At 34.2% G+C, this 64632-nt stretch overlaps 3 protein-coding genes, 1 long non-coding RNA gene and 3 pseudogenes across 5 annotated transcripts; 3 read left to right on the forward strand and 4 right to left on the reverse strand.

The window, feature by feature from the left end:
* Positions 1–7578: 7578 nt before the first annotated feature.
* Positions 7579–32052, forward strand: LOC128172746 (uncharacterized). Its single transcript, XM_052838501.1, has 4 exons — positions 7579–7604; positions 30839–31288; positions 31399–31611; positions 31780–32052. Exons 2-4 carry the CDS (start codon positions 31067–31069, stop codon positions 31879–31881), a joined length of 537 nt encoding a protein of 178 aa, XP_052694461.1. The 5' UTR covers positions 7579–7604; positions 30839–31066; the 3' UTR covers positions 31882–32052.
* On the reverse strand, positions 10142–14501 carry LOC128174697 (uncharacterized). The gene is made up of 4 exons (XM_052840186.1): positions 12077–14501; positions 11840–11942; positions 11499–11699; positions 10142–10268 (listed from the first exon to the last, which is right to left on the reverse strand). The coding sequence occupies exons 1-4, from the start codon at positions 12150–12152 to the stop codon at positions 10142–10144; spliced, it is 507 nt and encodes a 168-aa protein (XP_052696146.1). The 5' UTR covers positions 12153–14501.
* On the reverse strand, positions 15737–17384 carry LOC128174698 (uncharacterized; annotated as a pseudogene).
* LOC128172725 (uncharacterized) lies at positions 23817–29133 on the reverse strand. Of its 2 annotated transcripts, XM_052838481.1 has the most exons (4): positions 27585–29133; positions 24775–24973; positions 24233–24361; positions 23817–24078 (listed from the first exon to the last, which is right to left on the reverse strand). In XM_052838481.1, exons 1-4 carry the CDS (start codon positions 27753–27755, stop codon positions 23927–23929), a joined length of 651 nt encoding a protein of 216 aa, XP_052694441.1. In that variant the 5' UTR covers positions 27756–29133; the 3' UTR covers positions 23817–23926. The 2 variants fall into 2 exon arrangements, with proteins under 2 accessions (XP_052694441.1, XP_052694442.1); XM_052838482.1 differs by lacking the exon at positions 27585–29133 and having other exon boundaries at positions 24775–26060.
* Positions 32053–40291: 8239 nt separating the features above from the next.
* Positions 40292–41390, forward strand: LOC128174699 (uncharacterized; annotated as a pseudogene).
* A 6246-nt stretch (positions 41391–47636) lies between these two features.
* On the forward strand, positions 47637–48956 carry LOC128172814 (uncharacterized; annotated as a pseudogene).
* Positions 48957–58185: 9229 nt separating this feature from the next.
* On the reverse strand, positions 58186–59144 carry LOC128172854 (uncharacterized). The gene is made up of 3 exons (XR_008242366.1): positions 59043–59144; positions 58513–58613; positions 58186–58293 (listed from the first exon to the last, which is right to left on the reverse strand). It is a non-coding gene; the product is annotated as an uncharacterized LOC128172854 (long non-coding RNA).
* Positions 59145–64632: the final 5488 nt, after the last annotated feature.

A 64632-nucleotide genomic window follows, 5' to 3' on the forward strand; every position in this document is an offset into this window, starting at 1 on the left:
AAGGGAGGTCATATTGCTTTGCTGCTGTCTGTCGGTCGGTCGGTCCACCAACAGTTTCCGTTCATTTTCTTCGCAGAGGATGAACATATTGAAATGAAATTTGGTATACAGGTTTATCATGATAATATCCAGGTCAAGTTCGATATTGGGTACGATCGAGCGATTTTCGACAGAGTTATGTCTTTCAACAATCTGTTTATGCTGCTTTTCTTCTGCATTTCTACAATCCATTTAAACGGATAAATTCATGACGGAAGTTCCGTGAGTTTTAATAGCATCAATTAACAAGTTTGATGTGCTATGACAGTGATCCATGATGCAATGTCCCTTGGGGTTTTTTGTAGAATTCTCGACAAACCTCTCACCACATATTCTTTTCACTCTCATCGCATTTGAGCCATGATCTACCCACCTGCCAATGCTTGTGGAAAGCACGATCTCTTGCTTCGTCTTCATACCTTTTTCTGTTTTCCGTTTTGCCCTTTCAATCAGTTTTGCGCGTTTTAAAAATACTCTCTGCAGTTAAATACGTAAGCATGGCAGATGTACACAATGACAAAGAGTAAGATTTAGGTAAATATGGTTACGCAATATAAAATATGTTCAAAATTTAGCTTAATGTTGAAATTAATAACTATATTGAACAAAGTTAGTGTAAAAACATAACTTTGAAATTATTTATTCTAATTTTTTTTTTATTCCGATTCAAAAATAATAAGTAATCGGAAATTTAAACAGAGACAAAATTTTTATCGTCACAACAGTTCATGGACATGGAAGATTCCATCATCAATGCCCTGTAACAACCTGTGGAAGAATTTTTGGAAAAAAATATGCATTAACTCAACATTTGAAAACGGATCATTGCCGTCATTATGAAGATCCAGTATTTGTTTCTGTTACCAATGATCTATATTTAGATACTTCTGACGAAAATAAAAATGACTTTGAAGAATTTTAGGACAATCCCTATTCACCTGTAAGTGAAATACCCTTAGCATCTTTACAAGAAACAATGGACCGTCTTTATTCTGGGAACGAAAATTATATGAATTAAACGGAATATACCCTGAACCTAGAAAAAAGTGAAGAAAAATATACCCCGAACCTAGAAATTGATGAAGACGATGAATATATCCTGAACCTAGAATAGGATGAAGATACTCTCCACCAAGAAGAAGAAGGCGTGACGATTCAAAAGTGTAATGAAGTACAATCAGTTCATCAGATGTTCCTTATACTAGTGAAGTAGACACCCGTGAACTAATGCGTATCAATTTGACTTTAAAGAGATTTCAACATCCTTATGTGGACGGGCACCAATCGATAGAAAGAGAAACTGAAATAAGTTACAACGAAGGACTTGTACCTGAAGAAGTTGACTTTTCCACCGTAGCCGAAAACATTCTCAATGAAGTACCAGACCATATGAACAATTTAAAAATCGTTTCGTATCCGCAGAAAATATTTGTTAGTGATAGAAAGAGAAACTGAAATAAGTTACAACGAAGGACTTGTACCTGAAGAAGTTGACTTTTCCACTGTAGCCGAAAACATTCTCAATGAAGTACCAGACCATATGAAAAATTTAAAAATCGTTTCGTATCCGCAGAAAATATTTGTTAGTGATTTGGACATTCAAGTATTACGATTAATTGGATTATTATTTTGGACTTATTTTCGTGAATTGCCAGTGAAAACTGTTACTAGTCCTATGAACAGTAAAAGACATTATTTAACTATTGTATAATTGATGTTTTATTGTTTAATTCGTTTGTGAACTTCTTTAAATAGATTTTTATGTTAAATAGCATCATTTATTAGTAGTACTGAGATAAAAAATTAAGGTAGTGGGTAGATAATTTCATCGTTAATTCGTTAATTTGTGAGGTGTATATAATTACTGTTTAAGTAGTTTAGTGGAGTTTTTTTTTATTTCTAATAGTGTATTCTTGGTGGTAGTTTTTTGTAGTGGTAGTTTACAGTCATAAACTGAGGACAGTTTATTATTTATATTAAAATGAGGGGAAGGAATGATGAGGGGTAAATTTGAGTGCATTAGTAAATAGTGATTCATATAGAGTTACAGATTACTGTTCTTTATCAGGAAAACCTTGGATTGCTGATCAAGGATCCAAACAATCCAGGAAAGTTCGACTCTGTCTTTGTGGACAAGATTAGAGAAAGACAAGCGATCATTCTAGCCGAGTCGTCTAAGAAACCTGCAATGACCTTGCTGAACTCAATTCTCGGTTGTGTCTTCAAAAGATGAAGAACTTGCAAGCTCATCTGGGCTGGGACTAAGGAAAAGTGGAGATGACAAAAAGCCACCACTTAATAAATAAAAAGTTGATGCAGTCAGAGGTCTGTATTTAAAGCAATAAATTATTTTTCAAATAATAATTTAATGTACATTTTTTGGAAGCAATTGTCAATTTAACTGATTTAAAGTGTATTAGGATAGTTTGTATGTAAAACAACATTAATAAGTATTTAATTTGTCTTTATGCAGGATACATCACACACTACTGCACGATAAAAACAGTGGGAAGAACTCTCCCTCACAGACTTTGATAAATTAGTGACCAACAAGGTGACCAATAAAAGAAAAAAAAACTGTACACATCACAAAATTTGAAACATTCCAGGACTTTGGCCGCATCTTTTTTCAAAAACAAGAATCGTCAATTGACCAGCTCGACTATAACTGGTGAACAGTAAACCCCAGGATGAGACTTAATTTTCATTCAAGCGACTATGTATGTGATAAATATACACGTATTCTGCAAATTGGAATTAACCATTTGTGAAAGAAGATTATTGTTATTCCCAGGGTTTTTCATGTATGTAATCATTGAGATGGTTAACTGTTCAGTTGGAATAATTTGTAATTTTGTAAGTATATGTTTGCATGTTCATGCAGGAATGTTTACACATATGGAAATTAATTGTCAAGGAAGGCAATATATAATTAATAGTAATAAACGAAAGTGGCTTTTTAAAACAGATGTCCATTAACCATGCCATATGAAGAGTAGTTGGGATTCAGTGATTTTATTTAGCATTTAAAAAACTTGTAGAACCTCTGGCAATGTCATTTTTGTTTTACAGTATATTAATTTTGAAATTGAGTAAGTGGTACAGTGGTAACAATTTAATTTTAAGGTTCAGTAGATTCGTGACCTCTTAATCTATAGTGAATGAACTGAATAACATACCAAAATAATTTGTCATTAGCATGAATATATTGCAAAAATATATTTATTTACAAAGTGGTCAACTTATCAAGTTCTGTATATTTTTTTCATATATTGTAGAATTTAGATTGTTGATATATTGTCACAGTAAATTTGCTTTGAATGTGTGCATTTTTTAATAAAACAAATTGTTGATTATACTTTTTTGCATAATTGTGATAACTTTAGGATATTTACTATTGAATGTATTTAATTGATCCAGTTCATTAACAGCTATTTAGATGGATGTATAAAGTAACTGCTTATGGACTGCTAGTTTTTAACAGTTTACAGAGCAGTTCTTAAATAGTTTTATTATACTTTCATGTTAAATACTGAAATCTGATTGGTTTAGACGCAGTTGGTAATCCGTTATATTACACTCCGCGTTAGCAAAATACTGGGCAACGGGTAACACAACGAATTGTTACATGCGCGTAAATTATGCGGGTACGGTTCCCCGTAGAATTCACTTTATTTCTATATAAAATCAGTTAAAATTTTCTTTAAAATTAAGACATTCAGTATAATAAAATAAATAGTGCCTGTTTTGGAGGGTAACTAATGAAACTGACACCCCTTGAAAACCATTGTCAACCTCCGCTTCGCATCGGTTGACAATGATTATCTCGGGGAGTCAATTTCAACAGTTACCCTCCCAAACAGGCACTATTTATATCATGCTGAATACATGGGAGCAGTTTTGCCAAAGTAACTGCCTATCAACTGTCAAGGCTAAGTAAACTGCCAATTTTATTCAAAGGTTCAAAGAGTAATTTCCATGTGCTCAGCAGTACAGAGAAGGTTTAACAAGATATCTGTGAGCCAATGCTCACTAGTGAAACCCCCGCTCTGATGTGAATATGCAAAATAAGCAAAGTCGACATTTAACAGAAAGCTGGCATCCGATTGGTACAGAAATATATCCCATAATATGGCATGCCTAAACAAATAGTGTGTTAAAATTTCAAGCATCTGCGATAAATAGCTGCTGAGAAATCTTTGAGGAAAATTTGTTTGAAAATTTTGGCTAAAATAAACAAAGTACCCATTTAACAGGAAGATGACGTCCGATTGGTACAAAAATATATCCCACGATATGGCATGCCTTAAAAAACACTGGGTAAAAATTTCAAGCATCTCCGATAAATAGCTGCTGAGAAATCTTTGACGAAAATTTGTTTGAAAGTTTTGGCAAAAAATAAGCAAAGTCATTATTTAACAGGAAGTTGACGTCCGATTGGTACAAAAATATATCCCACAATATGGCATGCCAAAACAAATAGTGTGTAAAAATTTCAAGCATCTGCGATAAATAGCTGCTGAGAAATCTTTGACGAAAATTTGTTTGAAAATGTTGGCTAAAAAAAAACAAGGTGGTCATTTAACAGGAAGTTGACACCCGTTTGGTACAGAAATATATCCCACGATATGGCATGCCTATACAAATAGTGTGTAAAAATTTCAAGCATCTGCGATAAACAGTTGCTGTGAAATCTTTGAGGAAAATTTGTTTGAAAATTTTGGTTAAAAAATAAGCAAAGTCGTCATTTAACAGGAAGTTGACGTCCGATTGGTACAAAAATATATCCCACGATATGGCATGCCTTAACCAATTGTGTGTAAAAATTTCAAGCATCTGCGATAAACAGTTGCTGAGAAATCTTTGACGAAAATTTGTTTGAAAATTTTGGTTAAAAAATAAGCAAAGTCGTCATTTAACAGGAAGTTGACGTCCGATTGGTACAAAAATATATCCCACGATATGGCATGCCTTAACAAATAGTGTGTAAAAATTTCAAGCATCTGCGATAAACAGTTGCTGAGAAATCTTTGACGAAAATTTGTTTGAAAATGTTGGTTAAAAAATAAGCAAAGTCGTCATTTAACAGGAAGTTGACGTCCGATTGGTACAAAAATATATCCCACGATATGGCATGCCTTAACAAATAGTGTGTAAAAATTTCAAGCATCTGCGATAAACAGTTGCTGAGAAATCTTTGACGAAAATTTGTTTGAAAATTTTGGTTAAAAAATAAGCAAAGTCGTCATTTAACAGGAAGTTGACGTCCGATTGGTACAAAAATATATCCCACGATATGGCATGCCTTTACAAACACTGTGTTAAAATTTCAAGCATCTGCGATAAATAGTTGCTGAGATCAATGCGACAGAAATTTTTGTTACGGACGGACAGACAGACAGACGGACGGACAGACAGACAGACACACAAGGGTAAAACAGTATACCCCCTCTCCTTCGGAGCGGGGGTATAAAAACTGCTTAAGAACTAAGATTGTTAAACTGGTAAGGTGAATGAACCGCTAAATAACTGCTTTTGACTTTTCCATGGGATCACCTCGGACACCCACAAAAGGTTCATGATCTTGTCTATCGACAAACATCATGGAGGATTGAACGTCTAGACATAGCAAAGCTATGTTAGTACAAGAATACAATGTTGTTTGAAAATTTCAAAATTGGAAGCTTTCTGAGAATCAATTTGATTATTTAAAAACTAATGTTTAAAACAATTTTATGTTTGTGTAGAAGCACATTATTAAAGTGTATTATGTAAAATGTTCATTCTTTGTAGAACTTACAATACTTGAGGAGATAGCTTCCTATCAAGATTAAGAACAGCAAGGTAATTACATCCAGTCAAACCTCATTATCTCAAACTCGGTGGGACCAAGTAAAAATCTCAAGATACTGTAAGGTGTGACATATTGAAGGCACATTACATAAACTTATTGGGACTTTCATCTCGCTTTGACATATCTATGGTATTCAAGATATAAAAATTGATGTAGCAAAGTTCAATTGTATGTTAATCATTATATTATTCATAGCAACTGCTACTAGAGAAATCATAAAGAATTCATATGGATTTTTTTTTAATTGTAAATAAGTTGTCACACTAAAATAATGATTTTGTGCTTGGGTGACATGATTAAAGAACTCATTATTGTGACATTTACATTGTATGTGAAAACACAAGTTGAGATTTTTTTTGTTTAATTTATGTAAATATTTTGAATCAGGTTCGTCAAGAAATATTTGACAATGAATGCTTATACCCTCTAATAAATGAAACAATGCTCTATACTCTCTCCACCACTTTTTGTTTCATATTTCAATAATACCTTTGTGCTCAAACTGCGTTCATCCACTAATATGAAAAATGCCCATATTATCTGTTTTGAAACGTCCCCTCTACCGCTTCAGGTTTCAATACACATTTCAAAATTGAAAGTCTACGGAGATTTTGCATTGCATCAGCCATTAATAAGTCCGGATGATAACGTTAAAAAATTGCGCGAGGTAGCCCGAGTACTTCCGAATGGAGAAAAGATGTAAACATTTCCCATTATAGTTCTCCGTAAGAAAATTGTTTTCGTGAAATGTTATCAGTGAAAAGGGATAGTTGTTCATTGAAGATATCTTAGATATATTCCCTTTCATTGATTTCAATTGTATTTCTTTCACAGGTATGTGTATATTTATTAAAAATCATCAAAAATTGACGGAAGCAATAACTTGAGATATATAAAAAATATATAGAGAAAAATCATTAAAATCTTCTTCTCAAAAACCAGTTAGCCAGAAAAGCTGTAACTTGTGTGGAAGCATCTTCAGGTAGTGTAAACAAATCGTGATCCCCGGGAGTAAGGTGGGGCCACAATGGGGGTCGAATTTTGTACATAGGAATACAAAGAGAAAAATCTTCAAAAATCTTCTCAACAAAAACCAGTAGGCCAGAAAAGCTGTAACTTGTTTGGAAGCATCCTCAGGTAGTGTTGATTCAAATTTGTACAAACCATGATCCCGGGGGTAGGGTGCGGCCACAGTGGGCGGGTCGATATTTTACATACATGTAAGAATACATAGTGAAAATCTTTTCAACAAATTCTTCTCAAAAACCAAATGGCCAGAAAAGCTTTAGCTTGTGTGGAAGTATATTTCAGGTAGTGTTCATTCATTTAAGTTTGTTCACACCATCATTTCAATGGTTATGTGGGTCCACCATGGGAGTCAAATTTGTACAAATGTAAATGTAAAGAGTAATATCTTCTTTTCGAAAATTAATTAAGCAGAAAGGTACAGTGCTGCTATCGTGAAAGTTGACAAAACTACCCTATCCTATCCTATATCATGCATCCTATCCTGCAAATAAGCTCTGTCCTATCCTATCCCATACTTACAAAAAATTGGAATGCAGGTTAAATTGACGAAATTTAAGAATTAAATGTAGTACTCAAAATGAATAATTAAAACCGAATATTCTTCGAGCGGGATAACTTACTTACCTGTGCTACGGTAAAATTAAATCGTACGCGGGATGGACACAATAATGTAAACAAACAGGTAAGCGATTCTATTTTTGATTTTATTATATTTATGCATAAAAAACAGATAAATAACTTCGATGCTCTTATTGAGTAACTGTTTAGTCACATATTTTTATCAAATTATTTTCTTATAACATATAACTGAGCGTAATTATCATTATTCGTGCGATTCGTTCGGCGATAAATGTAAACACGATCTGGAAATAAATAATTCCTTAAGGAAGTTTATATCGTTTATAGTTAAACCAATCGGTGTTATTTTTAATGTATAAATTCTTAGGCATTTATAGCTAGCCAACATTTATTAATTCGATATGTTCAGGTTAATATCGGACAGAAATATGCGTCCCTGTTATTAGGCATCGTAGAAATTATATGAAACGTGAAGCAATGTCTGATTCTTGTATACAATGTTTATCTTTTAAAATGCCGAATTGGTCGTTTATAAATTCAAGCTATTATTACTTTGCAGACTTTAAATGAATTAAATACAAAAATCTATTTATGACGTTGTCAAATGTTGAATCGAATTCTCCCAGTAACTCCGTACTTGCGTACAAATTGACAAAGACGTAGCGCCGACATTCTAGCGCGCATCTATGTTACGCGTTCTTGATATAACAAGTAGTAGCTTTCCAAAAAGCTTGCCTGACTAAACAAATTTATTCAATGGAAGCATGCATGTATTAATTAGGCTATCTTATCAGAAATGAATTTTAATTTTCGTTGCTGATCATAAATTTATAAACGGAACGTGCAAATTTAAGACGAAATGTTAGTCTTTTCTTCGATCTAGAATATGTGTATATATCACTTGATTTTATTAATTCAATTTTTTAGGAATGTACACATATCATATAAGTGCATGTAAGCTTGAAAGCTGGAGAGTAAATAGTCGTTTTTTTAAAATTGTATTTGTTATATTAAGATGGAAAATCAAATGAAAGGCATTTTTAAAAATTTCCAACCATATGAAATATGAAAGGGTATACAAACACGTATTGTTTTTTAATGTGTGTGGGCAGCTTCATCAAAATCATCTTGACAAGCAATTAAAAAAGGTTGAATTCTCAAATTCATAAAAAACCTAACTATAACTTCAATTCAATTAGAATCCCTTATTTGCAGTTTCGTTTATTGCATGCTCCTACAAAAGTGAGGGGGGGGGGGGGGGTCCATGATATTTCCATTTATCCTATAAAGTTAAGAAAAGTGCCAGCTGCCAAAACAGTGGGGAGGGGGAAGCAGCCTCCCTCACCCCAACCCCCGATGCTTCGTGCCTGTGATGTAAACACATGGTGTGCTCTGGGGTATTCACATGATCCCAACGGACTCGTCAACTATTCGGCGCGCAAAAATTATGAATGAGATATTATGGCGCGAAATCATGCTATTACCGTTCACGGAAGGAATGAACTCATCCATTGGCAGAGGGGTCAGATGAATTTTTTGACATTTGTTTTGTAACAGCTACATACATGTATATTATACATTGGATCGGATGTTTTGGAAGAATTCTATCGAATTAAAAAACACACTAACTTGATTAGTAATTGTTAAATGTAGTAATGTACATTTAGTAAGACACGCGAGTTATGACCCCTTTTCAAGATTAATGAAATCGCCCAACTAAACGAAAATCGGGTCACACCCCGCTTTGGCGATTTAGGTCCTCCAGTAAACATTCCAGCTGTATAAATATAGATTTGTTTTAACCCAAACTGATGACTCTCTTGTAATAATGATAATCCAACGCCAATTATTACTTACATTGTACCGTAATAGACAATATGTTACAATATGTTTGTCCCTTAAACTTCCAATTATATTACATGTACCTACAGTGCTCATCTACCCCAAAATGATTAAAATGTAACAATGATGACTTTTTTAAAGGAAAGAATTTTGAAGTTTTTTAAGGTAGGCAAGATCTTTCCCAGTCAGCATCCATATGTTGGCCCAACGTAAAGCCAATAATACTCGTTTTGTTGGCCCAATGTTGAATTCCAACGTTGGTACAACATCGAAGTGCAAAGTGGGCCTTTGTTGGGCCAATTTATTGGTTAAACGTTGGTGCAACATTGGAAGCAGATTATATAGACGTTGGCCCAACATCAAATATATGTTGGGCCAATACGCAAAACGACAACCTTTAGTTTTGGTTTATCTTGTGTTGGTCCAGTGTTTCTTTCGCGTTGGCTCAACGTTTTCTTTGGTTGGTCAAACATTTCTTTAACGTTGGCCAAATGTTTTTCTCACCTCACATTTGCCTTGACATTTTGCCAACATTATTTAGTTTACATGGAGGGTGGACCAATATCACACCCCCCCCCCCCCCCCCCCCACACACACACACACCTGTTCATTCAGAAATCTTATCAAATAAAAATTATCTAACATCAATTAAGTGAGAGAAAAAACAAGATTTTTATATTTTGATGGTATGTTTATTATTACAAATGAATAAAAGATTTATCTAATTGATTTTTAAGGATTACTTAAAGTCAAAATAAGAGAACTTCATGTACGTTTACTGTTCAGTTAAACAAAAATTTAGCTGGACTCCTGTTCTTCTTCAGCAGCCTTTTTCTGTTTTCTGTCTTTCCTACCCCCATCCCTGTCACAGGAGTATCGCAGCCAGTCTTTGGCGGCATCCTCGATATCTTTATTTGTTGCATCCCTACAACACCGATTTTTCCTCACGGTAACTGTCAAAATAGAAAAATAATGACAACACCTGTTAGTTCTTGAATGAAACACATTTAACTTTCTGTAATAAATCATAATAAGCATATGACTTCTGCAAATTACCATATACATGTAGTATTTTAGAAGAAAAAAATGTGTAAAAGTCTCAATATAAAAGGAAATATAAAACATATGTATACATGTATTATTGATGTTTCAATATTTCAACCTTATGACATTTAATTTAGTTAATATATTGTGTTTCTCGGAGGAACTATTTTTCTTAAATTTACATTAAAAAAAATTGAATTATCATGGAGTTGCCCCCCCCCCCCCCCCCACACACACACACACTTTTTTGGAAGTGTGTAAAATTTTGAAATTGAAAATTAGGAATTTAAGAGTGAAATCGAAAAGGCATAGATAAACGCCCCCCCCCTACCCCCCCCCCCCCCCCCAGTTTCAAAAACGATGCTATGTGCCTGAATGATAGGGAAAAAGTTCACAATATATGTCTTACAACATTTATCTTCTGAAAAAAAAATATAGTAATAAGTATAAAATTATTACTTACGGAGCAAAACATCTTTTCAAAAGTGAGATTGAAAAGGCCTTTTTTCCTCCTCTCCCTAGCCAATTCATTTTTTTGGCAACGTCGTTGTTTAAAATCGAAGCCATCACTCGTCTTACGCTTTGTTTAATGTTATCCCCGCCAATCGTTCCAAGTTTTCTTATGTAAATACATGTAAACAGTAAGTTTAATTTATGCTTAATATTAACACACTATTAATCCTCAATTCATTGTTCATGAACAGTTTTCTGGTATAATTACAAGATAAAAATTTTTATGAAAGTTTTTTAAATCATTTTTTTGTTTTATAAAATTTTTATCAAACATTTTCAAAACTCACCATGCGGTTTCTGATATCATCATTTTTTATTGCTTCGTTTACTTCGTCGAACTGTTCCAACGATGTAATTGGCATGTTTGGTAGGCAGCTCTGGTCTTCATCCTCATCCTGGAACGCTGGCAAGTCTACCTTTTTCAAAAGCAGTTGCAGCATAGTTGTATTATGCTGCATTTGTAGTCGCATTTGCTCTATTCCCTTTAGTACTTTTAATTCAAACTCTAGAAATAAAAATTTAAAAATAATTTTCTGAAAATTATCTGATTCATAAGACTTTATAAGAATCATGAGACTTATGAGTTTCATAGACTGACCAGATGTCCTGGCCTTGGAATTTCCTGAAGATATCAAATCTTGAGACTTTGAGTTTTGTCCATTGGCCTTGGCTGGTGATGGTGGGATGGGCAGTGGGGGCAGTGCTGGCAGTTTTCTTTTTTTTCTTTGGTGATCGCGGGCGAATTTCAGAATCACTGTCACTCGACTCTGTGTCTGAATCGTCATACTTTGGATTCGGCCTTTGAAGAAAAAAATAAATGACAAAATAAATTTGATAGTAAACAGATATATCATACAAAAGCTTAAAATAATTAGGCAAACTTAATTATTAATACCATTTTAAAATTTCAGGTTTTTAATTTTGAAAATAGTTTAAAACCGTTTTGTTCTTTTTTTAGTGACTTCCTCTTCCTCGGCCTCCGTCTGTAAATCTGACTTGCACTCTGCCTCTTTTAGTTTTTTCCGGGCTTTCTCATAATCTTCTAAAATGCACCATCAAACAATTGATTATTTTATTAGTGATAAAGACAAATTGCATTTTTGTAATAAATTGAAATTGTATAGCACATTATTATTTTTTATTATTTCATGCCGAGGTAGTTAAAGTTTAACTTACTGGTTTGGTACATGATCTTCACCACATACTTCATGAACTCAGTAGAGTTCGGCAGCATACCCTGCCGGACTGGCATTTTTTGTTTTGAAGTAGACCTAAAATTAGGCCAGAAGCACTCTTTTTATCACTGGTGATCCATGATACAGGGACAAGCTCCACGTCATTGGTGTCGGTGAACTCAACAACGGCATATTCTCCCCTGAAAATTAAAAGAATTTCATTGAATGGGTTGTTAAAAAATACACGCCAAAAAAAAATGGACCACATCAAATAATGTACATGTACGCATACCATTTTTTAGCCATATACTGTCACAAAGTGGGAAGGCCACTTTGTGGTTATTTAAATATGGTATTAAATAACATTTGGCTTCAATGTCTTCTAACTTTGCTTCTCTTAAAGTGTTTCCAAGAGCTGACACATTTTTTATTCCAAGAGTCATGGAAGATAATGGGACATTAAAAAAATCACTCTCTTGTCGATATCTATTATATAAAAGGATAATTTCTCCATTATTTTGCACAATGTTTTGTACAATGCATATTTTCCCTCCTATTTGCACACATGAATCCTTTTTATTCAGGCGTATTGTAAAATTTCTTGTCTTGACCTTTTGGTACTGTGTTGATCCAACAAATTCAGGTAAAAGGGGTCCTCTTATATGCTCCATGTGCAGGGATGTGTTGGTATGATCCTTTTTATCGCAATTTGCCTGTTCTTCAAGTCTACGAATAACTTGTTGCAGCGGAAATTCTGGTTTTCGCACTAACCGTTTTAGTTTCTGTAGATAGTTTTCAAAAGGGAAGGAGGAAATGTTATCTAAGCTGCCAAACTGAAGTGCCTGATCAGGAAGATGAATTAAAGTATGTACATTATAAACAGCCATATCAACACCATACAGTTGATAAAAATGTTGGAGGAATGTTTCTAACAATTCTTTTACATATTGGTTGTATGTTCTGCACAAATATTTATTGAGTAGAAAGTGTATTGCAACTGAAAAAAGAAATTTTTGTATAAATTAGAATGAATGGTATGTTTCAAAACAACTGGGCCAGTGTAGAGTAAGAATTGTCTATATTCTGTAGCCTTCCAACGGTCTATTTCAGTAAGAGACCTAGGTTTTCGGGCAAATTCACAAGGAACATTTTCTTTTAGAGCAATTAATGCGTCAGATATACTCCCAATAACATGTTGTCCAACCCTGTTACATAATGGTCCTTTTATCCACATAATAAGGATTCTTTTAGTTACACCTAGACAAACCAGGTGCATATAATCAATTGGAAACTGACTTATCATTCCTAATTGTGTATCAGTGAATGGTAAATCTCCTGTATGATGTTCTTCATCTCGTTTACTGTTGAATGCAGTATCAGTTCGTAGGTTTGCACGAATTTTAGGGTAAGTCATCTTGCCTTCCCATTTTCCACGTTGCTCACATCTGTCACAGCCATGATACCCAGAGAAAGACTTAACACAGTTTACAAATGCTCGTGCTGGTGTATCGCATATAACAGAATGAATTTTGATGTTCCAGTGTTTTGTTTGGAACTCAAAACCATTGATCTGTAGCTGATTTATTTCATCAACTACTTGCTGAAGGTAATCTTTCACGCTCGTTGGTTTTGTAACACCAAAAAATAAGCCAATTACAAATGGACTTTTTTTTTATCAATGTTACATAGATTTCCCAAAATAGGCCAAAATTGGTGTGAAGTGCTTTTAAATAATGGGAGACCATCAATATTTAGCTGTAATTCAAAGCAAAAGTTCTCCGGTAAATCATCACATAAATGTTTAATCTGTTTTTGAACACCCTCCATGATTCCAAAATGATAGTATTCTCCATCACAAATCTTTGACACGTGGTATTGTTTCGGAGTTCCCATAATTGTACGAGGATCTTTTGGAAGATCTTTAACAACTTTACGAAATATATCTAAGAGGTCTCCTAAGGCAGTCAAAGGAATATTATACATAATTGCCCATTTTCGCAAATCTTCTCGAATTGTATTAGTTTCTTGTTCATGGTTGTTTTCATCTTGCTCATTATCAGTTTCATCACTGGAGTAATGATTAAGGTGTAAATAACATAGTATTTCTAATTCATTCTCTCTGATAGACTACATTCTCAGAATCACTTTCATTGTTAGATACACTGTCAGTAATTTCTTGACTGTTTTCTTGAATTTGTTGGATAGAAAGACAATTCTCCTCGTGTTCTAAATGTATGGCTTGTTGCTGCAATGATACTTCGGCTGCATCCAAATCACTGAAATGCCTTTGCATATTCCGTCGCAATTCTCTGTAGTGTGACCAATATGAAGTTCCTCTACGAGACCTAAATACGTAATTATATTTGGCTTTCATGTTTGTGTATGCTAAAGCAAACTGATGTTTTTGTCTTGTCTGTAACAGGGTATTAGGGGTATATTACATAAATATCTCCAAAACAGGCAAGTGCATGGGGGGGGGGGGGGGGGGGGCTGCCACCCTCTTCCCACTTTTTCTCACAACAAACTTTTTTTTTACTCAAAAAATTCAATATACATTGAGTGGGTCCCCTTCGACTTTTTTGGATGCATATAAAAAAGTGTAAATAAGCTGATTCCGTGTCAGTCAAATTAACAGTGACATAGACAGATAGAGTACACTAATACTATAATAGAACCTCACCATATACGAATTACGTTTTTCCTTATCAATATTTTTTGGATAAGTCTGCCCCATCCCACTTTCAAAGACGAAAGGCTAAAATGGAAAGGCTTTTTAAGTTTTTGTTTAGGTGGCAGGGGATAGTTCCGAACGAAAGACCCACTCAAAATTTTGAAATAAAGGGAGAACCTGAGGTTTGGCTGGTTATTTGAGGTGTATAAATTGCTAGAATATTTAATGCATTCATTTTGTGGATAGAGGAGCTCATGTCAATTTCATTGATATATGACACTTTAATACTGGTAGCACTTTTCATCAGATATGGAATGAAAATGCGAAACTGTGGCCAAATTTTTCACTTTCGGTTTTGTGCTTGAAAAGTAGGGTGGGTTCAGAACACGAAATGTCACTCGAAAAGAAGGTGATTGACCCCCCATCGATTGGTGATTATTTGCATGGGTATACATTAAGCTACCAATCCTATGGTAGTTTATGGCAGTTGCTCGGGACTGGAGCGTGGTGCTGGACCCGTGAAAAAGGGCAATTTTTCAGAAAATTTTGAGACCGTCCCTGGCTATTCTATATAGTGCTATATGTAAGTTGTACATGTTTTATTCTGAAATACTTAAAAATGCTCAAGAGTCGGGACCATGTGTCCCCTGCGTGCAAACCAATTTTAGCAAATTTAAAAATCCACTTAAAAATTAAATCACATAAATGAGCACTTTCTGCTTCACATTTCCTCGACCAAAAAAACTATCCCCTGCCACCTTCAAGAAAATGTCAAATTTTTAATAGGCTTTAAGTTTAACAACATGGGAACAGAAAAGATGTTCAATGTGTGTAAAATGGAAAACTGGTGAATTTTTATGATTGCTCAACCCTGTGATGAGATTTAGGGGCCAAAATGTAGCAGGGGGTGGTCCTTAGAAAAAGTGCAATTTTCTAGTATTTTTGGTTTGTCCTTATATTAAAACCTTTTATAGGCATATTATTCCTATTGAAATAAGATGTTGGGTTGAATTTTGATTAACTGAATAATATTGTACCATTTTCATGAAATTTTCTTGAAATTAATTGACAGCCATGCAGTTTTATAAAGTTTTAAACTTGAGTCTTGATGCTTTCTTTGTTGTGATGCGAGTAAATCATGTCTTCAGACCGAGTCAGCTGCTGACCATCAACTTGAGTCTCCATGCTTTCTTTGTCGGGCTGAGAGTATATCATATCTTCAGAATGAGTCCCATGCTGGCCATTAATTCGAGTCTCAATCCTTTCTTTGTTTGGCTGAGAGTTTATCATGTCTTCAGAATGAGTCCCATGCAGGCCAGTTGCTTGAGTCTCAATGCTTTCTTTGATTGGCTGAGAGTTTATCATGTCTTCAGAATGAGTCCACTGCTGGCCATCAACTTGAGTCTCAATCCTTTCTTTGTTGGGCTGCGAGAATATAATATATTCAGAATGAGTCCGATGCATCCAATCAACCTGAGTATCAACCCTTTCTTTGTTTAGCTGAGAGTTTATCATGTCTTCAGAATGAGTCCTCTGCTGGCCATCAACTTGAGTTTCAATGCTTTCTTTGTTAGGCGTAGAGTTTATCAGTTACTTGAGTCTCAATGCTTTCTTTGATTGGCTGAGAGTTTATCATGTCTTCAGAATGAGTCCACTGCTGGCCATCAACTTGAGTCTCAATCCTTTCTTTGTTGGGCTGCGAGAATATAATATATTCAGAATGAGTCCGATGCATCCAATCAACCTGAGTATCAACCCTTTCTTTGTTTAGCTGAGAGTTTATCATGTCTTCAGAATGAGTCCTCTGCTGGCCATCAACTTGAGTTTCAATGCTTTCTTTGTTAGGCGTAGAGTTTATCATGTCTTCAGAACGAGTCCACTGCTGGCCATCAACTTGAGTCTCAATCCTTTCTTTGTCGGGCTGCGAGAATATAATATATTCAGAATGAGTCCCCTGCTGGCCATCAACCTGAGTCTCAATCCTTTCTTTGTTTGGCTGAGAGTTTATCATGTCTTCAGAATGAGTCCTCTGCTGGCCATCAACTTGAGTCTCAATCCTTTCTTTGTCGGGCTGCGAGAATATAATATATTCAGAATGAGGCCCCTGCTGGCCATCAACCTGAGTCTCAATCCTTTCTTTGTTTGGCTGAGAGTTTATCATGTCTTCAGAATGAGTCCCATGCAGGCCAGTTACTTGAGTCTCAATGCTTTCTTTGATGTGCTGTGAGTATATCATGTCTTCAGAATGAGTCCCCTGCTGGCCCTCAACTTGAGTCTCAATGCTTTCTTTGTTTGGCCGAGAGTTTATCATGTCTTCAGAATGAGTCCCATGCAGGCCAGTTACTTGAGTCTCAATCCTTTCTTTGATGTGCTGTGAGTATATCATGTCTTCAGAATGAGTCTGATGCATCCCATCAACTTGAGTCTCAATGCTTTCTTTGTCAGGCAGTGCAAGAATGTCACCAGACTGAGTTCTTTGAAGGTCAACAAGTAGATTATTGTTTTCTTTATCAGGCTGTGCCCCATGTTGATCATCTTTATCTTCATCAGACTGTGCACATATGTTTTCATGGCATGTCTCAAGCCCCTCATCCAGCTCTCTCTGGCATTCTGGAAAGGAGTAATAGTTATTATACATAGACCATTTGCAAAAGTGTGACAAACATATCTTCCAGTATTCATTTTTATGTAGCTGCAATAATGTAGCCCTCTGATTTTTTTTATCTGATATTTTCTGGAGAGGGCTACAATTCCACAGCATCTCTGTAATGGTGCAAATATATTTTTAAATCAGGCGACCGCAGGTAAAATAAATTGTTTTTACATTCAACTTACTTCTAAAAAGGCAAAATTTTTATTCACTGTCAACAAAATAGCCCGTTAAACGCGAAAACCAGATAAAATAAATCTGCTTGTTTACCAGTTGCTCTCATCAGAAGCCATGACAGTTCTCGTGTGATGCACTGAGACTTACGCTTGAAAATTATAAATTACTTTGTAAAGTAGATTTTCGGGGTTACTAAATGATTGTGCTCTATGGCATCACTAAGTATTGATAAATAAAAGTATTCCATGTGACATTTTTTTTGTAAACAGCGATATTTATGCCTAAAATAAGGTAATTCCTACAGAGATCCACTCCCTAGTCTCATTGGCTGTCCCAAAATAAAATCGATCAAGGTCAGTAAACATGGCGGATAAATTTAATTTGTGATGTTGACATACTGGAAAAATAACCGATATATGGATTGTTCTGTGTATGTTTGGATTGATTTATGTTTTGCATAACTACAGTTTGGAGTTCAGGTAAGAAATGTTAATTAAATAGCCATTTACTGATAATTTAAGCCGAAATCCGTGTTGGAGTGAATCTCTGCCGCACTTGCACCATCACGGAGATCCTAAGGAGATATAGCCCTCTCCCAAAAAAAAAAAAAAAGGGAGAGGGCAACATTATTGCAGCTAATTTTTATGTAAAATTATGATTATTTTACTGCCTTTTGGGTTGTTTGTGTTACATGGTTATTCTTCCGAAATGTTATTCATGTCATTCGACGCACCCTTTCCATAGAAATTCATCTGCAACAACTCTCACCTTTTTCTTATGTGAAAATAAACACAAAGTATCTTCTTTGACAGAATTAACTGTAGATATAATTGATGCAATTTTATTTTCAAGCTATTATTCATTGTGAAGATTTTCAAAGAAATTGATGTTACAGTATTGCTATTTTCTTTTACGGATGCATCAACTGACACATTCGGTCATATAAATTCTGGCAGTGACTTTGATTGGACGCCTGCTATATGCCCAGCAGGCACACAACATTGAATAAACCTTGAATCAACGTTGACTTTCTATGTTGATTCAACGTTTATTTTATGTTAGATTTTTAAAATTTGTTTCAACGTTGAAGTTTAAACGTTGAATCAACTTTGATAATCAACGTTGATTATATGTCGAAAAACTGTAGATTCAACATTTATTCACTTATTTTTTTTTGGAAGAGGAGAGGGGGTCTTAGTTACATAAATAGTACATGTTTTTAATGATAATATTGGACCATGTATTAAATAAAGAATAAATCCCTGGTATAAATTTAAATCATTTTAATTCCATTCATAATTGTGATTAATTAGAAATTTCATCACTAAAAATAAAAGTTCTATCATAGAGTCATTTTTTCCGGCCACCACCGTCCTTCCTTTCTGGAGCCCACTTCAAATAATTCGCCGTGGCCTCAACCACCTGGTTTTCTGTGACATTGTAATTTCTCATCATGACTTCTACAAAAAGCATGAGTATATATATATAAATTAATATATCCAAATAAAATTTTTATTCATTCATTGCAGCAAAAAAATAAAAAGATGTTTCATTATACCGTATATACTCGCTTATAAGTCGGTATTTTGGGAGTAGAAATTTGATTAAAAAGTAGGGGTCCGACTTATAGGCATGACATACAATCAGATAATTTTTCCACTGAGTAAAACTTCGTTTTTGGGCGCCATTTTGCTTCCAACTTTTGACTTGCGATCCCTATACTTGACATTTTTATTTTTTAATTACTAAAAAGATAAACACTTAATAAATACATTGAAAGTTTCAACTGTATTTCTTAAAATGTGAACAAGGTGTATTTGATAGTATTTTTTATTTAAACAGGCAATTATTTACGCCTGAGGTGATAATAGCTGTGGTATAACTGTACTTAAAACAACACAAGCCAACACTGAGTTTAGGTGGCAAATTACCAACCCTAATCAGTCAATAGGGGATACAATCACTGTCATTTTATTTCCAGTAGCATTTAAAATAGTTTTTGAGCTATAATCTAGTTGTAATGAGTGTTTAAAAAATATAATGGCGTCCAAAATCGTAAGTTACAAACTTCAAGAAAGATAACTCTGTTTACAGAAAACTATTAAAAACATAGCGTCTAAAAGCGATCTAGTGGGATTACAAAACAGCAATTTCTGTTTTATACTTAAAAAATTAAACACAAGAATAATTGCTGGTCTGTTAAAAAAAAATAAAGATCGTTTTATAATTATTCATAATAAATTACACATGAGGTGATAATAGCTATATTGGTGGCTGTAGGTGGCATGTCACCTAAAACAACACAAGCTAACACACCACTTTTAAAAGGGGCTATACCATCATAATCAGTCAACAGGGGATCAAAATCACTGTCATTTTATTTTCAATAGTATTTTAAATATTTTTATAGCTTACACCAAGTTTTCCTCAGTGTATCAATAAAAAAAAAATGGCGTCCAAAATCGAAAGTTATTCATCCAGGATAGATGTCTTAACTAAACACAACACTTTTAAAATGCATTGCATCTAGAAATGATAACAGAGGGGTCAAACATCAATATATTTTTTTTTCTAGAATATAGTCATGCTTGATAAAATGTGCTTATTTGATTGGCAATCTGTAGACTGATTATCCAGAAAAAATTACCCGACTTATAAGAGGGTCAATGGCAAAATCTTGAAAATAAACTTGAAAAATACTTATAGGCGAGTATATACGGTAAGAAAAGAAACTTTGTACATATATACTGTTTAAAACCAATATGTCACTTAATTAGTATTTACCTTTGACTAATTTGAAGTAATTTGACCCTCCAAATGCATATTTGTTTTTCTTCCCAGAGATATTCATATATGACATTACTTTGTTCGTCATACACCTAAAAATAATAAATACATATATATCAAAATCAGTGTTATGTGAATTAAAACAATAATCAAGTGCAATGAAAATTAAATAACATTTCGGCACAAATTAGACCTCAACACTATAACTACTAACTAAACTTGATCATTGAAAACTCAAGCACAGTGCAAATGTTACCTTTGCATGGCCTTTTTGATGTGGTCCTTGTAGTCATTGCCACCAATTTGTGCAACAATACTTTTCTAGTTAAAAAAAAATATAAAAAATTAAGCACTACTGGGTATGATTAAAGGTACCAACATTTTAAAAATGTAGTACACATGCAAATGTAATGTATATTAAATATAATTAAAATATTTATAAAAGACAGTATTGATTTCTAATAATAACTTAAAAAATTAAGTTTTTTATTAATCTAACTTACACAAATGTCATAATCCTTTTTGACATTCAACGACAAGTTAAAATCCTTGAAGTCTTCAAGTGTTAGATTTTGGTCCAGTGTGTTATCATCCGATCCACTTTGAACAATGCTGTTAAAGGGATTTCCCTTTTAAGCTCACCTGAGCCAAAGGCTCAAGTGAGCTTTTCTGATCACAATTTGTCCGTTGTCTGTCGTTGTCGTCGTTGTCGTTGTCGTCGTTGTTAACTTTTCACATTTTCATCTTCTTCTCAAGAACCACTGGACAGATTTCAACCAAATTTGGCACAAAGCACCACTAGGTGAAGGGGATTCAAGTTTGTTCAAATGAAGTGCCACACCCTTTTTAAAGGGGAGATAATTGAGAATTATTAAAAATTTGTTGGTATTTTTCAAAAATCTTCTTCTCAAAAACTATTCAGCTGGAAAAGCTTAAACTTGTGTGGAGGCATCCTCAGGTAGTGTAGATTCAAGTTTGTTCAAATCATGGTCCCCGGGGGTAGGGAGGGGCCACAAGAGGGGGATCAAGTTTTACATAGGAATATATAGAGAAAATCTTAAAAAATCTTCTTCTCAAAAACTATCAGGCCAGAAAAGCTCAAATTAAAATGGGACCATCCTCAGGTAGTGTAGATTCAAGTCTGTTCAAATCATGGTTCCCGGGGGTAGGGTGGGGCCACAATTTGGGGATAAAGTTGTACATAGGAATATATGGAGAAAACCTTAAAAAATCTTCTTCTCAAAAACTATTAGGCCAGAAAAGCTCAAATTTAAATGGAAGCATCCTCAGGAAGTGTAGATTCAAAATTGTTCAAATCATGGTCCCCGGTGGTAGGGTGGGGCCACAATTGGGGGATCAAGTTTTCCATAGGAATATATAGAGAAAATCTTTAAAAATCTTCTTCTCAAAAACTATTAGGCCAGGAAAGCTCAACTTTGAGTGGAAGCATCCTCAGGTAGTGTAGATTCAAGTTTGTTTAAATCATGGTCCCCGGGGGTAGGGTGGGGCCACAATAGGGGGATCGTGTTTTAAATAGGAATATATAGAGAAAATCTTTAAAAATCCTCTTCTCAAAAACTATTTGGCCAGATAAGCTCAAATTAAAATGGAAGCATCCTCAGGTAGTGTAGATTTAAGTCTGTTCAAATCATGATCCCCGGGGGTAGGGTGGGGCCACAATTGGGGGATCAAGTTTTACATTGGAATATATATAGAGAAAATCTTTAAAAATCTTATTCTCAAAATCTATTAGGCCAGATAAGCTCAAATTAAAATGGAAGCATCCTCAGGTAGTGTAGATTCAAGTTTGTTCAAATCATAGTCCCCGAGTGTAGGGTGGGGCCACAATTGGGGGATCAATTTTTACATAAGAGTATATAGAGAAAATCTTTTAAAAAATTTCTTTTAATAACTATTTGGCCAAGAAATCTCAAATTGGCGTGTAACCATCCTCAGATAATGTAGATTCAAGTTTCTTCAAATCATGGTCCCTGGGGGTAGGACGGGGCCACAATGGGGGATACATTTTTATATATAGAGAAAATCTTTAAAAGTCTTCTTCTCAAAAGTATTAGGCCAGGAAAGCCCAAATTTGAGTGGAGGCATCCCCAGATCATATAGATTCAAGTTTGTTTAAATAATAGTCCATGGGTAGGGTGAGGCCACAATGGGGGATGAAATTTTACTTAGGAATACATGTACTAGTATATAGAGAAAATCTATCAAAATCTTCTTTTTAAAGACTATTTGGCCAGAAAAGCTTAAACTTGTGTAGAGGCATCCTCGGAAAGTGTAAATTCAAGTTTGCAAAATCACAGTCCCTAGTGGTAGGGCGGGACCTTGATGGCGGTTTGAATTTTTACATAGGTATATATAGAGAAAATCTTTAAAAACATTCTGGGAAAGTTTTTGGTCCAAAACTCAGTACTTAGTGTGAAAGCACAGGTTATGAGATTAAAGGTAGATTTAAGTTTGATGAAACCATGATTCCCTAGAGAATAGTGGGGCCACGAAATGGGGGGGGGGGGGGGGTATATAGGAATAGAGAAAAATCTTAGAGGTACAACAACAAAAGGGGCTTGGTATTTACCAAAAAATAAGAGGTGGATAAAAATTGGCAGATTTTCAATTTTTTTTTAGCAAGATCTACTGTACTCAGTTGTCAAGATATTTTGATACTGTAATGCTAATTTGATCAGAATTAAGGCAATTGTTGCTCAGGTGAGCGATGTGGCCCCTGGGCCTCTTGTTAACATTGTCGCGAATTTCTGTTAATAGGTATATAACCCGTCTTTGAAATCCTGAAAATGAAAAAATGTTAAACTATAGTCTATACATTTGGATATTAACACCTCAATTAAGAAAACACAAAAAAATGAAGAAGGATATATGCAATGTTTACTCTAGTCTCTAGGACACTTACTTTCTTCCGACATTGGATATGCAGAGCTGGAGGTGGATCTGCTCAACTGTGAGGTCGTTCTATGATGACTGTTTTCTCTGGATCTGGAGGATGGACGATGACTGTTTTCTCTGGATCTAGATCTAGATCTGCTCAACTGTGATAATGTTGATACATTGGGATGACTGTTTCTGCTGGAATTTGAGCATTGGCGACGATTATTTTCTCTGGAACTTGAGTATTGGCCAAATCTGTTTTCTCTGGATCTAGATCCGCTCAACTGTGAGAATGGTTGACGACGACTGTGTCCCCTGGTTCTAGATCTGGATCTGCTCAACTGCGAGAATGTTTGACGACGACTGTTTCCTCTGGCTGGTGAGGGACTCTTTGAAGAAGAAATCCTTTGAGGTGCCTTTCTTTGATTTGCTACCCCTACAATGCCATTGGAATAGATTATTAAAAGGATTCAAACTTTAATATTTTTTTATTTCTAAAATTGTTCTTTTGTGATAGATGATTCTACTCTAAATCAGGGGTCATGTATAAAATGAATAGTCAAGATTTACAGACTAGCATAAAATAAACAATAATATAACTTGCTAGAAATATTTTACCAATGACTTGCAAATAATATTTCTAAAAAAAAATATAAATGGAAAACATATCACGATGAGGAAGTAATGATCAAGAATGATAAATGCAATGTACCATTTGATTTCTGTGTTTTAGAACTCGACCTCTTTGGAGGTTGTGGTGGCGCAGGAAGGACTGGATTATTACAGCTGGTTTTGGAACTATCTGTTTCTAGTGTACTTCCTGTAGAATAATTAAATAAAACATTATCAGAAGCAATTGTCATTAAAAAAAGTATTTAATTGTTACTGGAACATTTTTGAAGCATTAAAAAATTAAATGAATGCTAAAAGATGTAAGCTTTTACCTAAATGAAAATATTTTTTTATAATAATACCTGTGGCAAACTCTGTTCCAAAAGATTTCTTTTTGGGAATCCTCTTCCCCAGTGGAACCTCATCACCTGAAGACTCCTCAGACTCGTCACATGTTGTGATGTTTGCGATATCACAATCTTTTTTCTCATCTGAAGTTTAAAATACATAAGAATTTGGATGTTAGATTTTTTTATCCCCTCATGCAACTTGTTACAAGGGGATATAGTATTGCTGCTGTGTGCATGTGTGCATCTCCTTTAGCTTATGGGCAAGATAAAAAGGAAAAACCCTTACACCAAAATGTTTCATGTCGCGAGGGGATGCTCCGCTTAGCGGTGCCCTTTCCTTTTTTAATTGCCTACTATGTATCAATCTGGGTCATCGAAATAGTAATATGTAAGTGCATATATCAGTAAAATAGACAAAATGCAAAAACAAAAAATCAAAGTATAGTAAAATATTAAACTTGATGTCCACAATCAAGTGTAAATTCATTTTCAATTGCCCTTTACCATATGCATTCATAAGTATGATCATTATCAATTGATCATTTAATACTAACCAGAAGACATTTTTATTCTGACCAATTCAAAACTGGTCCACTTTTGCTCAGGGGTCCATTGTTGTCGTATAGCTTTCTTTGCCCCAGCATTTGACACGGGTGGCCAAAGAACTTTGTTTCCTGCAATCCAGCTGGAAGGAATAACTTCTTCCACCTCTATGTCCTTTTCCTTCCAAATTACTCGACTCCATGACATTGTCTTTAATACAAAGTTAATTTTTTATCAATATTTGCACAAGCACACATATTCACAATGTACATTTCATTACATTTTTACTTATACTTTTTAAGACACTAGGTCACAAGATGGCGATAAATGTTTTATTAAACTGTAATGTCGTTCGATTAGGTTGTATATCATCGTAACTCAGTGGTTAAAGTATTGGGCTTCTAAACCGCAGATCATGAGTTCGACCTGGAGCTTCTGTTCATGTTTACTAAATTAAATTTTTGAAAATGTAATTTTTCATCCAAAATCGCACATTTTTTTTTCTATTTGACTTAAATACTTCTATTTATATATCTATCATAGTCAAGTAATTTTCTGCTGATTTAAGAAAATATTTCAAGGTGCTGTGAGGCATCTTAAAATCAATGTTATCATACAATATATACAAGAATAAACCTATCTAAATACAGACCCTGAAACGTACTACTACACCAAAAAAGCGTGCGACTTTCGTGCGAGAAACGTTTCGTGTAAACCGTTTAGCGTTTCGTGTGAATCGTGAAGCGTTTCGTGTAAACCGTTTAGCGTTTCGGGCAAAGCGTGCAGCGTTTCGGGCAAAGCGTGTAAATCGTTTCGGGCAAAGCGTGCGAGAACCGTGTGAAACGTTCATCAGATTTCATTCGGAACTCTCTGACAATTTTATTGTTTCAAATAAGCGCTCGTGTTAAACATTACTTTAAACTGTTTGTGATTGGCAAAACTCCTTTGAGATATTCTCGTGAAAAAAATCTACATGTATAAGAAATGATATACTTCTCTTTTTATAAAATTGAATTAATTTTTAACAAACAAAAGAAAAGTACGCGTATTAAAAGAAGACTGAGACTATTCGGCTGTATACAACCAGTACACATAATCTCGGACATCGGGTAGACCTGCACCTGGCTGAACCTGTCAATCAAACTCTGTGTATTCGTTTTCATTGGATGGTCACGCGTCTCTTTTTTTGTCAATAGCCAATAGAAATTTAATGACTTCAAGGTAGTCGGAATCAGTATTTGATGATGCACACAATTTCAAGGATAGATTATTTAACATTAATTTGAACAAAAATAAATGTAAACATAGAAAGAAAATATACTGTTCATTTCTATGAAATGCGGGAAGTAAATTCTTCTGAATCCCGATTAAAAATAGTTCTACAAGTTATTATTCTAATTATTTAAACACTGATAACGGAAAACTACAAGTAAAATAACACACTGAAATTTTCCTAAAATGTACACATGCAATTAATTATAATGGGAATCTATATGCATGGGAATTAATTCAAATAAATTATGATAGATATATTGTACGCCGTTATGCGGGGCGCCGGTTATGTATACGAATATTGAGACAAAAATCTAAATCATTTTTTAAGTTTTTGTTCTTTCCGAAATGCGAAATAGTAATGACAACTTTCTTTATTGTTTAATCCATTGATTTTTTCTGTGATATTATGTACGGAACATTTATTTACGCGAATGATTCGACGTAAAAAAAAATAATCGGTTGTTTTATAGCATTTTCTAACTTATGTGACTAATTTCATTTAACATAACTTTCAAAATTATCAATGTAAATAATTACAGGTTTATTTACAGTTAGTATTTTTACATCGTTTCTCTGAAACCAATAAAAATATTAACGTGAGAAGAAAAAACAAATCCCGCCGAATACTGAAAAACCGATTTCAGTTTGTAATCATACGGATTTTATTTTTGGTATTGCATATTGTGTTACGGTAACTTTTTTCTCTGGAATTTTTATTATTTACGACACTAATAAGAATCATGGGTATTTCTTTTGAGCAATAATTATATTTATAGAAGTAATATTTTTGGCGAATTCTGTGAATAAAATTTTTTTTGCTTTAAATATAAGTACCAAATTAATTTAATTAATAAATTCAATACTTCTGTACATATATGTTTCTAATATCAGTATTTCTATTATTTCGTGTTTTCTTAAAATTAATTCTTTCTAACAGAGTCAGGGTAAAAATCCGAGAGGACCCGAATCGATCAGGATAAAAGCGTGTCCAAAGCGTGTGGAAAGCGAGCAAATCGTTTCGTGCGAGAATCGTTTCGTGTAAACCGTTCAGCGTTTCGTGTAAATCGTTTAGCGTTTCGGGCAAAGCGTGCAGCGTTTCGTGTAAACCGTTCAGCGTTTCGTGTGAACCGTTTAGCGAGCGTGCAGCGAGCGTGTGGTGTAGTAGTACGTTTCAGGGTCTGTACCATATCTATATCATGCAATATACAAACCTGACAAAATACTGATCACTTATCATATCATGCAAAAAAGAAAGTTAGAAACCTTATAAGAATGTCACTGCTGTCACAGAAGAAAAACAAATTGGTGTTTTCACCTACTTCAACATAATTTTATAAAATTTAATTGAAATTAATGTCATAATAATTCAGTATCCTTTATTTCGCCTCTATGGGGAAAGTTACATTATTGGCACGATTTGAACATTTATACCCTACCTTTGAAATAAAAAAATTACGTAATTTAATCACAATTTAAAGATAAAAAACATAAATAAACATAGGTAAATAAAAAAATGTAAATATCAACTTATCCAGCTTAAACGTACATGTATGTTTACCATCGTTCCATCCCATGCAGCATTGGAATGAGAAGATATCCTCTGTCCCATGGTAAACAAATCAATTTCTTTTCGAAATTTGTGTGTTCCAGTAACCTCCTTTTGAGATGCATGTTCCTTTTTTATACAACAACAGTGTTTAACAGTTTGGAGTTGCATGGGCTATCATAGAAACTCTCCAAGTTTGATCTTTTTAAAACATCACACACATATTTTTTATCATCTCTTTTTTCCTTCACAAACACAATTTCTCTATTTTTCAAAAGAAAGCAACTGTCGTTTTTTTGGGTTGAAACACTTATATGAATTCTTTTGGGGAGCTGTCTGCAATTCATTTTCTCCATCTCAACAATTCGTTTCGTAACCTGGGCAATAGGATTCTGAGCTTTTCTAACACTCTTTTTCAACTTTTGTAGATGGTTTTCAAATTGAAAAGCACTTAGTTCATTCAAAGACACTCCATAATGTTCCACATCATCAGCAATGTGAATCAGAGAGTGAATATTGTAGGAAACAAATGTGTCCCCATAAACCATTTCTGATGTTTTCACAAAATATTTTAAAAGTTCTCTTGCATATGATATATGCTCGTGTCTAAAGTCCTCGTCAGATTCTAGGATAATGGACACTGCAACACTTAATGTAAGAAAATGATTATAAACCTGGTTGGAAACAACCGAACGTAGAACCAATGGTCCAGTGTAAAGCAAAAATTGCCGCAGCTCAGTGGCCTTCCACCTATCAAGATAATAGAGTGAACGTGGTTGCCTTGCGAACTCCCTGGCATTTTTCCATTCAATGCAGACAGTTTGCCTGAAAGAATATCCAACTATTGACCTGATAGTCTACATTGCCTAGGGCCAGATTTCAAAAACGATAACATTCGCTTAACTACCCCTAAACAAACTAAATGCATGTAGTCAAGTGGAAATGATTTAATACATGATATTCCAATTCCAGCATTTATCAGTGGAGAAATGTCAATTTGATGATCTTTGTATTCAAAATTGTTAAAACTTGCTTCAGATCTTAAGGGGGTGATTCTTTCATCATTTAGACTAAAAACAACACGTCCATTCCATCTTCCTTTGATAGTACATCTTTCACATGCATAATAGGCATTATGTCCTTTTGTGCATTTCAAGAAAGCCCTCGCCGGTGCGTCACATATAAATGATCCAACTGACACCGTCAGAACAGCATCACCAACAGATATTCCATTCTGAACTAAATTGTTCAACTCAACCAAAAAATCAGACAAATAATCATGTACAGAACTGGGTTTTGAATTCCCACAAAATAATGCAACAACAAAGGGTTCAAACTTCTTTATACTGCACAATATTGGCCACATTTGCACATTTGTGCTTTTAAATAGAGGCACTCCATCAACATTAAATGTTAAAGATATCTCATTTGCATCACTGAATTGCTCTGGATGGGTTGAAACTACCTTTAAAATTCCACTTTCTATCCCTAAATATAAATAATCACCACCACATTTTTGTAAGGTATTCACTGAACGTGGTGTAGGGTGCACTTGATGCACCACCATCGTCAAACACGTCTTTCAGAGTTTTTATCTACAAAGAATTCAGTTCATTATTTTTTGAAAAATTTATTGTAAAGCAATAAAGACAGGCTTATGATCAGAAAAATATGATTCCAAAACTCCAGAGATACTTACCCAGCAGGCACACACCATGTTGCAAAAGTGTACGGGAGTCTCGAGGAACACGAAGACCATGTTTCCTTAATACTGTTAAAAGATCATTTAACGAAGAGCGAGAACAACCACTCTGTGTAGCCCACTTAGACAAGTCCCCTACTACATCTGGAACATTATCAGCATCAGAATGACATTCAGATTCCGAAGAAAAAGATGAACTTGTAGAAGCCCTGTTTCTAACATCATTTTCACTTTCAAATTCAGGATTATTTTCATAACTATGATCACAGAAATTGCTCTCTGCGTCACTGATATTTTCAGGGGTTGGATGCCTGTTCTGAGTAAACATTTGATGTCTGTTATTAGAAACATCTTCATCATCACTTGGTTGCGCAATTAAATTTACTTCTGTGTGATATCTTCTCCATTTTCTAATATAAGCCATGTCTACTGTGTAACAAAACAAAATAAAGTAAAACAAACCGAAAAATAATAAACAAAAACATAATTAAAGGAGCCCCAAATAATATAGTCTTTGTTTATATATTGTTACGAATTGTACGTTTGAAATGTACATGTTTTGCCTTATATATCTCGCTAGATTTTTTATTATGATTTTTTTTTGGGGGGGGGGGGGGGGATTAAAATACAAAACATGCAGTGCTATATGCATATTCCCTTCAGGTACATGCAGTTAACATAATCTTCTAAATCATAAAATTCTTCTATAAATGAGTTCTATCAAAATGTTTTTAAAAAAGATTGGTTTTTTCCTTGCATGTTACTGTTATACAGTACAGTTATAGCTAGCTAGAATTAGATATCAACAATATACACTAATCACATTCAATTTCGCAAGACAACAAAATAAAACTATAATTATTTTCAACTTTGCAACATTCAAAAATGCGAGTTGCATTCATAAAAACATTTAAAATCCTCAAACTTACCGCATTTAATTGTCAATCCCTCCTTATAATCGTTTATCCCGCCTTTTCGGAAGTGTGCGAAACGTAAAATTAATTCGTACAATGAACGACCGCGTTTTAAGTTAGGACATACGCTTACTGTTTCGTACACGTGGTAAAACACATGCATACTCATATACATCTCTCGCCTCTCGTGTATTGTCACCGCAAGGCAACATTTGCTTTTGATAAAAGCACAAATTATTAAATTGGCCAAAGTATACCCCACCCCACCCCCCCCCCCCAAAAAAAAAACCAAAACAAAAAAACAAGAACAAGAACAAGAACGAAGTCAGACAAGCAAAAGGAATTGGCCCTGATAAATATTCTACGTTGAATCAATGTTGTTATTTCAACTCACTTAAAATTCAACGTTGAATAAATGTTACCTTTTCAACGTTGAAAATTCAATGTTGAATTAATATTGAAACTTGGTTGATCAATGTCTAAACTTTACCTCAACGTATATTCAATGTTTATTCAACGGTGTGTGCCTGCTGGGTAAGTATCTCTGGAGTTTTGGAATCATATTTTTCTGATCATAAGCCTGTCTTTATTGCTTTACAATAAATTTTTCAAAAAATAATGAACTGAATTCTTTGTAGATAAAAACTCTGAAAGACGTGTTTGACGATGGTGGTGCATCAAGTGCACCCTACACCACTGCACTAAAAGTGCAAATTTGTGGCATTGCGGACATTAACAACTATAGAAATGCCAATGGAGAACAAAGGCAGTCAATCACTGTTGGATTTGCCGACCATACAATGGCTGTAAAGGGTATTTTATGTGACGTTTCTTAGGCCAATGTTCTTAAGAATGGAGGGACTGTCATGCTACTACACGTCATCCTCAAGAAGGACTTGAAGACCATCGTGATGACCAATCGGTCCAAGGTACTCAAAACTGGCCCCTTCCAACAGGCAGTACCAGAGTACTTCCTGAAACAAGGACAGGACTTGGCATGCCCGCCACCTGCTGAATTGGTGGCGATAAACAAAATTAAAACGTCGCCAGTGAAGACGATGGTCTCCATTAGAGGACAAGTTGTTTCTGTAAGTATATTTATATTTTCAAAACTTTAAAAATTGTTTTTAATATATTAACTATTATAAAATAAAAAAAATTTATTTGCATAAATTATCAAGTAATAATTTTGTAATAGAAGATGGAAAAAACAGTAAAGGTTGCAGGAGAAGACACAGCAGTCCGCACCTTAAAGATTAAAGATCAGACAGCTGCTTGTAAGGTGTCCCTGTGGAGAGATCTGAGTAAAATCAAAACCACCGTAGGCCAGCACATTGAGCTTACCAATGTTATCGTTCAAGTCTATCAGGAGGAAAGGTCAGTTTCCACGACTTCAAGGACAAAAGTGGTGGTAAGTTTTATTTCACAATATTACAGTGATTTTGCACTTAAGCTGATTGCATGGTTTGCATCCAGTTTGAATCTTTGTTAACCTTTGTTTGCATATTTAACAAAACTCTAAATTATATCAAATTCAACTATATGAAAAGTAGCTGTTTATATATTTTTATTTTTTTAGGAAATTGCTGCACCAGAAGTTGTAAGGAAGATAACTGTAATAGCTTATGATGTCATTGACGGGGAATTTCTCACCTTGACATCAGACGTTGCAACACTCTAAAAAAAAGTTTAACCATACATTTTTAAAATAAGAATTTGAATTTAGAAAAACTATAAATATTAAGTAATACAATTAGTCAGAATAGCAAGTAAAAGGCAATCTCGTTAAGTTATTGGAATCGTAATTAGTAAATACCACTTATACAATTACTTATGATTTATTTTACTCATCATTTCTGCAATTACTTAAATGTATATACAGATTGGTTATTTATTTACTCAATTTAATACTTATTTTAAGTAATCAAAATCATTTTGTTATAAGTAATTTAATTACTTGTAGTAGAATATTCACTATTTTGCAATTACTAAAATGCATATAAATACTTGTTATTTATTTACTCAATATAATTCTCATTTCAAGTAATCAAATTCATTTATTTTAAAATATTCTACAATTAAGTAAAAGCAATACTTATCTTTATATCTAAATAATTTACTTATTTCATACCAATATGGTTTACCCATTTGTTTTTTACTTGTTGTAGACATATTATTCTCCAAATATAATATTGTTTTTAAAAATTGAACGTCTAAAATTCTGTTTCCTTGCACTCGTTGATAACTGTGAACTAAGAAAATTTTAGGGAAAAAAAACACCAGACAACTGTGTAAATCAATAAATCTGTAATACCATATCACATATAAATAAACTGGCTAACAAAATGTTATGTGTACAAGGTTTCTAATTTGACTAGCTTGGATTTACAACAAATGTGCACTTGAGAGAAAACAGTAATTACTTCAAGCAATCATAAGCATTGCATTTAATTTTCCAGATAAGAAAGTTCTTTAAAAAAGCTACAGTATATAGAAAATCTGTTGGTAATAATTGCAATTTAAATTTTACTGAAAAAAAAAATATGGATAGAAAAATCGTATTTCACATTTTTATATACACTTGAAAGGAAATTCTCTCGTTTCCTTCACAACAACCAAAATATTAGTTGTATAACATACCTCAACATTGTATTTTTAAACATTTTGTAGGATATGCATGGCAAAATACGTAATGACTCACAACTATATGAATATTGTATAAAACAATCAAGCTATTCAAACATGCACGGAAATATAAATAACCATATAAAAACAATAAAAAAAAAGGAAAAAATAGATATACCTAGGAAGAAATTAAAATAATTCCAGATAATTTTATATTTAACAACTTAAATCATAAAATAAGGCCCATTAATTAATAAAATGATGTTAATTTGTACAAAATTTTAATGCAACGTCAAATTTGCTGCAAATTTGCGACAAACAGTTGCCGCAAGCTTACAGATAAACATAACAACTTTAAGATATTACAACATAAAAACAATTAATAAACACTTATAATCATTTAATAATGAGTTACTCATACATGTACTATGCTTTTTAATCAATTTACAAATAACTTCTACTGGTGATTAACAAAGATGTTTAACTTAAACAGTTGCAGCAAAATTAGAGATAAAGGACACAAGTTAAAATTATCAACTTTAAATTTTGCACATTTTATAAATTTCAAAAATAAACACAAAATTGATGAACAAACCATAATGAAATTTGACAAATAGTACTCAACCAATCGGTGATGATTTGTTGCTGCAGATTCATAAACTTGAATGCAGTTTGATCACAACATGCATGCACAGATGGACTTGGACAAAAGTTCACAATGAGCGAAGTTCAAACCATATAGTTCACAATTAAGCCCTGCAAGGTCACTGGTCATATTACAATTAATCAAGGCAATCTTTAAGGCATTCTTGATGTCTTTTTAATGACAGTCTCCTGTATGTGCTCTCCGATATAATTTCACACATAAACAATATCACGCAAATAGCCGAATATCACAATAATTTCCACAATGGAATGGTCAGACTTCAGCACTGTTGTTTATATGCTTTTCTACGTAGTCTTACACAAATTCTGTCTTCACTCTTTTTTGTTTGCATCATTTGATAATAAAATCAGTGAGTTAGTTGTTCATGCAAGGTTTTCTTTAGGTCTGTGTAACCCGGTCACCAGGGCAGACACCTATTGGGAAGATAAATGGATTTCATATAAGCACAATTTTTTTTCAAATTTAAAGCAGTATCTAAGAAAAACAAGTTAGTCTATCATATATCTACTCCATCTTATTCTACTGATCTTTTAATCAATATAGCTACAAATTTGCACTACTAACTCTGACTATGTGAGTAGAACATGAATTCTTTTATTTATGTAATACAAATGTAAGTCATATAAAATGTACTTCTACACTATGTAATGATAATTCACTAAATTTGGCGTTGTTTAAATAAATTTTGAATTTAAATTATTTGTTCATGCATCACGACGATGTCAATAACGAGCGTTTTGCTTGGTTCGACACCCGGCATTGTCATAGGGATGGCCTTAAACTGTTAAACCATAGGCGTCGGAACCGGGGGGACTAGGGGGGGGGGGGGGGGGGGGGGGCTTAGTCCCCCCCCCCCCACTTTTTTTGCAAAGTTAGACCTAATCATTAGGGACATAGCATCATAGAGGCCGGGTTCAGCCCTCCTACTTTTTCTCGCAGCAATATTAATTGTTCCTAAATTTACCTTGAAAGATTGAGAAGTTGGAGTCATAGGCATACTAGCCCCCACCCCCCTCCCCCCTCCTCCTCCACGGATTAGGAATGTCATGTTATGAGTAAAAACAATTTGGTAGGTAAGATTTGTTTTTGGAAGTACAGGTATACCTCCTCCCCCCCCCCCCCCCCCCCCTCCCGCACGGATTAGGATTTCCATGATTTTGGGAATTGGTTTTTTTTACCTCAATTTTCTGAGGAATAGTCTAGCCCCCCCCCCCCGGCCACTTTCAATTTGCTTCCGACGCCAGTATAAACTCATTATAAAAGATCACAGTCTTTCGTTTTATATTCCAATAACTGTTTAAACTGCCATTCAACGAATATATTTTCATTACTTCACTTACTTTTTCAAAAACGTGCTCATGATCATGCACGAGATGGTGCATGCAGTGGCCTTTGGTGTTGAGACTCGATTCATTCACTTATATTCGTCCTCTGTTTAGCCGTGGATATTCCAAAGGAAAACACTCCATTGACAATCATTCTTTTACCTTGTGCACAGCCTTATTCCCTTATTTTCATTCATTTTACCATCTCGGTGATGGCAGACAACATGGCAGCATCGAATGTGAAAATTGGCGGCTAGCTATTGATCGACCAATCAGCGCGCGCGTAGCTTAACATTGAAACAAAAGTAAAAATAGAAACAAACACTGAACAGCATACGAAACAATTCTTCAATCTTCATGATTCAACATCAAGCAGTTTGGACACTCCAATATATATAAGTTAACTGATATTTGAACGTAGGTAAAAAGAATATAGCATAACAAAAGAACAGATAGGTTTGTGTTCACGTAATACGTGGGGTCTGGAGGGGGGGGGGGGTCATTTTGCCTTTTATGTAATGAAACATCATGCGATTAAAGTTGATCTTATTTTCGTAATAATAGAAATTTTTATTGAGACTATCTTAGAATTATATAATTCATAATATACTTATATAGTAAGTCTTTTTTTTTTGCTTTAAGTATATGAAAGTTCTTTATCATAACAAATATCAGTAAAGGAATTACTTAGTAAATCATGTTAAGTATATGATAGTTCCTTATAATAACAAATATCAGTAAAGAAATTACTTCGTGAATCATGTTTTGTTTTTAGTAAATGATTGTCCCTTTTTTCATAACAATAATCAGTAAAAAGGAATTACTAAGTAAAACATTTCTACACATTAAGTAAATGTAAGTAAAATATTTTTATTTAGTAATTGACATGAAGTTCAGTAATTGTTTTAAATTTGTAAGTAAATGTTAAGTAATTACCTATTACTTATCAATATGATTTTAAGTAAAAAAATGATTACTAAGTAAAACTTTTTTTAGAGTATGAAGACGAGGACTATCCAGAATTTGAAGTGCCCCTTGCCCTCCTTGCAAAAGCCTTTGCATGCGAGTTAGAAGAAGTGGAAACAACTCTTTTATCGAAGTTGCCAATGACAACAGAGATTACTGTGAAGGAAAGGGAAATTAAGGATTTGACTGTTCTACCATCATCCGTCTAATCTTAATGATGTAGTGGACTTTCTCACGATAACAAAGCAGACATTGACGTATAATTACAGTGAATTTGGCCATGTCCTATTTTGAAATGCAGCGATAACTAAAAGTATGTACTTTCTAAGTTTTTCCATATACACAAACATGATAAATTCATTCGCTGTAATTGGAAATATGAAGTTTATGAAGGTCAGTTCCAAGTCCACGTTGTTCAATTGAATATTTTTCATCTGATTCTTTATTGCAAAACTCGGCCTCCTTTTTGAGTGAGCATCATGATTTTCTATGTAGTTAACATGGAAACACTACATAAATTTGCTAAAACTGTTGCATAAATCATACACTTAAAAAACTTTTGCTCGAAAGTTTTAAAATGCAAAAGTTGATAGATATTGTATAGAACTTTGATCAAATTCCAGTCATTGCATTACAAAATAATCCTGTTGTCATATGTGCCAGTTGAAAAAAATAGTTCTTGCTTTAATTATTTACAAAATTCTTTGCATAGTGCATAACTGGTATCTGTCTTTATTCTTGGTGCAATATAAGGCTTTGGAATTCTATTGTTTAAAAATCTTTGACTTGTTATGTATATGCAAAACATACAAAAAAGCATTGTTTGTTGCTTTTTATTCATTGTTTTTTTTTCAATGTATTGTTCGATGTTTTCATTTTTGCATGAAGGACATTGATGCCTTTCTTTTTGTATGTTAGAGTAGTTACATTTTAGAAACAAACATATAAACCAAAGCAAATAATCACGTTTGCAACTTTTTATGTGAATTTTCATTTATTTGTAAACATTTTTCCTTGAAGTATTCCAGTACCCTTGCCTTTATCTTTACATTGAGATCCAGTTTTACATGTTTCTTTTTATCCTACTGACTTAAATATAACATTTGCTGTGTGAAAAGTGGATATTATAGTTATAGTAAAAGCAATTGAGTAAACATTTCCATACATTTTAACAAATGTTTGGCTGAATATGTTCAAATATGTAACGTGCATGTCAAATCATATTCCTTTAAAGTAACATTGCTGACTTCACATGAGTATACTATATTTTGCATTCCATGTTCTTGATGAAGTCTTTTTTTACATTGTTGTTGTACATGTTGTAAATAATTTTTCTCAGTTTTTGTTTTGCTTAGTTCTTGGCTTTTATTTATTTTTTCTTATTTTTTTAATTGTAGTTTTTTTTACTATACAGTATTATAACAATATTGATCCACCTTGCTTTCAAACTCCATTAAACTGTGCCAAATTTAACATTTCTGTCATGCCATGCAATGCTTTTTGTTGATATATGTTGTGATTAAGTAGTGTTAACCTTCATCTCTAACTTGGTGCTCAACAATAGAAAATGACTGACTATGAAAGTTACGACTGTCTCTTCTATTTGAAAATTGTGAATTTATCCATTTTTTTAGTTTTCGTTTTTTTCACTAAGTTTTTGGTGATAATAAATATGCATTCCAATTTATACAAACACCTTGTGTTCAAAATGGCTGATCTTTTGTCATCCATTTCCAATGTCTTGCTTTACAATTTTTCATGAGAATTTTGTATGCAGTTGTATTTTAGTGCATGTTTTAGCTCAGGAAGTTTGATAATATTTTAACAGGTACCACATGGTATCTCAAAATATTCTGTATTTACTATCAAAACCGGTTCATTGTTGAACAGTTCATACAATATAAAGGATTATGACTGCTGATATATATATATATATATATATATATATATATATATATATATATATATATATATATATATATATATATACTATGTGTTCAAAATGGCTGTATATATACTATGTGTTCAAAATGGCTGATCTTTTGTCACCATTTCCACTAGTCATGCTGTACAATTTTTCATGAGAATTTTGTATGTAGTTGTATTTTAGTGCAATTGCTTTACCTCAGGAAGTTTAATAATATTTTAACAGCTACCACATGAGATCTCAAAATATTCTGTATTTACTACCAAAACCGGTTCATTGTTGAACAGTTCATTCAATATAAAGGATTATGACTGCTGATATTTATTTTATCTTGATCTTAAGAACATTTGTTATTGTAAAGAGTTTATTGAAAATTTAAATTTTCAGTATGTAGTTAACCTGCATATTTGGAATAATGTGCTCTGTTATATACTTGTATTAAAGAACTTTTTACACTTAACAATTCTTTTTGTCAATTACTATATGGCAAATTTGTCAGAAAATCAATTTTAAGACAATCAGGTTTCCCAAATATCTATATCATATTTCATTTCCCAATTTCATATTATTTATGTAAAGGAAATCTACCGTTAAGTTTTGAAAGGTGACATCTCAAAAATGAACCACCAAATTTTGCTGTTTTATTTGGTATTAAATCAATACATTGATTACAAGGAATTGTAAAACAAACAAAATGCCATTGGTATTGCATCGGTACATTGATTACAAAAACTTGTAAAAAAAAATTTGATTTCAATCCCAATATTCTTGTACGAATTTACAAGTTCTTGTATCTCAATTTCTGAGACATACTTTTTCAAACGCTCAAATGGCATGAATGCACAATGACAATGTTCCCCAACTGATCAAAAGAGAAATATTAACGACTTATCCCCCCAACACAATGTTCTACCTCTCATATGGTATAAAAATGCTTTCTAAATACAGAATGCTAAAAATACAAGATTGCATATTCACATGTATTCAGTGCTTAAAATCTGAACCAAAAACTTTGATACTTTAATGCATTATATAATAATATGTGTTCAGCTCTTCACATATTAATATATACCAGTTGTTTACAAAAGCAAACAACATATATTGTTTAATACTGTCCAACTGTTTCTACTTGCAACGACGCCATTGTGGCCCTTCAGGCCTTTGATTATATAATACTGTGGAATCATTAATTTTCGTGGGGTCAGTCTGGTTTATGTTTGATCAGTAATTTACAACTTTGTGTTTTCTTCGTGTTATTGTTGTGTTGTCTTTTGGTGACTTTTTTGCCGGAGAAAGCATAATTTACATCCAAACTGTATCAATAAATGAATATTTTTTTCTATTTATTCATAGCATTTATTTTTATAAATTTCCGAATCTCAGAGTGTGTATTCTTCATGAACATACCGTAAGGTTACGAAAAGTTTTAAAGGAGTTTAAAATACTACGTTCCGGCTATTGTCCAGAGGGAGACAACAACCAAAAACATTTTTACGTTAAAAAAAACGCTTATCGAGTCCCTAAAGCCGGGGAGGCATTATAGGCTCGTAAATGCCACGTGACACCCCACCTTTGGCATCGAACTTAAGGCGGAGTCAATCATAAGTTGCTTTTTTTGGTTTTGTTTTTAATTTACGTCCTTATATTTTAAACAAAAAACATCAAAATAAACACAACTAGAGGTACTGTGAGCAAGCTCACAATTGATACCCCCCGCTAAGATAAAAATCATAATGCGTGTATTTTTCCAATTATAGAAAATATTGGATGAATCTATTTCACCGTCTATTTTCTTTAAATAACAACTGCTCTATTTTTTTTCAAAACTGTTGGTCATAAGCAATATTTGTGTGAAGTTAGAACATTCAATGCTTCTCCATAAGAAAGTTAATGACCGGACACAAATTTTGCACTATTTTCCCAAAGACCTTGACCTTGCCCGAATGACCTTGGATCATGGTCATGACACACCCTTAGGTCATAAGCAATCTATCTGTGAATTAAGAACTTTCAATGTTTCTCCATAAGAAAGATATGGGCCGGACACAAATTTTGCACTTTTTCTGCCAGTGACATTGACCTTGCCTCAATGACCTTGGGTCAAGGTCATGACACACCCTTAGGTCCTAAGCAATCTTTGTGTGAAGTAAGAACTTCCAATGTTTCTCCATACAAAAGATATTGACCGGACACGAATTTTTGTCTTTTTTCTTCCAGTGACCTTGACCTTGCCTGAATGACCTTGGGTCAAGGTCATGACACACCCTTAGGTCATAAGCAATCTTTTTGTGAAGTAAGAACTTCCAATGTTTCTCAATAAGAAAGATATGGACCGGACACGAATTTTGTATTTTTTCTGCCAGTGACCTTGATCTTGCCCGAATGAACTTGGGTCAAGGTCATGACACACCCTTAGGTCATAAACAATCTTTGTGTGGAGTAAGAACTTCCAATGTCTCTCCATACGAAAGATATGGACCGGACACGATTGCACAGACAGACGGACGGACAGACGGACAAAGTGATTCCTATATACCCCCCAAACTTCGTTTGCGGGGGGTATAAATACACACTCCCACTATTAATATCTATATGAATTATAGGAATATTGTGTAGTTTTTTTTTTTTGAATATTTTTTGTAGATCATGGACACCCTGTTTGAGTTAACAGAGGATGAGAAGAAAATAAGGACAGATTTCTTTTCTCCGACTATATTTAAGATGGCTGACCCATCCTCGTTGGCTAACTGCACGAGACTCTGCCTTGGCCCGGTGCAAGTAAAAAGTGTAAGTGTATAAATAATGTACGTCGATGTCTTTTTGAGTGTGTACAAGTGTACATGATGTATTCATATTTGATTTCAAATTCAGATTGGGGAGACCGGTGTTGTTTCTACCGGGTCAAGGCGGAGAGAGTTGCAGTTAGCAATTGAGGGCAGATCTGCTCTTCTTACCCTCTGGGGTAGGTAGACAGACCTGGAAGTCGTTGCTGGGGAGCTGTACATCGTACAGAATATAGTCCCTAGTAACGACTTCAACAAACAGCGATGTTACTCATCTACACCCCCTAACAATGTTTGAGGTAACATGGATATACACATCTCATCGCAATACCTCATCAAACAAAATTGTAAACTAAATGCATTTAGACAAACATATTGCTTGAAAATCAAATCAATTCTAAATTAGAAGCATGATATTGAAATATTGTAAAAGAATACCTCCATAAAACATTGTTATTTTGAAGTTCAGGCAGACTGTTATATCTATTGACATTGGTCTATAATTTCAGACTTACGAATGCACGGACTCACAGCAGAAGTTTGAAGGGGGTAGTGCAAGTCAGTTTCGTTTACCAGGTATTACTTTAATTAAATTTTTCCTTTCGTTTTATTTTTAAAAATTACTCTTACCGATCTAATAGACTGTAAAAAAAACTGCTGATGTTTAGTGCATTAATTAGATTTATTATTTTGCTTATATTATTACTATTATTTTCTGATTTTTAAGGCTACTTACATTGAAGTAATTTTCATAGCTTATACTTTTACTCTCCTCATTAAAGTTGAAAATAACCCATTCATTGTAGCAATCTCATTGAAATCAAAGATAATGTATGTACAATTAGAAAGAACAACCGGAGAGACATTAATCAAGTTGGTAGAAGTTGTAGAACGTAATAGCAAAATTTGTTAAATTTAAGTTTAACTGAATGTAATTTATCAAGCTGTGCTACACATTGCTCTCCCTATCAATTTGCAAATTGCTTTACTTTTTGAAATCCTTTATTTTCTTTTCAAAGATGTGAAAAAGTCAAAGTTGTGAGAGTCTTGGAACAAATATATAAAGTACCTTGATCCGAGGAATTTTTTTTTTAAGAAACTAATTTCAATTACTTTTCAAAAGTTATTTCTGACAGTTTTTTTTTCAGATAAATTACAGTTTTATTTGTTGATAATAACTTAAAATAGAAAAACGGAACAAAAATACCATAACTTACTTGAGCTTAAGTGGCACAGTGTTTCCTCAGATTCGTCGCATGGACTCTGTCTTGAAATTTGAGGTCACAGTGACTCCTTGAGACTTCAAAACTTCTGGCCGCTCTGACAACATCCATAGCTGTTTAAAATAATAAATGCTTCTATATGGTTTATTTTGGTTTGTAAAGGAATATATATGAAGAAAACCAATTCTTACTACACCACTCTCATCAAGCAATGTTTTTCTTTATAACTAAACTCAGATCACTATATCAGCACATGGGGGAAAAACTGAAATAATATTACTACCGGATTTGGCATATTACAAAAATGTTTTCCTCTTTAATGCCAAGGTTTTTTTCTTGTCAATGGGTTGGCCATATATTCCATGGGTGGAATGACCTCCTTAGTTATCCAAGTTATCCTACGCTTAAAATATATAGAGAGGTTATTTTAAACTATTTAAACAGCTTGCAAATGAAAACTTTCTAAATATAGCCAGGCTTAGGCTAGCCTAGGTTTGGTAAAGAACATCTAATCATTGGACAAATAACAGCACTGCAGTGAAATTTCTCAGTACCGGCACCACTGAAATCCAGCACCCCCTCAATATAGGCCAATTAAAAAGTCCTCGCCAGCTCCTCCTTGGGTATTCAATGAACACATCATCTTCACTCTGCTGTACCATTTTCCCTTCCTTCTCTGTCGCATGTCTCTACGTGGCCTTGCTATTGTCGAAGCTTCACCTCTTGGGTTTCATCACCACTTGGGTATTCAATGACCTCATCATCTTCACTCTGTTGTACAATATTTGCCTTCCGTCTCTGTCGCCTATCTTCAGGTGGCCTTTAGTAGTCGAAGCTTCACCTCTCTGGCTTCCATCACCACTTGCGTATTCCATGAGCATACGATCTTCACTCTGTTGTACCATGATTTCCTGTTAGGTCAACGTAATTTCCTTCTTCATCACGGTAGGCTAATATCGACAAAGACATAAGACTTTTATTTTAGCATAAATGACAGTTTTTAATCCAATAAACAGATTAAGTTCAGAAATTTCGACCGACACCGCAGACACGCGTTTAACTCAATTACATTCATGATGTATTTTTAAGTATACCTCCCGAACACTTTCTTTGAACACCGCCATAACTATTACATCCTGCTACTCTGTCATAAAGCTTTTTCCTTACTAAGAGTTATTGTTTAACATTCTATTGAAAAGCAAAGGTTACATAACCTAGTTTACTTTGCTAAATCCGAGCACAGCAAGCACGACAAGGTTATCCATCCGTAAAAAAATAAACAGGTATGTAAACGTATATCGTAGATTTATTAAGACAAACCTTGGATATATGTTATCGTGGGAGGGACGGGTGTGGTGGTCTTTTCGGTGATGATTGTTTGTGCGATCAAGAGAAGGTGTCTGAGGAGACGGGTGGACATCGAGATCGAGTCCCAGTCACTTAATGAGTTTGATGCAGTTGTCATGAGGGACTTTAAAAATAATAAACTTTTTTAGTGTTAATTCTGACGCTATGTGTGAGGAGAAGAGTCCACGATGTACCTATTCAAGTTCGACCCCCACACCACCACCAGTCATGCCAGCTCCTCAACCAAGACCACTCCGCCGTCGACATGGCAGAGGCGCCCACCCAACAGACTGACTTATTGATTTCTCCAACCTCCTTTTGTAATGGTAAACTTTAAACATATTGACTTTTCTGAAGTTCTTTATGTATTTAATAAACGAAATATAAATATTAAAAAAGATCTAATTCCACACGACTTAGACTCCGCGACTAACGATGTTTGGTTAGATGCCAGGCCGATTATAATTCACTAAACCCCGAGAGCCCCTATGTTTAGACTGGTATGTATGATTCATTAGATTTTTATCTCTACAATGAAATAATAAAACAACATGTAAAATATTTGTGATAGTAGAGTAATATGTCTATGTGTATTTATTATACCCCCCGCAAACAAAATTTGGGGGGGTATATAGGAATCACCTTGTCCGTCCGTCCGTCTGTCTGTCTGTCTGTCCGTCTGTCTGTGCAATCGTGTCCGGTCCATATCTTTCTTATGGAGAAACATTGGAAGTTCTTACTTCACACAAAGATTGCTTATGACCTAAGGGTGTGTCATGACCTTGACCCAAGGTCATTCGTGCAAGGTCAAGGTCACTGGCAGAAAAAATGCAAAATTCGTGTCCGGTCCATATCTTTCTTATTGAGAAACATTGGAGGTTCTTACTTCACACAAAGATTGCTTATGACTTAAGGGTGTGTCATGACCTTGACCCAAGGTCATTCGTGCAAGGTCAAGGTCACTGGCAGAAAAAATGCAAAATTCGTGTCTGGTCCATATCTTTCTTATGGAGAAACATTGGAAGTTCTTACTTCACACAAAGATTGCTTATGACGTAAGGGTGTGTCATAACCTTCACCCAAGGTCATTCGTGCAAGGTCAAGGTCACTGGCAGAAAAAATGCAAAATTCGTGTCCGGTCCATACCTTTCTTATAGAGAAACATTGACATTGGAAGTTCTTACTTCACAGAAAGATTGCTTATGACATAAGGGTGTGTAATGACCTTGACCCAATGTCATTGGTGCAAGGTCAAGGTCACTGGCAGAAACAATGCAAAATTCGTGTCTGGTCCATATCTTTCTTATGGAGAAATATTGGAAGTTCACACAAAGATTGCTTATGACCTATGGGTGTGTCATGACCTTGACCCAAGGACATTCGTGCAAGGTTAAGGTCACTGGCAGAAAAAATGCAAAATTTGTGTCCGGTCCATATCTTCCTTATGGAGAAGCATTGTATGTTCTTACTTCACACAAATATTGCTTATGACGTAAGGGTGTGTCATGACCTTGACCCAAGGTCAATTGAGGAAGTTCCAGGTCATTGTTTCGAAAATGCTAAATTTTGTCTGTGTCATTGCTTGTATTAATGGAAATATTAGAAGCTAAAATTTGACACAAAGCTTGCTCTTCTCAGGCCACATAAAATTATTTTTAGATTTTCATCCCCGTTTCTCTGAAAATGGCCTGCCCTGATGAAATTTTTATTTGGAAAAAAAAATTCGGAAAAAATTGGGCTCAGTATACCAATAATTCAAAATGTTTAAATATTAAATGGCTGCTTGACATGTGGATTTCGTTTGATTTGAGTCATGGTTGTTAAAGGAAGAATGCAAATGTCCTCATGCATTAACAGTTAACTTAAAATAAAATGGAATTAAAGGATAGAAATTAGTTTGTTTACTCCTATTAGCATTAACAGTTTAAAAAAATAGAGCAGTTGTTATTTTTAGAAAATGGTCAGTGAAAAAGATTCATCCAATATTTTCTATAATAGCAAAACTACACGCGTTATGATTTTTTTCTTAGCGGGGGGTATCAATTGTGAGCTTGCTCACAGTACCTCTAGTTCGTTTTGTATTTTCTATCTTTCGTTTTGTTCAATAGAATCTTAAAATTATATCGGCCAAAGTTTAACTGCGCAAGTAAATTGAGTTCTTCCTATCTGTAATTTCATTGGTTCATAATATTAACCAATTATTTTGAAGCTAGGTGTATAAATAAGTTACCTATAATTCTAATTAAGTTAGAGCAGTATACAGTTTCAAGAAAATACCATCCGGTTGATATCTGTGGCATCTTATGGTATGTAAATTTCATATTAACTTATGTTTTACTTACCAGTGTAAATGTTTAGTCTCTGGTTTTATTTTAATTGCATTGTCAATACTAAAGTGTATTTTTGTAATTTAAGTTATAATGCTTGGATTGTGTCTGTAAAGTTCAAAGGTTAGCTTTCTTTACAGTACGCACTGTAATTGATTTTTTATGAAACGTATAATGTATTTGTGGTAACTTATAGCTAATGTATTTTCTTTCATTTTGTTAGTTTTCTCATATTATGTATTATTTTGTAGGTCAATGCCTCTATATATTCAAAATAAAAAGTCATCAGATACACAGTACACCATCTTCGTTTTGCTTGACTGCTCGGTTACATATTGATTCAGTAACATTGTGTAAGTTACAAATTCAAAGAAATAACTGAAATAAACTATTTTAAAGAATTTGTACGTATACATTTTCTATAGGTAAGAAGGAGAATATAATTTACAGAGACGGAGGAAGATGGGGAGGTGAGCACTCCATTTGATTCACCGGCACGGATGCAGGCGCCTGCAGACGCGATAAATATATTTTAAATTCATGAACAAAGATATAGAAATCAAAACTATATAGTAGCATACCTTGCATGTCTGCTGGTGTCGTTGACATTTTTTCGCATCAACATATTTAACGCTGCAGTTTTCACATTTAAATACTTTATCTCTGCGCTCAATGTGGACATGTGCGGTGCGATGAGATGAAAACTTGAATGTGTAGTCGCAGTACAAACATTTAAATTCCGCTTTGCACACCCTAACGTGCAAACATAGTTGTCTTTTCGATTCAGAACTTCACAAATATCGCACCAAAAACTTTCTGATTTTTCATGTACCCGTCTATTATGACGCGTGAGAGAAGATTATGTTACAAAATGACTTGTTGCATATGATACAAAATGACACTCGAAAACAACCACACTTTGCAAATGCTATTGACAACTGAACTAGACTAAAAGTACATATCTTTATCATATATGTTTTATATTCTTTTGTCATGAAATTACATTATTTTACTTCTAGGTTCTATTTCCGGGTTGATAGATCTGACCGGATGTTGTCCGGAAATTTACATTTTTCTTGTAAACGCAAGTGTTGAGGATTTGCTATTAACTTTAATCATAATTTTGTGATATTTCAACGTGATAAAAATCCTTTAAACTTTCCATCAATTAAAACTTTGTAAACTGTTTGGTGTGCTCTCCCGACCGACTCAATTTCTCTACATTCCAGAACACGAAATATATTTTATTATATTGACACTGACAAACTACATTGCGACCGACCTCCGCCTCATGAGGCCTTTTATTTCGGTTTAAGGAATGCCAATATTACCGACGAAGAGAATGCTTTCTGTCAACGAGTGTGGAACGAAAAGAAAATGACAACCTTTTTGCGATTTTCTAGTCTGGTACAAAAACCTTGATGTCGAACCTTTCGTACAAGCCGTTAAAAATTTGCAAAAGTATTATTTCGAACGAAACATTGATAAATTCAAATGTAGTATTTCGGTACCGGGTCTTGCACGGCGAATGTGGTTTTGAAGTGGAACAAAAGAGGTAGCTAGTTTGAGAATGAAGATCTATATGACACCATCAAGCAAAACATCATTTGGGTTCGGGCATAATTTTCAAACGCTACCACGACACCGGAAGTATGAATCCATATTTAGATATATGTAAAATACATGGTTAGTGTCATAAAATAAGAGCTATATGACACTTTGGTAGGAAAATGAAACCGCTTGGTTTGATACAATGGCCGATATAGAAACAACATTTAAAATAATCTCTTTATCCCGCAAAAAAGATCGATAAATGATTTTATTGTGTCAGTAATCATTGTGGCAACTCAAAATGAAAAAAAAATTTGGCACTTTGAATTTTTTTTTCATTTGATTGATTACAGGAAAACGGCTCCTACCCCGTTATTTTTTTCCTCCAAAACATATGATATTCAGCAACTTAGAGTAAATGTTTAATATCGGAAAAAAATACGCTTTTTTGTAAATTAAGTACAGTTATTTTGAAAAAAAACGAGCTGGTCAAACAATTTTGTATCAATAACGTATCCTGTTTTAGCTCACCTGAACCGAAGGTTCCGGTGAGCTTTTCTGATCACCTATAGTCGGTTATCTCTCTTTCTCTCTCTCTCTCTGTGTGCGTGCTTATGTGTGTGTGCGTGCGTGGGTTCGTGAGAGAGAGAGATTGTTAGCACAACGAACGACGAAGGACGACAACCAATTGCAAAAGGTCACCATATAATAAATACATTATTTTCATTTCAGTCTCGAACGTCAAAAATACTACAGACACCAGCAAAAGGCAAAATCTTATCCAAACAGGTATCTGTCACTCATAATAGACGGAATGGATCAGAGAAAGACTCAACTCCCGCACTTTGTGCATGCCAGTAAATTTACCTCCGCCATGTGGAGGTTGCGTGTGCGATTGGTAGGGGTGATAGTACATGGGATTGGGGTATACGCCTTTTTCGATTTATTTGAATACAGCCATTCCACCAATCTGACATTATCTGTTTTGCTGAGTGTCGTTTACATGTTGAGGGAGTCTCTTCCGGATGTCCGCTATCTCCAAATGGACAACTGCACGAGGGTGAACAAGAATAGGTAATGATTTGCAACAATTTTTACCACAAAAATTCATCTCAGTGTTCCATATATTTAAAAGTTGTTTTTTTTTCTTAGTATTTAACATCATTTGCTTATTTTCTTTAACAGGTATGTGTTAGCGTTCATGGCTTATCTAGTGGAAAAGGGTGTGTTTAGGAAAATCAAGGTTTCCTTCTTGATGGTGGGCCATACCCACGAGGACATTGATCAGGTGTTCTCAAAGTACGAATAACAGTCTTATCATCTTATCCTCACTATTTGGTTGTTTCTGCATTTAAAAGTGCCCTCCCTTTTATGTTGCGGGGGGGAGGGGGTGTTGGGTTATATACAATAAAGTAATAAAAGCATGTGCATAAAAATTGAAAAAATGGTGTTCTAAATAAGTGATTAAAATTGAAAGATAATGCAATAGCAATATTGCGTTAAACAAACACACACAAACACACCAATGAAGCTGACATGTCCTAATGTTCGGTATATCAGATTCAGCCACTGGTTGTGTAAACATGCAGCAATGACCCTGGAAAAGCTGATGGAGGGATTTGAGAAATGTTATACTCCAACACCAGCAAGCATACGGACCTCCACGGTGTTCAACATCACCGAGTGGCTTATTCCACATCTTAACACCATCAAAAACCACTCCAAGCCACATAGTTTTAAAATCGCAAAAGATGACCATGGCAGGGCTAGAATTTTTTGAAAAGAGTGGTCTACAGACAAAGTACGTGCCGTAAAGTTAGAGATGTTAACAAATGCTGTAACAGTTCGGGTACACTACCTTATATGGATAGCATTATTTAACACGTGACAGTATTTATGTCAAACAGATTCTCCAATCCAGTGAATGAGTTGCAATGCATGACGGTTTACAACGTGTTTACGATTCAACAAACGCACGTAGTTTTTGTCCGTTTTATTCACAATATTTAATTGCTTGTCGGAATGTTTGTACATCTTGATTTTTACTTTAGAAGGTAAAAAAGGAAATATTACGAACCATTAAATTTGTTTCATGCTTACATTGAAAAATACCGTTGTTTTAGTTGATCAATTGTTGCCTCAAAAAATTATCAGTATCAAGCGACTGACAAACATACGCATAAAAGTACAAACAGATTTTGGTAAGAAAAACCGCCAATTGTGTTTTGGTAACTTTATCGTACACTAGAAATAAATACAGGTAACTGTACATTTTTAACATACATGAATAGCCACGGTAGTAGAAATGCACAAATATACAAACGCAGAAGCGCAAACTATGCAGCATATAGTATTTTGTCTGTTAAGCATTCTGATGAACGTCACTGAAGCAAATATCAAAGCGCATTCTACTAAAGTTGTCCCAAATATGGGCTATCACGTGAAAAAACGGTACTCACTGCTTTTAATTCAATAGGACGCACCTCTCTTTTGAACATTGACAATGGGGCATTTTAATAGGTTGATATCAGTCCTCATATGCAATATTTTTAAAATGTGAGCATTGAAATTGAAGTTCAGACATAATTGTCCATATTAATTTCATAAATTCTGAAAAATCATTCAAAATGAGTTTCCAAATGACAATTCGAAATGGTATATATTTTCAATACGCTTTGTATACACTTTGTATACACTGAAACTTGTAGTAGCCCACAATGCCTTGCAACTCATTCACTTGATTGGTTAGTCGATAAAAGTAAACAGATGGCTAATTTAGTATGCAAATTTATGCCGACGTCACAAAATATAGTGGTGTCGACCTGTGTAAGGTTTTTTGTCTCTTTTTATAGTATATGGCAACACCCCCCCTCTCTCTCTCTCTCTCTCTCTCTCTCTCTCGCGCGCGCGCGCGTGCGCGCTCGCACACACGCACGCAAACACACAGATAACTGAGATAAAACATAAGTCATATGTTACTCGTATTCAAAAAACAAAATGTATATGTATCTTATTTTTAAGACTCTGAATGCTACTGGGGAGTATCTTCTGAAGACGCAGGTAGAGGACTCGCCAGACGTCGTAGAGAGCGACTACACGGAGATAGCTTCTAACATCGAGAAGCTGGAGGGAGATGTCAGGGCAAGTTTTAAATATTTTGCTAAAGAGGGCGACAAAGAATGGTGGAGGTCATTTTTTGAAAACTACGATGAAATAGGTATTTATTTATTAAGTACATACTCACAAACTGTTACATGTATTTTTAGGCAATCACACAGAGTGGTTCATTGAAGAAATCCTCGACTCCAAAGAAGGTACTGTACGCTTCTTTTCTCTGTGTGTGTTTGTGTGTGAATAAACTTTAAAAAGTAAGGTATTTCTGTCTTTCAGAACCAAATTCTCAGGACAGTGCGAGCGTCTTTGATTTCGGCGATGACGAAGATGTGCCCATACCTCCGGTAAATAATCATTATACACTTATACATGCACATTCAATAACAAAACTCCTACGTTACAGAATAGTAACTCATTTTAAATATTTCTATTTAGGTCATTATAGGAAAGGCCTGCGGACCCAGAAACTCGACATAAGAGATCCAGGTAGACGATGTTGTTCTGGTGGACATTCCAAAGTATGCAGGAGATTGACCTCAAGTCTGCTGCATTCTGGCTATTGATTGTCAACATGTGACTGTGACGTGGTACATTGGATCCAAGAGGACTGCTTGGACTCCGTGTTCTAGGCGTGTCAAGGGCGCCCGAGGGAAGACTGAGCCCTGGACTGAGACAGTCTCCAGATCTCAGATCTGGACATCGGGATTTTCCCTCACACCGTCCGGATTGCTCCCAAAGAAAATCAGAGATGATTTGGACGTATATGAACAGTATTAACACGAGTAGATAATGAGGAGTGTTTCATCGGGGGCGGAAACTGTCCGCTCCGAAATGAATGTTTTATGTTCTTATTTTCATGGGAGTGTTTAAAAGGGGGCGTAAACGGTCCGCTCAGAAATGTATATTTAACTTGCCTTTATCATATGCTTTTGCGTAAACTGCCCCAAACCATTTTATTTCTTGTAAAATAAATAAATATTGAATTCATTTCTTAAATAACTATTTTATCCTAATCCCCAAGCTTTGTGGTGTATAAATTAGGGGAGGGAGTTACATGTTCGTGGTTGCACAGTTTTCCTATTCCTAGCAGAAACTCAACACAGATACATATATGCTTTATAGTTAAATTATTCAGATTCATTAAGTGACAATCATTTTTATAGAAGAATACATAAACGACCCGTATATATTATTAAACGTAGCTGAAGATCTAGTGATCTGTAGTCTGCTTTGATGGACGATTCTAAATGCTTTTGTCTCCTCTGAATTTTGGACTTGTTCTATTGTAAGTAATACGGGAAGATTTGTCTGAAATCGACTGCTTAACTTGAATGTAATAAACTCATGTGAACAAAAACGTAACTCAAACCAAGCTATGTATCTTGCTTATAATTCTACGATTGACGCTGAAATTTTGGTTGATCAATAGAAATGTCTTGCTATAAGGATGATATGCTGTAACTACTTTCTGGTGCCCCTTCTTCAACGATGAATTGCCTAAAATCTACACAAATTTTTGATAGTTATTCAAACACTAGTAAATGAAAACGACACTTTTCTTCTTTCAAATATAGAAATTTTTAAAATACAATAAATAGTAAGTAGTGGAGGGAGAAAATGTACCCTTATGCTCTCATGTATTTTAATCGTTTTATAAAGTGATTGGTGATGGGGCTAAAATAAAGGGAACTGGAAGTTAACCGTGAACACCAACTGAAAATTTAGTTATTTATATTGCATATGATCTTATTTTTGGTAAAAATGGTATTCCAGATAAATATGTCAAAGATTAAGTATATGCAAAAATAAGTGAAAATTCGGATATTCATTTTTTGTTAATCTACTGAGGGGCCACATGGCACAATATCCTTTGAACGCCCATATAAAGCCAGTGTTGCTCAGGTGAGCGATGTGGCCCATTGGGGGTTTTCCGCCAGCGACAAGGAATGTACTTTTTTATAAGATGAAAAACAACGTGTAAAATGCCTGATTTTCCCACCTTTGTAAAAATTATCACTTGAATTTTCGATGCCAGTTGTTTAGGCAGGGGGTGAGAGGGCTCGGACACGATTTTCAAGCACATGTGTAACATTGATGTAAACAAAACTCGTGCCTTTGTAGATGGGTGTGTTTTTAGCTACTAGATTGGTCAGGAACAATTGTTTTTTAAAAAGTTGTAAAGAGGGATTTTCCTAGAAGTTTGTTTTAAACTCGCTACCCGTGTCTAAAGTTGCGTAATTTTGTATAAGAATATATAGTAAAAATTAAGTTAACAGTGGTGTGCAACCTGAGAGGATCCATCTAAAATTATGATATAAATTCCAGTCGCCGAAAACTTAATGAAAAATGTTATTATCAGTTCAATGATTTATATATACCCGTAAGATTTTAACAACAAAATTATCCTGATTACACTACCAACGAAAATACCTTCTCACGAACCACCTTTTTATAAATGATATATTTATATTTATTGAAGGATTTGGAGTATTTGCTACTCAAAGTTTCGTGAAAGGAGAATTCCTGCTAGGAGACAGACTTACACCCCAGGAAGCGGAGCAAAGAAGAGAAAAGGGACGACATAATTACATGCATGTTTTATTTTACTTGGAATGGAAAACATGTGTAAGTGTGTGGTTGAAATAGCAAGATACTTTGTGATAAACACTTAAAAATCTCTAAAAGCAGCTATGTTAAGGCTGTCCACAATGACAAAGCACCCTATATTACATCGGATATTTACACTAAAATTAAATATAAATAACGAGAGAAAGGAGAAACATCATGCAGTGTCGTGTTAAGCACATGTTGGGCTTCTGAGGAAATCCCCTGTAAAACGTAACGTGACCATATTAATCACGTGATTCGATATTAATAGGTTTCAATATGCCAATTGTAAATACCCTAATACAGTTGAAAGATGACATTAAACACGTCAAAGAAAAACAGTTTCAGAAAGAACGCAGGCGAATCTACCTGAAAATTGCTGGGGTCAGCTCACCAACTGAGCTGCATTTATGTATTATAGAAAACAATTGGTATCCTCGTATGAGTTGGGGGGGGGGGGATTTCCGAATTAAATAGCAATTATTTTGTATGTCCGCCAACTAGGCACCTGACCCCAACATTTTGTGAAATCCTTACCATTTAAGCCAACATATTAACGTTTTCCCAACAAGATTCTACATCATCTTTCAACTGTAGTACTTATTTAAAACCAGTGTTTATAATTCTTTCTCTCCATTTTTATTTCAGATCCCAAACGCTCAAAGGACTCGGAAGCAGGGGCGACAACTCCCTTTGTTTACTTACTGAGGCGCGCAATTCAAATAGTCTAAATGTATTGATATACTGAATTAAACTCTAGAAATTCACACTGCTGTTTTCTTTCTTTGTTCCTCCTTGGATATTTTAAGAGTTTAAATTCTTTCAACTTCTTGGAAATTCTTTTTTATTCACAAATCTTTCAACAGAGATAAAAATACTGAAGGTTTATATGTCCACTATACTGTATACACCACGTCCATATCTACATTTTTAAAAAAATACAAGAAGCATTATATCTATATTTTTATTTTGATCAAAATACATTTGAAATTTATAATAACAACTGGTTTCAATCAATTACACATGAAAAATATCTGCTCATCTGCAAATCACGCAACAATAAACCCCCCCCCCCTCCTTCAATAAAAAAAATTACAAAACTGGGACAAAATAAAATCAATTATTAAATATTACCAAAGTATAATAAATTTCGAATTTTCTATAGGTATACATAATCAGAATATTTATTAAAAAAAAAATTCACGATATTATAATATATTTTTAAATTAAATAAATAAATATGTTATTGGCTATTTTCTTACAAAAATTTCCCAAAAAATATTAAAAATTAATACAATTATATTTTTCATTTTAAAAAACACTTTTTGGTGCAGAACTTTAATGCAATGGAGGTATATATATATGCAATTAACGTTTTCAAGGGCATCAGTGAAAAATGACAAAATGAACAATCATGGTGAGAAATAGTCATGTGCAAGTTTTTTAATATCATGTAAATTTGGCAGTATCTATGTTTTGAACCAAACATACTTTTAATGCCATCATGAACTATTGTAATTTTGCAAAAGTGATTATTGCACGATCCACCAAGGACAAAAATTTGTTGACTTCGTGGGAAAATCATGAAAAAAATGATGCTGATGCCGGTGAAATATCAATTAATCGAAATTGCAGGAATTCAAATGATGTGCGATACAATATGTACCATCAAATTATGCACAGGTTTCCAACAATGTATGTTCACCTCTCTGTGTTTAAAAAACGTCTACCAAGAATTCAAAACTATGTAACTGATGCAAAATACTACAAAAAGAACAACAGGAATGGAGAACGCAAACAATTTGTTGAATTGTTTTCTCTACAAAACTGGGCAAAACTATCAAAAACTGCAAAACAAGGCCACAGTATAACTGACTGTCGAGCATGTACATATGACTTGCACAGCATGTCATCATTACATTTGTCTTATTCAAGAAAACTAAAAGATGCAATAAACAATTGCCAATATATGACCGAGAGTTTTTTAAACTCAACTGGTACAAAAACAATGACAGGTGCAATCAACATTGTCAAAGCAATGGTGATCACTATGAAACCCACATTTGAGAAAAAAAACAGGACAAAACTTTACAGATGCCATATCCAAAAGTTTAAATTTGACACTAAAACTGACAAGCGAAGAAAAAAGAAAACAAAACAAAGAAAAGTTACAAAATTCCCATGAGAAATTAAAAACAACTTTGTCCCAAGATGATTTTGATGTCAATTACTTTTTATCGTCTGGGAAATCATACAGCCAACATGAGAGAGACAGACTGGCTGCTGGGTTTACTTCAAAAGAAGAGAGTGCAGCTGCACAAAAGAAAAATCGAAATGTGAAAAACAAGAAACATCATGGCCCTTTTCAATCATACCACATTAATCAAGAAGCTCTAGAAAATGAATTGGAAAACATGCCATCAAACCGTCCAATAAATTGGACACGACTTGCCAAAAAAATAAATGTTGTAAAAAAAAAAGAAAACACAATTCCATTAAATGGTGGTCAGGTCTTGAAACAGTTTGCAATTTCAAAAGGCATAAATCTTAAAACATTTTCTACAAACGGAACTGAACAATTGCGGCGAGTGAGGAGATCCAAAAAGAAAATTGGATACAAATTGTCTATCCCTTCTATGAGATCTGCGAAAGTCTTTAAAAGAGTTATAAAAAGAAACATTCAGAGCAAAAAATTTGACATCGGTGAGGAAGTTGCTCCTAAATTTTACAAGACAAATTTCATCAACTCAGATGGCGATCTTCAGGAAAAAACTGAAAAAATACATGGCAGAAAAATACCCCTCAAGACCATAATCAGCAATGAAGTCAACAGACTGGAAAAGGGTGGAGTTGTTAGACACTCAGATTATGAAAAAATGACACAAGAACAGTTCAAACACTTTTGCACTAAAATTTTGGAACCAGAACATGCTGAGCATCACAATGGAAAAGACACGATTCAACAGAAAGAAAAGGAATGGAAACTCAAAATGTGGCATGACCACTCTGATAGTCTTAATCACTGATACGTCAGCTTCATGACATGCTTCCTATACGACCCCATCAACTTTTTGACAGATGAGGAATATGCTGAAAGATTTCCTGTGAAGAAAAAGATTGATGTGCAGTCGTTTGTGGAAAGACCCCAACTCTACATATTTGGATTATCTGGTAGGATAAAGAACAAACATGAATTAACAACTTTTTAACATAAAAATGATAGTAACTACATCTACACTGAAGAAGGCTGGATGGTCATGGCTATTTTTAGAAGAAAAAACGTATTTATCATGCATAAAAATATTTTTTTAAAATTTAAATAGTTCCAAAATTTCCTTTCACCAGGAAAGAAAAAAATTAAATATGACACAATAAAAATAATGCTTGCCTGAGCTACAAAATACATCAAATAAAAATTGCAAATGTTGATAAAAAAAATTCACACAGCAAAAAATATACCTGTACACGAATCATTAACAAAGCTTGTCTGAGCAAAACTTTCTGTAGATTGAGAGAGAGAGAGAGAGAGAGAGTTCACATATGAAATGCTATGAGGCCATAACTATAGCAATATCTTTTTAATGATTACAGGAAGCAGCGACAAAGAACAGCTGACGTACACGGAAACAAGACTGGAGGACCTTGCAAATGTAACAAAGTAGGTGGAAAACATCAAACCCATTTTTAGAGTGTTTCCTGGGGATAATCCAGCTCGCCAGTTCAAGAGCGGCCAGCAAAGAGGAGGAACACTCAGCTGCGTATGTGGTGTACCAGGAAGCGAGCACAGTAATTTTATGAAATGCTACTTCACTGAGCCTCTGACCCTCGAAGAAAGAAGAAAGCATGTTGTTTCAGGGCAAGCATGGCAAAGCATGGCAAGTGGAGTGGCCAACCCATTCCAGGGCCTGAGGAAAGAACACATAATTGAAGAGTTAGAAAGCAGAGGTATATGGTTGCATGATGAGAAAAAACCAATACAAACTGACAGCAATTCTCCATGGGATTGTTCGACCACCTGCACCTTGCTGTCTCCATCCTCTAAAGTCAACATCAGAGCTCAACATCAAGTACTATGAGATACTCGCCTGCGAACCTCTCCATGACCTGACAAATGTTATACAAAACCTTATTCAAGAATTGCCCCATCACGACGGAGAAAACAACAAGCAGAACTTCTTATCTTTTAGTGATACCACAATTGGAAATAAAAATCAAATAAAGGGGTCCGATGCACGACTCTATGTCGTAAAGTTGGCAAAATTTTCGATACAGAAATATGAAGAAGGCAAAATTACAGAATCGATTCCAAATCTGGTGAATTCTCTAGTTGATATAGTTACCATCTGTTACTCTGATTATGACACTCGCTCTCCCAAACAACTTCTTCGGCTTTACAACCAATGTTTTGTATTTGGACTTCTTTGCAAGTCAGTGATAGGGAATCCACAGAAGTTTACCACAAGAAAATTTTACGGAAATCATTTCCATAGTATAACAATTCATGTCCCGGAAACAGCTCGACTATTCTGTATAAAATCTATAGTGCCAGAGCAGGAAGCACGCTCCTTTGGAACTTTAAGAAGAATATCAGAAAACACTACAAACAGGCAACCAAAATTTGTTCTGGACAATGCTATGCTCAGAATGAAGTTCCAAACATCTCTAAATAATCCAACAGAAACAATAGCAAAACAAAACTCAACAGTAAGCAAACAGGCCAAATTACTTCCTGCAAAAAAACGGACAGTACTACAATCAACACTGCTCAAAAAATTTCCCTTTGCTTATTCAAAGTCACTTGGAACGTATTGCAGACTTTGTTCTTCCTAGAAAAAATGTCTGGTGGTCGGTTGATGCCGAGGATGGTATGATATTCCATGACGGTCCAGAAGACGCTGAAAGAAGACCAGATGGACCACAGCTGCATCACTTTCGCTCCCGATCATTGAAAGAGGAGAGAATGTGGATCAAGCAGAAATGGTAGGAATGTCTCCATCACTTTGCCTCAGGAGAACTGCAGCTTACATTCCGCAGACTGAAAACATATGAAGACGGCAAAATCATCTACATATCTAAAGGAACTAAAGGTAAACAGAACAAAAATAATGTTATTCAATAAATGTAAAATATCCCTCAATTTAATATATTTCTTCATATTCATTGTGTTCTAGGATTTAACTTTATAATGTTTAAATAAAACTGAATTTTTATATACATGAATATAAAGTAACTTAATGTACCTTTTAAAAGGAAATGCAGAAAATTGTCAGTCAGAGAGAGATGAAGCGAGTGTTGCCAACACCGGAATGGAGGACACCAACAAACTATTGATTGTAAGGACCTAGAAAAGTCAAAACAGTATATTAAAAGAAACTCTTTTTAGTCAAGATGTCTAAAAATATTTTTTTTTCAAATAAAGAAATTTTGTGACCTCTGATATTAAATATTTAAGATATATTATAGGCAATGGTACAGAAAATTAAATTGCAATGTTTTGGCCAATGATCTAAATGATTCTTGTTACTTTTTTCAGCTCATGAGCAGTACACAGGATTGATGGCAGAGCAGAATGAGGAAAGTGGAGTCCGTCTTGGGCCCGATCAAGAACCAGATGGTGGAAGCTTGGAACCTCTGGATGATGGCAAGTGTTTGGAAGATAAAAATTATGCATGTAACATTTTTCATGTTAAAAATTCATTGGGATTTTTTTTCTTAATCTTATAGGCATAGACGATGATTATTTTGCCCATCAGAAATTGACACAGACTAAAGATGATGGTATACAAGATTTCTACATTGACAAGATATATTGCATAGAAAAATCTTGAACCTATTACTTATTGTAATTACCTTTTAAAGCTAAGAAGCGGTACACAGATTTAAGGTCAAAGAATGAGGAGAGTGGAGTCCGTCTTGAGCCAAGCCATGATATGGATAAGGAAAATGAACCTCTGGAAGAAGGTATTATTTACACAGTCATATTCATTTAAAATCAAAGGTTAAAAGAAAGAATCATTTCAATAGGTCAAATTCATGAAATCATAATGAATGTTGTACAAGCTTGTTGATTGTTTAGATATAATTTACTACTTTTCACACAAAAACATGGTATGTCTTCTGAATCTCTCAGTGTTATGAATGATAAATAATAATGTAAAAAACTTTAAAGGAATATAAATCTGGTTAGTACATGATCAAATTTTCTGAGAATTTGTGTTTTAGACTGGATTTGATCAAGCGGGCAACCAAGTTCATATCTCGGTGAACTTTTTAACATTACCAATTATTTCTTAATTGTTTACACACACTGTCACAGTAATTAAACCTTTTCATTCAAAAAAGTAACGAGTCAGTGTTAAAATAAAAAATAAACATCTTACATTCCTAGAACAAATCGAAAAGACAGGGCTCACAATACAGACGGCAAGGGCTCCCCAGGCACGGGATATAGGACACAAACAAACTGTTGATGGTAATCATCTGTAACAAACCAAAACATTTTATTTTAACACGATTGCTTAAAATTTGTGTAAAGCCTAATAGAAACAGAAGATGGAGTGTTGGTTCCAAAGAAATTAACACAGCACAAACATTGAACACAATGCAACATCATCAACATAACATAACCATCTTCAAAATTATTTAGCATTTCTTTTTTTAACATTTGTAGTTGCTGTATTTTTTAGGCATAAGGGGAAAACAAGCTGCCAACTCTGCACCTTCAGACAATCATGTGGAGAGATCCAATCAAATAACATATAAAGGTGTTAAAAATCATACCTCTAAAATTTAAAAGCTTCAATAAATGTGTATTTCTTATACATAATATTATTTCAAATAAAGAATTATGTATTTAATTTTTTTTTCAAATGTTTGACATTTTCAGCATGTGTTACTAGTGGAAGAAAAAGAGTTTTAAAAGACGAGAATACACTAGGAGGTATCAAAAAGGATGCAGTTGACATTAAAAAATCAATACGTTTCTTCATAATAAATTAGCGGGGTTTTTTCTCGTCAGATCACTTTTGTAAATATGTATTTATATTAGTACTTTAAGCATTGTGAAGCATACCTTATTAATACAAAGTTGGTTGAAATTGTTTCCAATGGGTTAGATGGTTGATCATTATTGCAGGATAACAATGATCAGGCATTAAAAAATTTCATCTACACAACAGATTATAAAATTTTATAATAATAATAATAATAAAAGTATTATTTGGTGATGATAATAAAATATCAAAATACTCCTCAAATCACATATATACTGAAAAAGGGTGAATTTTTTATTTTATTTCTAATTCTAGATTCTCACGTTAAAACATTCCGGAGACAACTTTTTGAGACCAGTCAAAGAGAAAATGATGAACAGAGCAACTGCACAAAACATGAGGGTAAGTTTTATTTACTAATCAAACTCTACAGAAAAAAATACCTCTTAACAATTGTCTGCATTTTTACATGCACATGATGTACATCCACTTTTTCTTTCATTCTTAGCCAAGCGGTACATGACAGATGACCTGGTGCAAATGCTGCTGGGAAAATGTACAGAGGTTGAGGAGTTCCTGAAATACAGACGTTTGTTAGCAAATGATAGGTCTTTTTACCAACAATATGAAACATCATTAGCCAAAATACAAACAAGAATTAGTAGAATGCAAAGATATGAAAAGTTCATTATGTATGCAGAATTACTACTACAGCATTGGGGGGTTTATTTCTGAAGCTAAATCTCACTTGTACTATATATATACCAAAATATATCCCAGGTGTAAATGAACCTTTTGTGTTCAAACTGTACTTTTATGGTAATATTGATAATTAATACATAAATAAATGTATTTTCCTATTTGAAATTTCAATAGTTGTTTAATTGTATTTTATTAAGTTGGTGTGCTTGGCAAAGACTGCACATGTATTCGAGACCATTTCTACATTATTTAATTTTAGTACCTTACAAACTTTACTTTCCTTACCTAGGTCATATGGGTATAGTCCACTAATGCAGTTCAATATTTTACCAAATTTATTTTGTTCATATTCTTATGAAAAAGCTCAAATATGTTTGATTTTATAAAAATTTCGTCGTAAAAATCATGAGTTTTTCTTTAGTTACAAAAAAGAATTGTTTTCAAACACCACGAAAAAGGTAAAATAGAAAAGTATTGGAATTTCCCTATCCATCCCTATCCATCTAGGAGATCTCTACCAATTACGTCCTGTAGGCAATTATGTATTTGAGCTTTCATCCAATGTCATGGAGCGAATTGCTGAATCTGTGTGGCAGTCTCCTTTTCATCTGATGGAACTCTGTCAAATTATGCGGCAAGAAGATGACAGCAATTTTGCAGCTTTGCTGAATAAGGTACGTCAAGGAGAACAAACAGCTGATGACATCAAGATTTTACAAGACAGATGCATTGATTCATCAGATCAAGACTACAATAGGGAGGCGTTACATATATTTGCCACCAATCTTCAAACGGATCAACACAACAATGACAGATTGAGGGAACTTGGCCAACCAGTTATTCAGCTTACAAGAAGAGAACGCAGACCAGCTTCTTTAGAAAACTATACTGTTTCTGATAACCCAACTCATACAGGTGGTTTAGTGAAAACATTACAACTTTGTGTAGGTGCAAAAGTAATGATAATTCGAAACATAAATGTTCAAGATGGACTTGTCAATGGAGCTCAAGGGCAAGTCATAGATTTCCTCCCAAACCTTAATAGTGTTTAAGCAAAATTGGTCAAGTTTGACAAACCTTATATTGGTCAGACTGCAAGAAATGCATCAAGTCTCAACTTAAACACTTATCTAAGGATGTAGTCCCCATTTCAAGAATATATGTTTAATTATCTTCCTCTTTTAAAAGAATTGGATTCTCAATCACATGGACACAATTCCCTTTAAAGCTAGCATTTGCCTGTACAATCAATAAAGTGCAAGGGTTATCTGTGGACAGATTGGTAGTGTCCTTTAAAAAAAAGTTCTCTGGCGGTCAAGCATATGTTGCATTAAGTAGATGTAGATTGATTCAAGGCCTTCAAGTTCGAGATTTCGACCCGAAAAAAATCCTACAAAATTCTTCAGTTAAACATGAGATGGAAAAATGATGTTAGGTTGCCAAGCCCATATATCTTTAAGCGTAACCCGTTAACATGCAGAGTATGGACAATTAGCTTATTGAATGCAAGGTCATTGCGTTTACATTTCAATGATGCGCTCAAGGACCCTATTACCAAATCTTCAGATTTCGTGGTGTACACCGAGACTCATATTTTCAACAGTCAAGCTGATATGGTTAAAATCTTGGGTTATGAACATGTAATTTTTCAAAAGAACACAGAAAAAAACATCAACATGGGCTAGCATGCTACTGGCGTAATCCAATCAATTGTGAAAGAAAATTTATGTTTGAAGGACAACATATTAAGACATTACAGATGGCATTTGAGGGGCTCATACTAATTCTTCTGTACATGTCACCATCACTGTCTCTTAGTCTCTTCATTGGTGATCTCAACAACCTACTGAGTTCTCTGCAAGTGTATCAAAGAACAATAATTCTTTGAGATTTTAATGTGGATGCCATAGGACCTAACAATGCTCAGCTATCAGAAATAATAGGAAGATATAACTTTACCAGTGTAATTTCTATGAAGACGCATATCCAGGGCTCATGTTTAGATCATGTATATCTATCATTAGACTTACTTAAAACGTACCATGCCTGCTATGCACATCCAACATATTACTCAGACCACTACTATGTCACTTTGCAACTACAGAGGTCTGATTACATGAAATAAAGATCACAATAAAAAAATCAGGTTGGTTAAATATTGTTATTGATAATGATATCTAATTAAGAAGTACAGTCAAACCTGTCTAATAGTCTATATGTCTATTAAGGTTTGTGCAACCTATTATTCTAAAACAATTAAGTTATACACACATCATACTTGATATGTTGATGCATCTCCTATACCGTGGAATCATTAGAATTTGTGGTAGCTCAATTTTCATGGTATTCGTAGATAACCCTCTCCCATGGATTTACCTCTTCGAAAACATATTTTCGAAGAGGAAGTTCACGTACTTAAACTAAAAATTGACGCATATAGACTCCACGAAATAACATCCCCACGATTAGGCGAAAACCACAAAATCCACGAAAATTGTCTCCAACAAATAAACCACATAAGTCTGGTAGATGACCCTGTTCAAGGGGTCATTTTTATTCTTCACATAATGTATACTGTATATTTTTGCCAGAAGTATGCATTCCCACAGCACTGAATCGGAAGTTATTTAGTATTCCATTTTGGAAAACATTTTATAATAACAGGAAAAACCAGAACGTATTTTTTATGCACAAATATTTGTTATGGCATGTTTAAAATTAACTGTTTTACATGTACATGTATGACCTTGAACAAGTTCGTCATTTCGATAGACGAGTTCGGCAAAATACTTCTTAAAGGCCGTCATAGTAAAACCTAACAATTGTATTGATTGTAATATGTTCTATGCAAATATTTAATGTGAATCCACTCGATCTATTTAAAACTCTGGAAATTTCCAGAGCTAAAGTGCGAGTTCTTTAACAATAATAGTTCCTAATCAATGTTATTCTGTACAGGGTGTTTAAATACAACAGACACGTTTAGCAATATAGTGAGAGAGACATAAGCAATAATTAACAAAGACTTGAAAAAGCACAGATGGACACCGAGAAACCTAGTAAGTGATAATTATTTTAGATTTTTCTTCTTATCAAATTTAACACTGCATTTGAGCACATCTATTCCGCATTGTTAGGTTGAACCTGTACCTGAAACAATAAGTAAATTAAATTCAATAATAAAAAGGATTTAAAAATGAGAAGTGTTTTCTTTAACGTTCAATTATGTTCTGAAGCTATTGCAGCATTCTCTCAAAGCACAATATAGGTATCTTGATAGCAGAGATCCCACAAGTGAATGATGAAAAACAAATTAAAAACATAAGGAAATATGATTTGTAAAATTAAAACAATGTTAAATCTATTTGATTTCAAAAAAGATTAATGGAAGAAAAAACAAAAGTATTTGGTGTACGAAAGTAGAACAGTTTTACGAAGAAAAATAGGAGACGATTAAATACTACCTTGTAAACGTCTACCAAAGGATCTATTGCGAATGACAATTAACCTATAGGGAAAATGGATTTTTTAGAAAAAAATAAGTTTTTAAAATCAAAGATTTTTTGCTATGTTTTATCGGACATATTTATAAATTTTTCGAATTTAGCATTTTTATCTATCCAAATTGCTCTTGCAATTTTATTAATAATCTTCACAGTTGGCAGTTCACTTTTTCTCAGCGAGATATAACATTTCTGCATAATTTTGGCCTAAATATCCTTCAGGACCGCCTGCCCCTAAAGAGATATGAAATACTTTAATATGTTTTGCTCAAATGAACAAATTAGAAATTTTGCCGATTGCTGAGTCAATTCACATTTAAAAATAATTCCCTCAAGCCACAACTTGCTCCCAGCACTTTTTACAATCACTGGTATTTAATGAAAATAGAAACGTTCAAATTATTCCTTCAAATTGTGGGAATATCGTTGAACTTTAGCAATTTGAGACAGGTATATATGGTTTTATGCAAATGAGCCCATTTTCGAACGCACTGATGATCAGGATCAAAGGCAGGTACTCTTGCGTTATGAAACGTGGAAAAGTTAAAGATTTACATGGTTAATCGTTGGTTATTCCCTGTCTTCAATTTTTTATTAACCTTTGTACCTTTCATTTCGTAAACTACACAGGAGTTTTGCCCATTCATTTTTTTGCTCAATTTAAACACAATGGAGTGTTGAATTCCTCAGTGCAACATAACAGATAACCACATGCACGAATCTTAAGGTCTGGGATGGGAGCTGGTTTTCTGAATGTCTTTCCAATACAACTT

This window comes from Crassostrea angulata, chromosome 2 (assembly GCF_025612915.1).
Source record: "Crassostrea angulata isolate pt1a10 chromosome 2, ASM2561291v2, whole genome shotgun sequence".
NCBI lineage: Eukaryota > Metazoa > Mollusca > Bivalvia > Ostreida > Ostreidae > Magallana > Magallana angulata.

Coding starts and splice junctions, on each gene's coding strand:
- LOC128174697 (XM_052840186.1), bottom strand. CDS start 12,152: ATGCCAGTCCGGCAGGGTATGCTGCCGAACTCTACTGAGTTCATGAAG. Junction 11,943..12,076: donor GAAGATCATGTACCAAACCA/GTAAGTTAAACT, acceptor GGTGCATTTTAG/AAGATTATGAGAAAGCCCGG. Junction 10,269..11,498: donor TTCCAAGGCCAGGACATCTG/GTCAGTCTATGA, acceptor TCGGTGTTGTAG/GGATGCAACAAATAAAGATA.
- LOC128172725 (XM_052838481.1), bottom strand. CDS start 27,755: ATGCAACTCCAAACTGTTAAACACTGTTGTTGTATAAAAAAGGAACAT. Junction 24,974..27,584: donor GAACGATGGTAAACATACAT/GTACGTTTAAGC, acceptor TTTGTATTAAAG/ACAATGTCATGGAGTCGAGT. Junction 24,362..24,774: donor CAGAATAAAAATGTCTTCTG/GTTAGTATTAAA, acceptor TTTAAACTTCAG/ATGAGAAAAAAGATTGTGAT.
- LOC128172746 (XM_052838501.1), top strand. CDS start 31,067: ATGCTACTACACGTCATCCTCAAGAAGGACTTGAAGACCATCGTGATG. Junction 31,289..31,398: donor TTAGAGGACAAGTTGTTTCT/GTAAGTATATTT, acceptor ATTTTGTAATAG/AAGATGGAAAAAACAGTAAA. Junction 31,612..31,779: donor CTTCAAGGACAAAAGTGGTG/GTAAGTTTTATT, acceptor TTATTTTTTTAG/GAAATTGCTGCACCAGAAGT.